The sequence below is a fragment of the Cyprinodon variegatus genome, unplaced genomic scaffold, assembly GCF_000732505.1.
Source record: "Cyprinodon variegatus isolate N-32 unplaced genomic scaffold, C_variegatus-1.0 Scaffold1189, whole genome shotgun sequence".
Lineage (NCBI taxonomy): Eukaryota > Metazoa > Chordata > Actinopteri > Cyprinodontiformes > Cyprinodontidae > Cyprinodon > Cyprinodon variegatus.
Genome location: NW_015151642.1, coordinates 1 through 67,143, shown reverse-complemented (window position 1 = coordinate 67,143; position 67,143 = coordinate 1). Strand labels below are relative to the sequence as shown.

The 67,143-nt window shown below is 36.9% G+C and overlaps 5 protein-coding genes across 10 annotated transcripts in view; 3 read left to right on the top strand and 2 right to left on the bottom strand.

Annotated features, from left to right (window-relative positions):
* The window catches only part of LOC107102024, an 11,961-nt gene extending 8,256 nt beyond the window's left edge, over window positions 1-3,705 (bottom strand). Inside the window, exon 1 of the mRNA XM_015401163.1 lies at window positions 3,588-3,705. The gene's annotated coding sequence lies outside the window, so the exon portion shown is untranslated. The remainder of the gene's footprint in view (window positions 1-3,587) is intronic.
* Window positions 3,706-8,749: 5,044 nt separating this feature from the next.
* Window positions 8,750-27,759, top strand: LOC107102023 (dysbindin-like). 5 transcript variants are annotated; one of them, XM_015401161.1, is made up of 5 exons: window positions 8,750-9,018; window positions 19,943-20,000; window positions 26,762-26,911; window positions 26,991-27,134; window positions 27,216-27,759. In XM_015401161.1, exons 3-5 carry the CDS (start codon window positions 26,791-26,793, stop codon window positions 27,485-27,487), a joined length of 537 nt encoding a protein of 178 aa, XP_015256647.1. In that variant the 5' UTR covers window positions 8,750-9,018; window positions 19,943-20,000; window positions 26,762-26,790; the 3' UTR covers window positions 27,488-27,759. The 5 variants fall into 5 exon arrangements, with proteins under 5 accessions (XP_015256647.1, XP_015256646.1, XP_015256644.1 ...); XM_015401159.1 differs by lacking the exon at window positions 19,943-20,000 and having other exon boundaries at window positions 8,771-8,871; window positions 8,972-9,018; window positions 26,759-26,911; XM_015401162.1 differs by lacking the exon at window positions 19,943-20,000 and having other exon boundaries at window positions 8,828-8,871; window positions 8,972-9,018.
* A 2,554-nt stretch (window positions 27,760-30,313) lies between these two features.
* On the top strand, window positions 30,314-40,427 carry LOC107102018 (cadherin-like protein 26). 2 transcript variants are annotated; one of them, XM_015401151.1, is made up of 16 exons: window positions 30,314-30,454; window positions 30,803-30,925; window positions 31,162-31,311; window positions 32,792-32,936; window positions 33,016-33,179; window positions 33,483-33,614; window positions 35,360-35,542; window positions 35,654-35,970; window positions 37,257-37,399; window positions 37,471-37,695; window positions 37,777-38,114; window positions 38,193-38,288; window positions 38,363-38,434; window positions 39,349-39,444; window positions 39,827-39,898; window positions 39,974-40,427. In XM_015401151.1, exons 1-16 carry the CDS (start codon window positions 30,434-30,436, stop codon window positions 40,217-40,219), a joined length of 2,523 nt encoding a protein of 840 aa, XP_015256637.1. In that variant the 5' UTR covers window positions 30,314-30,433; the 3' UTR covers window positions 40,220-40,427. The 2 variants fall into 2 exon arrangements, with proteins under 2 accessions (XP_015256637.1, XP_015256638.1); XM_015401152.1 differs by lacking the exon at window positions 39,349-39,444.
* Window positions 40,428-40,442: 15 nt separating this feature from the next.
* LOC107102017 (protein LSM14 homolog B-B-like) lies at window positions 40,443-44,376 on the bottom strand. The gene is made up of 8 exons (XM_015401150.1): window positions 44,250-44,376; window positions 43,904-44,067; window positions 41,790-41,916; window positions 41,524-41,712; window positions 41,265-41,342; window positions 40,955-41,095; window positions 40,744-40,870; window positions 40,443-40,673 (listed from the first exon to the last, which is right to left on the bottom strand). Exons 1-8 carry the CDS (start codon window positions 44,374-44,376, stop codon window positions 40,520-40,522), a joined length of 1,107 nt encoding a protein of 368 aa, XP_015256636.1. The 3' UTR covers window positions 40,443-40,519.
* A 6,999-nt stretch (window positions 44,377-51,375) lies between these two features.
* Window positions 51,376-63,867, top strand: LOC107102022 (transcription initiation factor TFIID subunit 4-like). Its single transcript, XM_015401157.1, has 15 exons — window positions 51,376-51,415; window positions 51,598-52,314; window positions 52,561-52,694; window positions 52,840-52,944; window positions 54,293-54,382; window positions 55,755-55,877; window positions 56,000-56,089; window positions 57,002-57,211; window positions 59,773-59,914; window positions 60,100-60,202; window positions 60,476-60,645; window positions 60,722-60,852; window positions 61,397-61,522; window positions 63,059-63,115; window positions 63,214-63,867. The coding sequence occupies exons 1-15, from the start codon at window positions 51,376-51,378 to the stop codon at window positions 63,508-63,510; spliced, it is 2,535 nt and encodes an 844-aa protein (XP_015256643.1). The 3' UTR covers window positions 63,511-63,867.
* Window positions 63,868-67,143: the final 3,276 nt, after the last annotated feature.

The following is a 67,143-nucleotide window of genomic DNA, read 5'->3' as shown; positions in this document are numbered from 1 at the left end:
AAAAAAAAAGGTTTTGTAGCCCAGCTTAAATTTACATCTGAATGAACCTCCTGGCTTTTGGTCCAATCAACTCAATCTGGCCGAGAAACTAAGGGAAAACTATTTTGGATGATTTCTCAATACTTGTTTGCTTCTCACAAGCACTTAGAGGCAAAAACTACCCACAAAACTATCTCACAGTGTTTAAGCATGGTGCCAGAATGATAATGATTTGGGGTTTAATAAGGGAGAACATTAGGTTTTCTGTTTAAACTTAAGCCAGTTTGTGTCCTAAAACCGGAAAACCAACTATAAATTTCTCAAACTCATTAAAATGCTGGTTTTTGAGGAAGTTGTTCTTAAAAGGAATACAACCTCAGAAAAAAGGAAGCAATGGTAAACATGTTTACACAATATCCTCTTCATGTGAATTATTCTTCTGTGGTTTTAATATTAAATCTCTGCCCAAAATACTGTTTTCAAATAAATATTACCAGTGTAAGATTGACATGCTCGCTTCCTGTCGTTACACACTTTTCAATTTTATAAAAATCTCCTGATATGTAAAATATGCAGAAGAAATAGAATCATTTTTCTCCCTGATAGCACTGAGAGCACTTTTTTTTCCCAACTACTGCCTTGTGGTTAGATCGCTGCCTGTAAATATCCCCTTGACGTGCGAACAATAACTTCACCATCAACTTCAAATTACAGCTTTCCAACCACAATTTGCTGTTCGGAAAGTTGTTTTTTTGATGGACATCTACCAAGTCCTTTACAAAGAAAGAAAGAAAAAAAAAACGGAAGTTACTATGGTTACAAAGTGCTTTGCAATGTGGTTGACGAAGGAAAGAGTGTGGAGAGAACAAGGCAAATTAAAATGTGGGTAGTGGGTGTGAAGCTGGGGGTCAGATTTAAATTTCTTTTTTCACACCCCTTGAAGGTTGATAAGTAACGTATTCCATTAGAAAAGTGAAAGATGACTTCTCAAATATATGGCTATCAAACACACAAGCCCAGGCTGCATCTGAAACTCCTATAGAAAACCCTTCATCCACCTTATGTGCGTGAGTCAATTCACGTAGGTGGGATAAATATAAGCACCTTGTGGCCAGAAACACAACATTATATTACAGTCAAAGACTTGTTTTTTTCACAGAAACTGTTACAAGATAGCAGCAGGAGGTTTTTACAGCCCGTCAATGCAGAGCTCATCTTATAAAGCAATCATAGCAGCAGAGCAAGAGGTCCCTGGACTTCTCTCATTATCACAACAAGTATGATGCATGGTAAACATTCACCTCTTGTCAGGTAACAACCATAAATGTCATCGTACAGAGCATCATTAAGATTTCAAGCGATAGACTAACAGAAAATTGTGCATTATGGTGAAATAAAGGAAGTAAATTTTCAGAACCTTTGACAAATAAAGGTGACTTGAAAGATGTGAATTAGTTCCCTTTATTCTGATGTCCACATTTTAAACTTTGCTCAATCAGAGGCCCTTAGGGGTCATTTTTAACAAGTGAATAGAGCATATCTCCACATAAAATCAGCTGTTCTGTAAAGACCTAAAATGATTGGTTGAGGACATCAGTGAACAAACAGCATCATGACCAACATGGAACACAATATTCAGGTCTGGAATCAGTTTAAAGCATGACTTAGATTATAAAACATTATCCGAAGCTTTGAATATCTCACAGAACTCTCTGCTCAGCACATTATCCAAAAATGGAAAGAGTATGACACATATGCAGCATGACCAAGATATTTCGGTCAGCCTAATCTGGCAGGGAGATTAAGTGGATCACAGAATCAACATTAGGGCCCACAGTCATTTTGGAGGAGCTGCAGAGATCCACAGCTCAGGTGGGAGAATCTGTTGGCATGACACCCGTCAGTAATATATTTTACAAATCTGGCTATTGTGAAAAAAAAAATCATTAGAAGTTCAACACATGAGGGAGTGAACATTTGGAAGAAGATACTCTTGTAGGATGAGACCAAAATAAAACGCTTAAGCCTATTACAAAATTTAACATCCCAAGTTGGAAACATCATCAAAATTTTGTTCAATATTGGGCTATATATATTTTTTGTTTAGTGTTTTCTCAAAGATTTATGTCCTTTATTTAGAATTCTCCTTGCTATGGTTAATTATTTTTGCTGCAATGCTTCAGCATGAACGCATGTTGCAACAACGTAGAGGAAAACCTAGATTTAACTGGAAACCCTGCATCTGAATCTGGCTCATCAACACAGTAAAACATGGCGGCGGTATCACCATGATATGGGGATTTTTTTGTTGTTTTTTTTTGTTGTTGTTGTTGCAGAAAACATAGTGAAGCTTGTTGAAGTTTAATGGAGGATGGATGAAGGGAAGTATAGGGCAACCCTGGACAAAAAAACTAATTAGGCTTGGGTGGGCTACAACATTCCACCAAAACAACTACAATATAACCAATGCAAAAATGTCAAAGTCCAGACCTAAATCCAAATGGAGCCTCTCCAGAGACATTCACACACTCCTTCCATTCAATCTGGTTGAACATTAAAAATTGAGCAAGAGGGGCAAATCTTCTCTCCCTTGAAGTGCAAAGCTGGTAAAGTTATCCCAACAGAATTGCTGCTGTAATTCCCATAAAAGTTGTTTTACAAAGAACCAAACAACTGGCCAGATAGAACTGAACAAATATTGAAAAACAATTATTCTGCCCAAATTCATTATTATGCATAATCTCATGTTGATCAGCCATATAAAATTGAAATTTAACAGTTTTGTAAACTGCTTTTTTGTACCGGTAATTATAAAAAAGAAACTTGAAAAAAAGCCCAGTGTCTATGACTACCCTTATCAAAGTCTTTTAGGTATCTGATATGAGCTCTGTATGGTGTGTGTGTGGGTCAGTGCGGGATGATACTGTATCCTCATACAAATATATCCCTGTGTGATTAGTCTGCCTCTCAATAGCTTACCTTGACAGGTATTTGTCAGCTGAACGCCTGCAGTTTGAATGTAAATGAATTCAAATTGCATGGCTGTGAGGGCTCCACGCTCTCACTATGACCTGCAAAGGTATGGTCAGATCATGACATGCATCATGCCTGTGATGTAACGCTTTTGCAGCCTTCTGCATCCATAAGAGGAGACGATGATCACTACAGGCTGGTTATCTAAGGAAATGATATGTAAACACAGCAGTGTTTAGTGTGTTTGCTGTGGTGTCATAATGATCGAACTAAACAGGACTGTAGAGAGGACACACTTTTAGTAAGGGGGTAGAGGGCCGGTGGCGAGGGGGGCTGTGCATGCAACTCAACCTGAGATTCCTAGTTTTGAATTATTTTTTAGTTTGTCCAAAAGGAAAGAAGAAAAGAGAGATACAAAAGCAGGACTGTGGCTAAACTTTCTTTTGCATATCAGTAGTGAGAAATTGCTCTTGGTCAGTCTGATGACTCTTTCTGTAAAGCTGGAACATGAGATAACTGGGTTCAACCTCTGGTTCTGACTGTCAGACTCTATTCAAACACATAAACACATAAGAGGATGCATACAGAAAACATTATCACATGCATAAAATGAGAATTCCACTGGTTTTACTTACATGTTGCTTCTTTCAAGCATCTGAGCCTCTAGTCTTCGTGGAACATGTCCATCAGTCATCCCGGACACACCTGTGTGGCCTGTGTCATGCTTGCAGACTCCGTATAAAAAAGAGAATGAGCAAAGGAATCCAGACAAGCTCACCAGACACTCCTTCTCTCCTCTTCTCTCTCTCTCTATCTGTCTCTCTCTCTTCCCTCCTACTCACTTTTACATTTTTTCACTCCCACTCTGCTCACTCACTCACTCGGTCCTGTTAACCTTTCTCAGACAGATTCACTATTTCTTGCTCTCTTTCTCTCTCAGTCTCTCATGTCTGAACTGGTTCACCCTGCTTTCTGCTGCCTCTCTCAAGTCTCTCCTCTATTCGCAATCAACCTTCTGTTCCTCGCCGTTGCTGTACGCTCCATGGCGCTCTGTTGTGGGGTGTATAATTAGAGATGAGAGTGTTGTGCAACTCTTCAGCTGATGGTAGGCGTATGATTGCCTGATGGCATTGGCGTCGCGCCTGGTTCAGTGACTTGTTTCAGGCCAACTTGGACACTAAAACTAACACAGAGGAAACAGCAATTTCCCTCGATTGAGCTCTGAGTTTTTGCCATGAACACTCTTTTAAATCTCGTAACATATATGCAACAAGGTGGTTTTTTTGTCAGTATTGACATGATAGAAAGTACATCCCATCATGGGGATCTCCTGTTCCATGACACAGCAAAGGTTTCTCTACTGGTTTGGTATCAGGTGACTGAGAAAGGCCATATTGTGAACTCACTGTCATGTTTATGAAACCAGTCTAAGATGATCTGAACTGTGTGAGATAAATCATTATCCTAATGCTAGTGTTTAAACAGTATTCCGTTGGTAATATCGTGCCCCAGCTGTTGTAAGAACACATATCCCATACCATTACACCACCTCCATCAATCTGAACCAGTAATATCCGTACTTTCACATTGTAATACCAAATTCTGACCGTGTGATCTAAATGCTCAAGGTTAAACATATTCATTGGAAGAGTGAGATGATTTTCCAAATCTATAATTGCGTAGAATTCAAAAGCCTGTGTGAGCTGTAGCCTCAGTTTCCTCATTATCCGCTGATATGGATCAGAGCTCATTTTGTTATGCTTTCAGGGACTGTTTTATACAAACCATTCCCGAAAGCAAAGGTAACCACTCATTTCTAACAAGGTAGAAATCCTGTGTAACAAGTCTCCTCAGATATCTGAAATCAGCAAAAAAAAAAAAAAAAAAATCACTCCTTACAGGACTTTTTTTTTCCATTCGCTGTAAACCAGAGAGATGGTTTCGCATTAAAATCCCAATTGATCAGCAGTTTCTGAAATGCTTCGTACATTGGTACTAACCGCCATGCCACATTCAAAGCAGCTTAATTCTCCTTTCCCTTTCTATTCACATACTTCTATACACAAACATTTCAACGCATCAAGTTGGTGTCACATTTTTACATGTGTTATATTAGAATAGATTAGAAACATCTCTTGTTATCCCACTTTGGGGATAATTAGGCAGCAATGCAATTAGGGAAATGAAAGCATATGGGTACACATCAGACTAAAAGATTATGAAAATAAAATCCAACCATTAGAATCAGAGGAGGGTAGACCACACAAAAAATGTCCCAAAGCAAGAGTAGCACTACTTCAATGCATTTTTACTCAAGTAAAAGTCAAAAATAGACTTCCAAAAAAAGCCTCAAGTAAGAATAAGAAGAAAGTCCGCTCAAGCACTGAGTAAGTGATCTACTTGCTACTGATCATTATGACATCTGATTTGATATTTCAAAAATGTTTAAAAGACACAACAGCCAATTTAAAATAAAATGGAAAAACGGTGCAAATAACATAACTGTAGACATTGTGGAACTGAAAGGATGTTAGTAAACAAAGACCTGATTATTTGGCTGTATGAAAGCACCCCTATTTTTCCATCTTTTTGTGAATTATTGTTGTATTAAGTCAGTAAATAAGTGAGTATGTCTTTCAAACTGCTTTGTTGAGATTATTGAAAGGTCAGCATCAACTAAAGATTCCAAAAGAAAAAAAAAAATCAAGCTGCAGAAAAATGAAAGCAAGCCTTTCATAGTGATGTGTGAAACTTGCTTTGTTTGTTTTATCTCATAGAAGAAAGAGGACATGCCTTTAGAACACCAGCTTCTGGCTCAGCTATTGATTTTGCAGGGCCTCAGCAGGTGAACCCCCAGTCATGAGAAAACCCACGCACGATTTATTATGTGGTGAAAAGGATTTCTCACTTTGACTCACACCAAGCTTCCTCTGCCCACTCTCTCTTTCTGTGTCTCTCTCTTCAGTCCTCTGGTTCCTCTCTGCACACACAGTTGCTTGGGTTCATGGCAATGGTGAGAGTTTGCATTGCATGCCTCCTTTGCCACGTTTAGCATATTTAGGCTGAACCACAGCAACCTGTGACATTTACAACCAGTGTGTTTTTATTGATAGAAATCGCCAGTCACTCCCACCACTTCCCAACTGCTGCACAACAGCTTGTATTTGCAGTTTCACTTTGCAGCTTGGCATAACAACCAAAGTGACAGTTCCACTATCTTTTTTTTTTTTTTTTTACGTACTGAGATAGGTACAAGTTTGGTGTTCTCAAAACAGTTGTTGGCTAGTATGATTTATCAATAAATTCAATAAACACATGTGTCATCTAAGTCATTAAAAAAACCTCCATAATGCATGTTTCGAACATCCATACTAATTGATGTTCTTACTGTTTTCTGCAATGATTCCAAATCACTCTCTTTCCCTGCATGTTATTGAAACAAGGGAGCTTCTCTTATATATCAGTCTTTTGTTTTGAAAAAAAAAAAGAGACAAAGATCTAGATTCCTTGCAGGCTTAAAAACCATTATCAGGAATTCTGTCTGGATCTGACATCCTTTATCCAGTAGGTGGAGGCAAAGTTGAACAATTGAGGAGTGAGCTTCTTTAATTATAATAGATATTTCTATCCAGTGGTAAAAGCTGCAGAATTTAAAACCTAAACAAACTGTTTGATTAGTGTTTAATTGTCATTCTATTATTAAAAGCTGGACAAACACAAATAAAATTATTATTGAAATAATGTGTTAATACACAAGAACCAAACATAAAATAATATTGGTATAAAAGGAAACTACACGTTTTAATTAATACTTTAGGGATTTATGTTTGTTTTGTAATTTCTTGTTTTTTATTTTTTTATTTTCTTATACCGGTAGTCCTTTGTTCAATCCGACCAGCTCTGCCACTTAAAGCAGCGGAAAATGTTGACTTTTTTTTTTCCTCCAGGAGGAAAAATGTGATCTGTTTTGGTTTTCTGTGATATTAGAACTAGTCTGACTCATTTTAATATTTCATTAGGACAATATTTCTATATAATAATCATAAGTGTTCAAAACCTCAACTTAAGTTATCATAACATTATTTACTAAACAAGGATGAAGAAAAAACTTACACCCAAAACGTCAGGCATGAAAAAAAAAATATATTTTTTTGTCTGGATTTTTAAAGAAAAGAATCAGGAACTAGTGATTAACAAAATTAAAAGCTCAAATTAGTATTATTTAACCTTATACGTGTTTGATGTCGCTCCATTAAAGGTCACCTCATTCCTCCACTAATTCAAACATCTGCATGGAGTTTGTTTGGAAGAATGTGATCCATTTAAAAAATAAAATAAAATCAAACCAATAATGAGAAGTAGTGGCACAATGCAGAAATGCGGGCGATGTCAAAAAGTAACAACATTCTAGGAAATTATATATTAGCTGCAGCAAATATTAGAATACAGAAGGCCAAAGAGTTGCTTAGTTCTGTATCTGTCTGGGTATCTGATGGGACCATGAGTACTCACAATGAATTTCTGCTCATAATACCTCTGGGGGCAGCCGTGAAGGACCTTACAAGGAGTGAGGCAGAGGAAATGATGCCATGCAAAAGCCCAATGGACACAAACTGCAGGATAGATATTTTTGATCAAAAAATAAACACACTTAAAGAGGCTATGAGAAACATAACTGAGCAGAAGATGGAAGAAATTAACAGTTTTTTAAACTTTAGATGACAAGATGAGTGCTGGAACAAGATTTTTTTTTAGATTGAAGTTTTTAAGACTGTGAGAATATTTTGCTTTCCATCAGCTATCTATAGTCTAAACTGGTCTGTTTTTTGCAAACATTAAAAACAATAAAGACATAATTGAGAGTATTGCTCCATTAGTGAACACCTGCTCTAATTCTGCACTCCAATTCGAAAGAGGGGAGTTTATTATGAAGAATTTTCTAAATGTTATCTCACCTGGTCAAATATACAGCATTTATAAGGAGTAGTTCAGTTTAGGTGCCAGAATACTTGTAGCTTCTAGAAAACCAAACGAGTTAGAGTATTTATTTTTAGAAAGAGGAAAACCGAAAAATGGGGTGAACAGTTTTGAACATATACAAGTGTACAACTAAAGTTTGCTGGAACATAGGCCCATTCCTCCTGACAAAACTCCTGTTATCTGTAATATTTTCAGCTGTGCACACACATTTTCCATGGCACTGGGAATAGGGCTTGTGGTTGTCACTGTGATTAGGGTTAATACCCATTTGGAAAAGCCTTTGATATTTACAACCTTTAGTACGTTTTTAAGTAGATAATATAGAAAAGACTTCTTCCTCGCGGACTGGGCTCATAGCTCATTTTAATAAAAGATCAGCTTGTCGTGGGTAATGTACCTCTCTTGCCCAAGAGAGTTCTATTTAATTAGTAGATGAGACGAAATATTCATCTTTTTTCTAGAATTGATTAAGCTATTCTGTAGAATAAAGACTATATTGATCTTATAAGACTTAACTGTCAGCATGCATCATGTTACTTAACTCTACAGATGAAAGATTTTGTTCCAACAGACTGAGCTTAGATGTCTACTAACAAGCAAGGAGAAAGAGGTCAAAAGACGTAAATGAGGATGTGAGGAGGGGAAAGGGGAGCAAGAAGACAAAAATAACTGAGGCATGTGTCTGTTCCTCCTTGGTATTTTCCACTCTGGTAAATCTCTTCCTCCCTCCTCTCCCTGCTTTTCTTGTTCTCTTCCAACTCCTCCCTCCTTTCTGTCATTGGTCAGCTGGTTTGATCCACAGAGCCACAAAGTTGCTCTAGCTCTCATCCAAGTGGCTAATGCTGCCCTCAGGGAGGAAAAAGAGAAGCAGGGAAGAAGAACCGGTGGGGAGGCAATCTATATCAGGATACTTTGGACCAGTTGACGAGAGAAGAGGAGGTTGGAGATGCTTGACTGGATTTTGGTTGAACTCTGAGGAGACTGACCTTTAACCTTCTTTACATCTGATCGATGGTTTTGTTTTTAACAACTTTTTCAGCATCATGAGCTCCTCATCAGCCAACCTTCAAAACAAACTTCTGCCTTGTAAGTGATATTAAAACTTATGAAACTGAATCCCGTGTGTTTAATCAGATGGTAATTTTGACCCAGATTTAACATTATAGGAAATTAGTACTAAAGTGTGTGAGCGTATGTCTGTTTTATTGTTTACATTTCTCCTTACATTCAAATGTGTAAATTTAAATGGACAAATAACCCCACAATAATTACTAAAAACATATGTTATTGCTGCAGGTTTAAAACTTGTACCATTTTGTTAACCTAGTTCTTGGCCAAATATGGACTGGTAAAGTTTAATTTATCATAACAGGAGGGTGTGTCGGCCATGCTTACTTAGTCAGATTTTAAACGCAAAACCTTGGGTAAGAAAAATCTAATCTTAAAAAAATTCTAGATAGTAGTTCATTTTAATTCTATTCAGAAATATTTTATTAATCCCAGAGGGAAATTAAATATAATATATAAGTAATGTTAATTTGAAGTTAAACATTATTAGTTTATTTCTACACGAAAAGTCCAAGAAAAAACAGCATTTATTAGTGAACAAATTAAAACAACAATCCATAAACACTTATAAAATTATTTTTTTTGTTTTTGTTTTCAGGGAATCTCAGTAAATAACCCATCCTACTACTACATATCTGTGGAGGATAAAAAGTGCCAAAATTAAATAAATAAATACAGCATTAAATAAATAATTAAATGTTTCAATAATTAATTAAATGTGGCATTAAATAAATAAATGTGTCATTCATTCATTAAAACCACGTCACTAATATAAAGTGCCACAATTAAATAAATAAATACAGCGATAAACAATTAAGTAAATGTGTAATTCATTAAATAAATAAGGAATTAAATATAAAAATGTGTCATTAATTTAATAAAATACGTCTTCATTTTATTAAAAAATTATATATAATTATTTCAGTGTGCATTTAATTGTTTCATGGTCCTGTGTCGCAGTGCATCGAAACCATTAAAATAATCTGTCAAACTCACCCATTAAAGTTAGGGGGGGGGGGTTATCTAACACCTGATTGGTCACCCTGCACATTAAGGCGAAGCAAATCGATTACAGAGACTCGATTCGCGTTAACCCCGCCCCCTAACTTTTATGGGTGTGTTTGAGAGATTCTTTTAATGGTTTCGATGCACTGCGACACAGGACCATGAAATAATTAAATGCACACTGAAATAATTATGTATATTTTTTTAATAAAATGAAGATGTATTTTATTAAATTAATGACACATTTATATATTTAATTCCTTATTTATTTAATGAATTACACATTTAATTAATTGTTTATCGCTGTATTTATTAATTTAATTGTGGCCCTTTATATTAGTGACGTGGTTTTAATTAATGAATAACACATTTATTTATTTAATTCCACATTTAATTAATTATTGACACATTTAATTATTTATTTAATGCTGTATTTATTTATTTAATTTTGGCACTTTTTATCCTCCATACATATCTGCCATATATTTCAAATGTCTATGATTTCTTAATTACAGAAAGCCACACAAATTGGTTTGCTAAACGTTTAACAAATTTGCCATACACTATTACCAGCTGAACAAAACTGTTTCTTGGCCTTGTTTAAATACCTTATATGTTTAGAATAGCCATGCTGAGATGCAAGATCTACTATGCATATACTTGTCTACTAAATGTGTAGAACTTTTACAAAAATGTTGTAACGCCTATATATTCATAACATTATTTAATATCATGCTACACTTTGCAGACTCTCAGTCTGCACTAAAGAAGACTAACCTAAAGCTATATCAAATTTACCGAATGAATTAGCTAGAGATTATTTGACCACTTTGTGGGTAATAAACCATAGGGTAATTGGGGAATAAACCTTAAGTCCAAAAGAATAATATTGTTTTAATTATAGGAGATACATAGCCAGAATGGATGACATAGCAAAATTTTTTGCTTTCCTGTTGAAGTACAACAGTGGAAACTTGACCCCACTTCAAAAAGCAATAAAGAATTTACGGAGACAACAACTTTACAAAATTTACTTTGTTGTCTTAGAGTTAGAACTATGCTAACATATTTTGTATCCATGATTCCACATGGCAAGATATGTGGTACTGACACAGGATAAACTGTAACATTAAAGAAAGCACTACAACATTAAAGAAAGCACTACAAGATTAAAGAAAGCACTACAAGATTAAAGAAAGCATAAAGAAAGATTGATCACAGCTCTATGATCACTCCGTTGAAACAGTGTATTAACGCCTTAACTTAAAATGTTGAAACCTGCCAGCAAAATATGTTTGCTTTGATTATTCTGGTGCTTCAGTTTGTACCACATGCCTGAAACAATCTAACATCTACTTCCAGCCTTAAAATTTTAAGTTCCGAATTCAGCTTCTCTGATTGGTTGATGTTGCGCATCCAGCAGCAAAAGTTCAATTTTTACAACTCGAGCAGCTGCTGCTCGTGAAGTGCGCCCCATGCCTCAAATGCTTAGCAGCTCATGAGTCGCTGCTCCTGCTGCTCTACCTGCTGCAGGACCTTTTAATGCACAGCAACCGTTGACTTTGCATGTAAACCAGCTGCTTTTGTGGTCTGAACGTGGCATTACTACTTTTAACCCACTTATCACAGCAAATATAGCAAAGACGCTCTCTGCCATTGAACGCAGGAACAGCCGAAGCATCTGTGCACACTTGACACGATTGCGTCTGAACTTACTGTGTACAAGCATGAAAAATGAATCAGCAGGTGCCTTTTTGCTGCCCAAAGCACATCCAAGTAGCATTAGACTTGTGCTTACTTCAGTTTTTAATACACATCTCTATGTCTGTTTGCATGAATGTGATGTGCAACATTTTTTCTTTACTTAACTTCTAGAACAACAGACTGTCCCATCCTGCCCTGCACAACATGTCACATAAACCTGCCACATGGTTTGATTACCAAATAGCTGCCCTGGTCCTCTCAGCTTGGTCATAATGGCACAACTAAAATCAGGAAATGGAGAGCAGTTGCCTCTTCTATGCAGCCCGCCTTCCTGCAAATGAGTCTTTACTGACAGCATACTAACTTACACATCGGGGTTGGTCCGGAGCATGTTCCGTATCACCTCATATGTATGCTTGGATTCAAAAAATTCATGAATAGTCCTATTAAGGTTTGGATCACCGAGAATATTCATGTTTTTAAAAAACAAATTAAAGCCAGAATAACTTCTGGTTCCAAAGTAAAATGAGCTGCAGTCCAATCAGCAATCTCTTAGGTCTCCCACTGGGACATACCTCTTCCGGTTTGTTAATGTTTTAGTGCTTTCCTTAATGTTGCAGTGCTTCTTTAATGTTGTAGTGCTTTTGTAATTGGTAATTGTGCTTTGTTAATGTTGTAGTGCTTTTGTAATTGGTAATTGTGCTTTGTTAATGTTGTAGTGATTTAGACCTTAGGGCCACCGTATGATGATGCTAAATTGACATAAGTAAGGAGAACTGAATTAATGTTCAACAGTACCACTGCTAAGAAGAATCTCCATTTTTGTAACATTTATAAATGAAAGCCAGTGTGACTGTTCAGCTAATAGCTACCTTTGGGGTTGTTATCTGCAGTGATTAACACAAGAGCTGCCTGTGCCAAAAAATATGAAAGATATGTTGACTAACCACTCTAACTCCTTCTCACTAGTACTAGACAAACAGGTCATATTCTCTGGAGGCATTTGAATATGAACATATACAAACATCAGCTAGGTTAAACAGGCTCATCAAGGACTTTTTTTTCATTTCCATTAATTTTAACCTGTTCCAGCCTAACTCTGAGCCTCTCCCTAAACCTAATAATAACTGGTACATACCTAACCCAAAGTCAGACCTTATGTAGAATTGTAAGAACACCCTTCCGCCCTCAATGACTTTATTAGTAAAGTACGGATAATATGAAAAGGAATTATAAGTTGTCACTCACATGCAAGTTTAAGCACACATGTTGACTTTGCATTGACTTCTATCTCCCATTCCTTTCAACCAAACCCTCCCCCTATTACCAATACATATCTAACCTAAATTCAATTGACTCCGTAGCCTCCCAACCAAGAAGAGAACATTTCCTTAAAGGGACATATTGACTGATTCACACACTTTCATTTCCCCACAAAATGTCTCATATTCCTGGGAAATTAGACTTACAGTGTCCCCACAAGGTAGCCAAACATTGAACACTCACACACAGAGACGTAATGTTGGACTGGGACCAAAGCAGAAATACAGACAAAGATCTATTCTTCCTAATGGGATTGCTCTGTCAGATCCCGTCAGAGTTGACTCATTGCAGTCTGTTTTCATAGACAAAGTAACCCAGATAGGATCTGAAACTTAATTAGTACCATCTAGTTCAGAGATTTCACAAGACTAAAATGGATCAGGGCTTTGACTCCAGAGAAGTTGTCCCCCATCTGTTGCTTTATCAGCTTCCCTATATACTCGGCTCTATTAGGTTTTAATATTTGCTTGAGTCCGCTGCTAGTGAGAGTTGTGAGTGGAATAAAGGTTTCTCTTTAAGTCTTTGTAGTGAAGCTATTTAAAGGTTGACTTTGATGACTCTTCTGCTGACATCTTAAGATGATGGTTTGCATTTAATTTTATTTCAGTGCATCAGAATAGATGGGGGTTTAAAAACAAATTAATTTCAGACTTTTAAGATGTCCTTATGTCTTTGCATATATGACACAAAACTGTTAAATTATTTGAGGGTTTTGAGGTATGACAATGTGGAAAATACAGATGTTCGGAAAATTATACTGTATCCTATAATGCTATCATAACCTAAGAAGCTGTTGGAACCTGTTAAGTACTTTACTATATTAGAAATACACTGAAGCAGCTTGTTGGGAATATGACAAAAAGGAAATAGATTTTATGACCAAATTAGGTTTGCTCATAAAAACTCTTAAATTTCTAATGCATGTTTGGCTTATACAGATATAGCCTGAGATATTTGGCACAAATTATTGCCTTAACTACTGACATAAAAACAATAATGCAGGATTCTGTCCATACACACCTTTAGGTATATGTAGTACTTGCTTTTGTATGGTGTGGTTATAAGCCACAGTACACTCTAGAATTCATCTGTATTTAGACATGCGTTTTTTTTCCCCACGATTCTTTCTTCAAAGATTTTGTCCAAGCCTTGAGGTCAACATCATTGTTTACTATTATTAACTGGAAATTTGTGACCTTGTGGTTGGTGTGTTTGTTCTAGAGAGGTTGCAAGATCACAGATTTAATCCTTAGACTTTCACTGAAGGTTCTTCAGCAAGGCCCTTGCTTATAGAACCCTCCTTAAGAACAAGCTTAAGGGTGGGTAAAACACAGAGGACTAATCTACCAATTGATAAATTTTCAAGGGATCTTTCTTTTTTTTTATTAGGCTGATCCATATACAGTGCTTGCTTTATATTAGGTTTGTTGCTAGTACTCTTGCCCTTGCTTTGTTTTAATGTAACTTGTTGCTAATTGACTCATTGTTTACTGCAAAAAAAAAGTTTACTGCAATTCTAGTTCCTTGCTTGTGGCCAAAACATGCAGAAAATACTGTTGGAATTCTTCAGTATCTTACTGCTACAACCATAGCTATGTGTGGGAATCTTTTTGCTGCTAACTGAGCTGGTCGCATGACATGAACAGATGGGAAGCCATTGCAGCACCTCTCTCACTGTAAATATTACTGTAAAACGTGAAAAGGGTTGTATTCTAAGTGAAATATGCTGAATTAGCAAAACTGGTGTGCCTCTTGTTCAAGATGATACTGAAGTAAACAGAGGAGTACTGTTACAAATAATTATAAAATGTAATGATCAGGAATTGAGCCACTTCCTAGGATCAGACCAGGAGTGTTATGGTTCTCCCCTTTTGGGACTTTGAGTTTTTTAGTTTTCAGTTTTCACTATCTAAGTAATTCTTTTTGTTCATCTTTGGTTTATTTTCCATTTTGTGTTATATCTAAGCCAGTCTTAAGTTACTCTCTGTTGCCCCCTTGTGCCTGTGTCATTTCCCCTAGTTAACTTCTAGTAACATCCATCCACAACTCCTCTATATCATCTCATTACCCCAGTCTTTGTTCTGTTTCGCATAAATACTCTCCCTGTGCAGTTTGTCAGTGCTGGTTCCTTGTTGTTAGTTGCTTTCTCGTCTCTGGCTCCTAATGTGAGTTTTCCCTGATGTTTGCAGGTTGTTTGGTTCTCAGTATCTTTTGTGTGTTTGGATGTTTGCCTCAGTCTTTCACTAAACCAACAATAACTCCTCTATGTCTCACTAATCTCTGCTTTTGGGTCCTAAAGCAACCTCACGCCCCATGTTGACAAGGAGATTCCTAATAATAACTGTATTCCTAGTTTCTGGTCTCGATTACTACCTATGAGGCAGGTTTTAGCAGGAAATATTAGATGCATTAGATTAGATGTACAATGCATTTTTAAGTATGGCTGAAAAAGAAATAGCTGGCCTCTTTTCCTGGCAAATTCTCAGACATATTTGTATAAATTATTGTAACAACCAGGATTACCTGGATCAATGGTTGCATTATACTCATTTCCTAATTGCTGTGTGTCAAGCAACTCCTTGCAGCAGCCAAGTGCTTAATCATGGTGTGTAATTCAGCTCAACAGGCATGAAGGAATGTCTTAATAAAATTAATAGTAACAAAGTTTAAACATTGCAAGCCTGTGCATTTGAATCAGCTTAATTTGTTTTTTTAAAAATGTCCAAAGGAAAAGAAAGAGATGCAACCTTAAAACTTGACTTGGACAGATGAAAGCCTGAGGGATTAATCTGTGTTTGGTTAAAATGCTAGGTTGCCTTGTTTATATTTGAACAAAGTACTTCTGAATTAATCTTTATTTGGAAAGGAGATTCTGAAAATGTATTTTAGATTAATTTGGTCCTGTTGTTACATTCAGTAGGCTCCGGCTGAGACACAAAACAAAAAAATACTTACAGTACATAATACCTCACAAAATTACTGATATCCAACTTAAAGAGATTGTATGTTTTCATGTTGTACAATTCTCAGTTATTAACTTGAGATATTTAAGCATCTCTTTTTTTTTTAGATCCTTCAATTCTTAAACTAAATTCCTAAAACAATATGGATGGTTACAAGCACTGTGTAAAACACCTAAAATGCATAATGTGTAGTTCTTCGTTGTAATCAGACACACTGGTGATTTAGTGCTCTTATAACCAAGGATGACTCCAGTCAAAGCAATGTAAAAAAAAAAAAAAAGATCTCTGTGAATATGATGTAGTGTGACTTCAGCTGTGACGGATGTCTGATTAGTTTCGTCTTTTGCCCTGCCATGAGTGCCTGTAGTATCATATTCATTCCCTCATCCTCCTCTCCTCCTATTAAACATCCCAGAAGAATGGCAGGAGATTTATAAACCAAAAGCAAGATATTCAGAATATATACAATTTTTGCAGAGCCTCATTTTAAAAGATGGTACTTTCATTTCAATGTTGTGCAACTAATCAATCTCAACAGCAAAACCTCTCACATTGGCACCTTTACTCTCTCTTGGTGTTAGTTATATATTGGTTTGGTGGGCAATCCCATAACATTTCCATTCTTTAAAGTGCAGCAGTGATTGAATAATATAACAATAATAGTTATTGAGAAAAAGCAGAAGTGGGAGCACCCTCTCTAAACACTTATGGTTTAGTTTTCATAAGTGATATGTTTTGAATTTAATCCTTGAAAAATTTCCCTACAATTTATTGCACTTATTATTCTCTATTTTACAGTTCTTGCTCTAATATAAAGTATGTAATCCCAGCCATCAGTTTAATAGTTCTGTAAAAAAAAAAAAAACTTTTGAAAATCAAAGACTTAGTTTTCATTAACCATGAGATTAAGTGTTTTTTTTTCTATTCAAGAATATTAATTACATAAGATTGCTACATGTTGGTTTAAATCTCTGTAGTTGAAATATTGAGCTTCAAACCCTCCAAATCCAAGTAAACAAACATGGAAAAGCTACATGAAGTTATTTCCCATTAACTGGTTTTGCCACCTTTGGGACAAGCAAATCTTTGTGACAACTGCCAGCCTTTTACATTCCTGTTATTTGTAGAATGGTTTAAAATTAATCTTAGTTGGAGGGTTTCCAATTTTTGTTTTGGATCAAGGCATTGTCTATTTTCACGAGGTATTTCAACTTGCTTTGTTATTTCAGACGGCTTGTATTTAAGGGATTTCCTAAATCTACAGGTCCTGCAGTAATCGCTTCAGAGGTATAATTGCTTTTCACATAAAATCTGGATAGTGTGGATAGCTTTCTTTCTTTTATATTGAGTCGATTTTTTTTGTATTTACTGAAGATATCTTTGTCCTATATTAAAATGTTAAATGAGCTGAAGCATTTCAGTGTGGCAGAAAGTAGTAATAGTATAAATCTGTAAAGGAGAATCAATATTTTCACATCACTGCTTGGTATAAAAAATCTCTTGTTTGGAATATCTAGATGAATTATCACTATAAAAAAAACTCCAGTGAGTGTATAAACTTTGCAGACCCTGCCCCACAGCTTCAATGCACTTTACTTTAAAAAGATGAAAAATGCCACCCTTCTGCTGTTCAGGGGTAACCGTTCTGTGTAAGAGGATTTGCCAGTGTGGGAAAGAACCGTGGATCAGTGCGTTATCATCTGGTAAAGCCTATTGTGTTAATCAGAACTCATGACAGTCTGCTGCTAGACATGTGGAGGCTAGTGGGACAGGACAATGACCTATAAACAGTCCTATTGTGGGTCATGGTGCAATGAAAGAGAGGCTTTAAACTGATGATGTCAGTGTCAATGCACGGTGATGGATGCAGCTTTGTCCCAGCAAACAGCCTCAGCTAATACACCAGCTGAAAAACACACTTATAACAAAGCATCAGCAGCTAATGAATAATTCACAAACCTTGCAACTTGATTCTTGTAAACAAGGCCTTTTTAGGGCTAGGGCTTAAGTAGACAATCTAGAGTTCAAAGAACCCTGGAAAACATGTTTTTAATAGTTTGACTGCCACACCCTATTTTGAGGAATGTGGAAAGGAAGTGCAGTGCAGTGGAAAGTTATACTTAGATACTGCGTCATGGCCTGCATCTCTACCCTCCCTTGTTGCAAGAACCTATGAGGGGTTTTGGAAAGGATGCCCAGTTTACTCAGTTTTCCCCTGGGGTCCGTTTCACGAGGCAGGTTTACCGAAAACTCTAAGTTTTCCAAACCTGAAAACAGGGAAACTCTGACTTTTCCGATTCACAAAGAGAGTTCCCTTAATCTTTTTCAGTCACCGTAGTAACATTGACTCCACATCTAACCTGGCAGGGTTTCTTCTTTAAACTTGTATCCGCTGTCTCCACTCTCATTACAGCCAATAATTTTGTTTTATTTTCTGATTTAGTCAGATTTTTGTCGTAGTTTTGAGTATAAAATATATATACATTTATATCATTCACTGGAATGTTACACACATTAGGATTTAAAACAAACTTTGAATGATCATTTCAAACAAAATGAGCTTCTACACATCTACAATAAAGATTCTGGATGTCATTACATTAATTTCAGATCTCCATATTTCTAACACACTGGTCAGCATTTGCATTATTTTAACTATGAAAAAATTTTCAGTCAAGCTGATAAATTTCAGAATGGCCATTTAACCGTCAAAGTTTTCTAGATATATAAAGCTTAATTCTTACTAGTCTTGTTACTAGTAACATCCTTACTAGTTTTGTTTTTTTACTTTCTGAAATTCAGTTTCTGCTACAAAAATGTAATTTAGAAGTGTGATTTTGATCAGAAAGAATCTTATTTTAGTAAAATAGAACAATAGAGAGGAGGGCTTTTAATAATTGTGAAAACTGCCTTCCCACTTCATATACACTTAAGCATTAACTCAAGGAATAATCTTCTCCATCTTCCTCTCCTTTGTAGCTGTAGCGCTGTTTCTCTGTCTTTTAAACNAGTTTCAGTGAGGTGAAATAGGCACTTCTTGTTGACTTTTGTCATGGTGACTCATCAAATCAGTGCTCCACTGATAATTGCTTTTCATACTTGTTGCGCACGCGCTTAACTCTGCATGGACCTGGTTAAAATTGATTGAACTAGTTGATAGCAGCCATTGTGAAACCGAACACTCAGAGTTCCCGATTTAGGTTAGATCAATTTAGAGTTGAGGATTTGAATCTGAATTTGTTAAACCTCAAACTGACCCCTGAGGCAGGCCCCTGTGTTTAGAGGTCACTGGTGCAGACAGGCTAAGAAGCTGCAGGAAAGATAATTCACTTATCTATTTATTGTAATTAGATAACTTTAGAGAAAAAAGTGTAAGAGATGTGTAAAAAGCTTTAGATTATATCCACTTTTTGTAATAATCTACCAAAAAGATATTCAAAACTTTCCTTTTTGGTAGATTGTTAATTTGGGGTAAAAAAAGATACCGGTATATATAAAAACACAGTAACTCTCTTTTCAACCTGAAGAAGTCAATAATTACTGTTAAGACGTATGTACTTTTTAATTTTTGATTTGTTATATTTTTAAATAAATCTTAGTTTTTAGTTTTTACTAAATAACTAATATTGAAATAAAACAGACTTTTCCAATTCGGAAGTCCCACCCATGTACATCTTGCTGTAATTCTCATTGAGCAGGTTTGTAGTGTTATGGTTTACCCCTCTTGGATTGTAGTTTTTAGTCATCTTAGTTATTCTGTTTTGTTGATCTTTAGTTTGTTTTCCATTTTGTTTTATATTTAAGTCAGTCTTTAGTGACTATGTCACCGTATTGTGCCTTTCTCCTTTCCCCTAGCTCCCTTCTAGTCTCTTCCATTAACAACTGCTCCATATCAGTTGATAACCCAAGTCTTTGTTCTGTCTCTAATATATACTCTTCTTGTGCAGTTCTTCCATGCTGGTTCCTTGTTGTTGTTCTGATGCTCCCTCGTCTCTTGTTCCCCATGTGAGTTTTTCCTGATGTTTTCTGTTTGTTTGGTTCTTTTGTATTTTTGGATTTTTCCTTAGTTACTTCATTAAACCTGCAAGAGCTTATTTCTGCCTCCCTCATCTCTGCATTTGGGTCCTCAACCAACCTCCAACCACATGTTGACAGGTAGAGGCGTTATCAATCAAAGAGTTTTACATTAGTATACCGCTTGCTAAATGCTGGTCGGACCTGAATGTGCTTCAGTTAGAGCAAATTGAGATTGAGCAGCTCAAACCAATCATTCAATAAAGTGGAGAATAAAGGATTTTGTGGAACTGTTTTTTTCCCCTAAAGGCCTGGAAAGATTTTCAATGAAAGGACAGAAAACTTTAAAATGCATTTCAAAATAAAAGTCCTGTTGGTATATTGCAAACCTAGAATGGGTAATTATTGGATCTGTTAACAGGCTCATGATAATGATCCAAAACACATGGCAAATGGCCTGCACCTACTGTATATTGCATCTTTTCAAGTCATGGCACTCCAAAGGGTTTTAGAATACTTTCAGTTATTCGCTAATTCACACACATAGACATACAAGGATGTTGGTAAGCTACACTGTAGCCACAAGTGCCTTGGGGCTCACCATCAGAAGTGGGGGTCCTGCATATAGGAACCTTCTGACACCATCACTATGCTATAACATAGGGCCAAATCAATGCTCTCTTATGGTCATCTCAGTCTCCACATCAGTTTTTTTTTTTACAGAAGACTTTAGAGAGTATAGGAGAGGGGGAACTGAGGAAAACAATCCTACTGAGTACAACCTAAAGAGATTGTTTAAAAAGCAGGGGATGAAAGAGGTTAAAATATTTTCTTTTCAATCTGCTCTTTATATGGGTATTTGTAAAGCAATACTTGGTTGTATGTACTGGATAAGTGCTATTTAAACAGGGATTACTTCATTCACTTGGGCTGGGAAACCACCTTTTAGCAAATAACTTGGCTTAGACTGAACCAAAGAAGGAATGTAGCAAACTACTTTATAATCAAAGTGGAGAAAAAAGTAATTATTTCCAGAGGCGGTTTTAGTCTTTTCACCAGAAGTTTAACTTCTAAGATGACACGTCAAAACAAAAGAAAAAATGTTTCGTTAGAAGTACTTCTCTGCACTTCCTTGACCTTCTTTCTCTTCATCACAGGGGAGCTTCTTGTGAGCTCACATTTTCTTTCAGCTCACTGATGGCCCTAATGACTGCCTGTGGGTGACACTGAGCTCTCTTATCCCCTCATTTAGCCCTGGAATCAATGCTTTACTGCTGATGTTTGGGCAGCTGACGCTTCTAAACGGGGGTAGCTCAGTGGGCAGTTGACACCCCCCCCACCGCCACCCAAGAGAGAAACACGTGCCATCCAGATATTAAACAGACAGGAAGAGTGACCTGATTTCTCTTTTTCATTTAGGTACATGTACTCGACACTGTGCTGTGAAGAGATCAGATTTAGTTGACTGCTATATGATCCAGCATCATAAAGGGATAGTGAATTCCGCTCCTTAGATGACATGCTGACCTCTTTTATGTTTCCATCCTCATCACAGCACAGAAAAAAACATAATTCAGGCTTTACACGCTAACATAAACAAAAGGGTGCCTACTCTACTGTCCCAGATTCCCAGAATATTCACACCCATTCAATTCAAAAATGTTCTTGTCACAACAAGAAACTGTAATGTATTTTAGTTTGATTTCATGCAATTGATCCATACAAGGCAAGGTGTAAATGAAATTCAGTAGAAACAAAAGCTGAAAAGTGTGGCATACATTTACACTAAGGCCTTATTATTGTTATAATAACATTATTATTATTTTCATTATTACTATCCATCCATCCATTTTCTGTCACGCTTCATCACAGCTGGGGTCGCGCAGGTTCTGGTGCCTTTCTCCAGCTGTTGTTATTAATAATATTATTATTATAAGAATTATTATTATTAATTGTAGTAGTTGTAGTAGTAGTAGTAGTAGTTGTATTATCGTCTCTATTAGTTGAATTCCAACATAACCATTTACACTGAGTGCTGACCAAGCTGATAAAGTCAAGTTGAGGAAGAGTGTAAAGTTGGATAGGGTTTCTATCCCCTATAAGTGTCGAATTCTTTAAAGGTGGTGTTTTCCCCACTGTCTGAAATTGGAAGCAGTATTGCAAAACTTATACGAAAGCTGACAATTCAAAGCCATTCCAAGATCATGCAGCAAAAGACTTGATGTGGAAGTTCATCTTCCAACAGGACAATAAACTAGAGCTGCAATTAATCACAATCATACTTATGTCAGCCCAGTCAAAGTTTAGACCTTAATCTAATTTATAATCATTCTTTCAATTTGTGTTCTTAATATAAATATTATAGATTTGTTGAAGCTATCTGGAAAAGAAATCTGGATCAGAATTTTTGTCTCTACATGTGAGACAGATGGACCCTAAAAACTCTCTGTTGTAACTGCAGCCAAATGTGGTTTGATATTGACTCTGGGGGCATAAATACAAAAACATTCCACACTTTTCAGATACTACAAAAAAAAAGCAAAATGTATGGTATAGAATTGTAGTTAAACACACAAATAATAAAATGATATAAAATAATGGTAAAAAGTTTAATGGACATGGATCCATATGGTTGTACTGTACCCAGTCACTGTTTAAAATTGTAGTAATTCTTTAAGGCTGAATAGCCCTTTTCAATATGCCATGACAAAAACCCAAATTACGCAATCTTAGAACTTGCATTATCTCGAAGGAGAGAAGTCAGTCCCATTCTGTTACATCTCTGCCTTTGCGTTTGTCTTGAAAGAGTCCTTTATTTGCCTGCTGCATGAGCCAAAGATCTGACTTTGTCTTTATGTGGGGATGCAGGGTAGCATGCAGACACATCCGGCCTGCTTCTTCAGTGGAGAAAAACGTTTCTGTCTGTTCCAGACATTCCTTTCCAGCGGATCTTATGGACCTCTGCTTCTTAAGTCCTATTGTAAAAGCAGAAAACAAGAGGGAGAAGGTAGAGAGGGAAAAGGACCTAGAAAAGACTGAGTGAATGAAATCTATCACAGCCTTCTCTTCATCTACTACAAAACCAATGACTGTTGTGTAGAGTGGTGCTACAATAGGCATGTAATCCCATCATTACTTTGGCTGAAGATTTTCCCATGAGAGTTTCTGTGTTACTCTGAGGTCAGTGGGGTCGTCTGTGGCCAGAGAAGCTGTAACGTTTGAATTGATGTGGTAGAAAAAAAGGAAAAAACGTGGATAGGGAAGTAAAATCGATGTGAGGATACACATCTGTAGCTAACCTTTAGCTGCCCAGGGGCATCGAGCTCTAAGTGGAAACAATCAATGACGTGATCAATCAGTGTTTAACTGGGTGGGAAAACAAACCAGGATAAGCAGCTATATTTAAACCTGCAGCCTTACAAGGAATCAATTTAATCCAGCTCAGGTTAGACGCTTTCCAAAACAAACCCTCTGCCTTATCTCTGGCACGGTACTGTCAGCTGGACATAGTACACATTTAGTCACATGTCAAGAAGGCCTATTTCATGTGTAAGACATCTTGTTTTGTCTTTGCTGCTCTCTTCACATTCTGCAAAGGTTCAGTGAAAAACTGTAGATTAATGATTAGAGATGACCCTCAAAATGAACTATTAGTATTAGGCTTTTTTTGACACCAAGACATAGTCATTATATTAAAAACAAATCAGATCATGCATAAAAACATGTTCTACTGATAATAAATCTGAAGATTTATCGTTCAAAAAAAAAAGCTAATGTCTGCTATATTCTGATTAACTTAAAATAAAAGGAAATATACCTAAATGAGCCTAACGATAAATTATTAATTAATGCTAAGGCAATAATAATCAATAAAAGAGCACTCACACTTTAGTAATTACAGCGGATAAAGTGCTTCCTGTCTTCACATTGAGTAAAATCTTTTGTGCAAGCTTAAATTGGAGGAAATGAAATATCCTTCGAGCAACACCAAGTAATGTCATATATTTTAAGTAAAAAATTTTGTTTTGATTTACTCCTCCTCTGAATACTGCATGGTTATTTTGGATTAAGGGTGTGAAATCTTCTGCTATACGAGGAATATGATGCTCGTATGCTTCATATGATGCTATCTATCATATGAAGGGTACACATGGGTGCATTTAGCAACATGTTTAAACTGAGACTTGATTAACATACACATAACAGTCGAAGTGACACTATTTGATATGAGAACATTGTTATAGATATTAATACTGATTTAATATGCAAGGGAAAAGAATACTTTGAACCAAAACATAACAGAATATTAGAAAAAGAACATCATACTGACAGGCAAGAGGTAGTAGTTTGTCTAGGGCTTCCTCAGGGCTTTGGGACCTTGAAGAAATCCCATAATACTATTTATTCAAAGTCTACAGGGGGGTGAATTAAAACATGTATGCAAAGAATAACTGGTAAAGATCTCTTAAGGGCGATTTGACAGATAATTGGTAACACAAATACCTAAAGACAGAACAAATGATTAGATATACTTTTTACAGGGGGCCAAGATGGCTGGGGAGGCTTTCTCGCTTTAAAGATATGAAGTTTTAATTTGACATGGGTATTCAAGAACGGGTGAAAGGAGGTGAGCAATGGACCATTGTTTTTGCGCTATACTCCTATTCCATTTAGGTTAAAATGTGGATGTCTTCCAGTTGGTCTGGTGGTAATCTGATCTTTAACAGTTTCAACAGTTTGTTTTCAATGCTAGTGTAGATAATTTGATAATAGAAATATTGACATCCCCATTTATTAAACTAATAAACCAGGCTAATGTATGGTTGCTGGGACTACCCTTGGTGCTTTAAAACATCCTCAGTCTTCCTTTTAAAGCTCTCTCTTTCTCATTGCCATCCCTGTCAACACCCTGTCACTAAGTTCAGCTTAGAGCTACTCTGACAGGCCCTTGTCATGCCTCCATCGAAGATGAGCGCCTGGTCATGACTCACGGGGAGCACTGTGCTGATGCAGCATACCAAACAAGACAACCTGTTGCTTTTTTTAAATCAGCTTTTCTGCTTTCTTCCTCCAGAGATGGAGGTTTTTGCAGCACTTTCTATGCTCCTTTACTTATTGTTAGGCCCCTGATTGAAAGTCTGGGATCACAAGCTGCTTCTTATTGCCACAAGACATATTTTTTTTATTATCTAAAAATGCATTCACTTGATTATTTTAAGGTGCTGATTGCTGGGCCCTCCACTTACTAGAGCTTCAACTAAAGCTTGAATTTACTTTCAGTTTAGAGATGACTCAGAGGACTGATCCAATTAGTTCAATCCTCGTTAGCTAGGTTATAATCACTGCTTGCAGCTCAAACACTGCTCTGTCATCCAGCTGGACTGATAACAGTTGTTAGAATTTCCACAGAAGAATATTGTTCAATTCATGTTTGTTCTTCAACTAATACCTTGCATATTTATGAAGTTTGTCTCTAAATTAACAGAAAATTTGCAGCCTTAAACAGAGAACCCCTTATTTATGTTACTGCTCTGTCTGAACTCAAGTCTTTACTTGGCTGCTTTGGAGCTCCAGTCGGCTTATATTACAGTGATGCTGATGAGGAAGGAAATTGGATCACATGGTTTCTCAAAAAGGATTAACTTGGCGAGAGGAGTCACAGTTCTACTCTGAATCTATAGAACAGGCCTGGAAATGTGTGGGCAAGCAAAGTGTGGCCATCTTTAACTTCTGGTGATGAGCTCAGTAAAACTTGGATTTCATGCAGATAATTGATGGATATGGGAATTTAAGAAATTTGCTTTGATATAGATGCAAAATCTATAATCCTCAACACTGTCATTGTTATGTTTCTTACATCCTGTTAATAAAATCAGAAATTAGATTATTTTAAGGCTCACTTACGGCTCAATGTTGCCCTCCTCTGGCTTACACCTCTTATAGGGTCCTGAAATATGCATGAAGTTTTGCAGTTCACACAAACAGCTGTGCTTAGCAGAGCATGTGATGCCTACATGGATCCAACCATTCACAGCTGAGATGGGTTTTGTGTAATTAAGATAAATATCGTTTGGTATTAAATGCCAGAACAAAAGCTAAATACCTTTTTAAAGATGCTGACTTAAGGGCAATCCCACACAAACGTCAGCATCATTACCTAACTGTCTAGAAGACACAGCTATACATGGGAACATGGGGTCCTTCGTTTTTTATTGTTGGCTATATGCCTCTGAGCATCGGTTAGAGTGTTAAGCGTGGAGAGCTCTTCTTTCTGTTTTTTGTGGGTGTTTTGTGGGATTTTTGTCAAAGGCCCTGCCTTTTTTCTTTAAAAGGAAATTGCCCTTGCCCACCCCTTTTCTTCGTTCCGGGGGGGGATTGCTTTTTAAACGTTTTTTAGGGGCTTGCCCAGGCCCATTTTTCTTCTTGCCGGTTTTTTTTAAAGTTTGTTTTTTGCTTTGTTCTTCCAGGTTTCTTTTCCAAAGGAGGTTTTGTATTTTTTCCACTATGTCAGACTCACCACCGGTAAGTAAAAATGGGGACGAGCACATAGGACGGCCTTACGTAAAGATATCACCATCATGATTGACCATTAGGAGGACCACTTATTTTGATGATCCACCGGGAAAAAACAACATCCTCCACTATACCTTTAAGTGCTTGTGCCATCACCTGACTGGCCAAATTACTACTGGTAGTGTACAAAGCTGTGTGACCTTAAAACTGTGTGTATGAAATGTCTGCCCTCCCAGCAGAGACAGACCTCACCCAGAGACGCCCAGACATGGAATCAGCACAGCAGCTCAAGCTTAGAGAGAGGCAGCGTTTCTTTGAGGAGGTCTTTCAACATGAAGTAGATGTATACCTGTCCTCCGCACACCTGTGCATCAGGGACTACAGGAGACGTAAGCTGGAATTTAATAGTAGAGTTCTGCACTACAAAAATCTTTAAATGTTTAAACTAATTATGTTCCTTTTCTGTAGCTCCAATTGGCAGTATTTCCTCAATGGAGGTGAATGTAGACCTCCTCGACCAGATGGAGCTCATTGACCTCTCTGATCAAGACCCTGTGGACGTCTTCTTCAGCTCTGTGGGGGAAGAAGGGGTGCTGTCCTCCCCAATGCCAGGTATTAAACTGGATCATAGTTCAACCCAAATAAATAAGTTTAAATGTCTTAAACATTTCACTTTATGACTCCAAATACAAGCAAGCAGCAACAGCAATGAGGAGGCCATCAGGAACGGGCTGTTTCAACACGTCCTTGAGAGCCTAGACAGCAAGTCCCGCATGTCCTCCACATCCTCAGATTGCTCCTCTGACAGCCAGGTCGCCAACATCAATGGAGGGGACACGCCTTTGGTTGGGTCAGACGAGGAAGAGGAAAACAGCACAGAGAAGAAGAGGGGCGTTTCACCAGGAGTGGAGAAGAAAATTCAGAGTGTACACTCTTGTTGCAAAGAATCATCTTGTGCTGAATAATTGTGTATGGATAGTACAGCAGAGAAGACTTCAGCCAGAAGAGGACATTTTGGAAAAAAAATGACCACCAATTGTAAATATGCTTGTTCTCATTAGACTGATCTTCTACATTGTCATTTTATTTTATTTTATTGTGGAAAACAGTTATTTTGGTACAGTATTATGAAACCATGAAAGAAGTTTGATGATCAGAAATTGCATATAGAAAAAAAAAAGATGCTGCAGAAAGAAACAATAAATTGTTTAACAGTGAATTTTACAGCTTGTGTTCTGCTAGGAATAAAGATAAAATAAATGAAGCTGTTTCATTAGTTTTTTTTTTAAATGTCTTGGATGAATGTGAGAATATGTTTGACTGCTGTTCTCAATGAACAAATATCTGCCTCAGGCTAATCTCAAACACTGCAGTAGAAATTCACAAGAGTTTAGGAGTTCACAATGCCATCATCTGAGCAGGGATCAACAGTGCAGAGTGAAAGAAAAGAAATTGGGGTATTCTTTTTTTTAAAGTAAATCTGTTTAGTGATCATTTTGGTTAAACAAATATAACTAACAGATTCAATAAACAAACTGAATAGATTTCCATCCTTGCTCAGAGGTCCTGGATCCTACACAGATACAACAACCAAACAAGCAAATAACTAAATGAGGGAAAAATATTGAAGGAAAAATAAGTGAAAAGTAATAGTAAAAGTAACTTGTCTTCAAAATGGAGAGATTACAGGAAATAAAGCCACCAAGCCTGGGTAGTCCACCTAACGAGGTTAACAAGAGATTCAGTAAGGAAGCAACTTTCAATTTTAACTCTGGAGAAGCTACTCCTAATAAGGACCAGTTCTTGTTACGTTTACTATCTAAAAAACTTGCCTATGGGAGCCTTGTAAGAAGAAACCATTGTGACAATAAAACCACTGAAAGTTTAAAGGTGACAACAAGCCATTTAGGAGAAAAGGCAATCATGTGGAAGACTTTTTGTATAACATAAAAAAAAAATTGTGAGAGGTACAGGGCAAAAGCTCTACATCACACAAAAAAAACAACCCTACTGTGAAACTGGCGGTGGGAGCATCATGCTGTGGGGAGGCATTTTGTCAGAAAGAAAACAAAACATTACTATTTTTCAGCGTGAAGGATTATCTTCTGGCAACAACAGACTTAAATACACAGCTGGACTGTTTCTGAGGAAAGCATATCCATGTGTAAGAATGATCTAGACAGAGTCCTGAATTAAATGTTACTATAAAATTTCTGCAGAACTCTAAAATACTTATCTCAAATACTTGTAGGAAGCCGTCTATGTTAAGAAAGAATAAAACGTTAAAAAGAGGTGGTGGACTCCAAAAACTTACAATGCACCTGTTAAATTAATCCCTTCCCGTTATCATTGCAGCCCCACACACTGTACAGGAGAGTAGAGGACCTCGTCTATTCAGCCAGTCCAAAAATCCCCTTTAATGACCGACCTTTCAGATACCTAGATGGGTATGTGGTATTGCAGTCTAACAAAAGAAGCCAATTACAAAAAAACCCCATTACAAATGGGTGGACCCCCTTCGTCTGTTCCAATTTTCATATTTTCAAAACAAAAACAAGCATTTGTTGCGCTACTGTATAAAACCTAAAACTCAATGCTATTCCTGACATTTTCAATTGAAAAACTTTCCTGGATAGGAAGCAAAACGTCGTCAAAACTTGGAAACAAAGTCCAGTGGATTTCAAAAAAATTTTTTTGAATAACTTATCACAAATACTCTTTACCAGAACTGATTAAGCTTGATTTCCAGAGAACAAATGGAATATATATAGATAAGCTAACCTTGTAATTTAATTCAATTAAATTTATTTACATAAAACCAATTCACAACACATATCGTCTCAAGGCACTTTACAGAGACAATACTGTCAGATTGGTTAGGAAGACTAGCTGATTGCATCCAGTGATTGACCACCAAGACATGCTCCTCCAACAGACATACAAAAAGCAGCAATATACAGATAAAAATTCCCTGCAGAGAAGCGGAGACATAAAAGGTTAACTAGTTGTTAACTAGCCCCACAGGTGTTTCTGTCCAGGAAAGACACAGCCAAGGAGATGAGATCTGAGCCAATTCTGCTGGACACAATAAAATAAACAGGACTACACTAGAAACAGGCCTATGGCCAACATCTCTATACCGAGACATCGCTGGTAGCAGTAGAGCTCATATTTTAACCCAGGATAGAGTCACAGCCAAACAGGAACAGAAGAGATTACGCTCCTATTATAGTATAGTTATGAGTGGAACTTGATAAATACTGTAGAGTGGGAGAAAAGAGATAGAATGAAGGACATAAGCAAACGTGGCATCAATGTGATCTAGAAGACCAAACATATAGCAGTAGAAAAAAAAAGAAAATAACTCAGGACAACTAACTATTTTGGATGAGGTATAAGAAAGGTAGAGCCAGAATAGGGCAGAGATGGAGCCAAGGAGAAACATCATAAAGAAAGATGTAAGAAAGCTTGCAGATGTAACCATAGCTAACCGTGCTACTCGTTTAGCATCGTATCTGTTTATGCTTTAGAAAATTTGCAAAACAAACATAATATTCCTTCACAATATTATGTTGCTTTGTGTTGTTCATGTTAAGTTAAAATGTGTAGTATTTCTGTAAATCTGTATGTATATATATATATATACACACACACACACATATATATATATATATACACATACATATGTACACAAAAAAGTGATCGGAGCAGATTCCTTAACTGTGACGTCTTGAAAGCTGTAAATTAAAAGCTGCCAAAACTACAAGTTTCACCTGATGAGACACCTGTGAGCGGCTTTTGTCACTGTCATCTGCAGCTTGTAGGTGTGGAAAGCTAGAGGCAAGGTCTTTTTCTACAGAAGTCTGTCTGCACATACTCAATCTCAGCACTGCGCGCAGTGAACCAGCACCATGCTCCTCTTCACTCTGCTGGTATGTAGGTCATGTATTCTTATACCATATATTTTTCAAGTGTTACTCTCAGGCTTCAACTTTACCTGAGGTATTTTGGGGGTTTGATTATTGCTTTTCATTGAGCAAATTTTTTAAACAGGCAGGTTTTGAATTTTGGCAAAAATGAATGCTTGTTTCTAATTACACTGACCTGCAACCTTTAAAGAAGTTAGTTTTTATTCATAGAAAAAAAAAATTCATACAAGCCTTTTGTTTTTCCATCAATGGAGGCTGATTTATAATCAAACCATCTAGCAGAGCAAAAATGATCATTGAATACACACCTTTCAATGGCATTCAGGTTCAGCTTGCTTTTTTATCTTCTAGATACTTGTTGTCCAAACTGTAACATGCTCAGAAGTGCACAGCCGCCAGAAACGAGACTGGATCATCGACTCCTACGAGATGGAAGAGGGACACCCGGGGCCCTTTCCTTACTCGTTGGGCAAGGTAAGAATACCTAGACAAACTGGTCTGGCTGTGTGTAAAAATATGGCAATGCTCATCTTGAAAATGCTGGAACACAGGATCATCAGAACATTTTAAATATATATTTTTACAAAAAAAAATAAAAAAATTAAGATACGGAAACATTCTTTAACCCTGATGGTTTTTTTCTATGTCAGGGCAATTTTCTGAGGTATGAAGGAATTTAAAAAGTGTATTAAAAATAGTAATGATTGCAGGTGGACCTTAACAGCAAATATCAAGTGTTTTTCGACCTGCATGGCGAAGGGGTGGACAAGGAACCAAAGGACGTTTTTTTCATTGAAAAGAACAGCGGTGAAATTTTTGTGAAAAAGGCCGTGGACTACGAGAAGCACAAAGTACTCAAGGTTTGTCTTGACACACATCAAACTTAGAATCTTGGAATTCTAATTCCTTTATCATAAAGATTATTATTAGTGTACTTTGTTTTATTATTATTTGAAATTAGACAGACTGGAAATGGGATCCGAAAGAGGGAGAAGACATGGTTACATGCTTAAGCCCTGCAACAGCGCTCCACCTCCAAGCCAATGACTAGCCGACGAGAGTATATAACTTAGTTATTTTGCATAAGCATTCAATGGTATCTAAATTTCAAAAATGTCAACCAAAAGCTTGACAAACTTATATGTAGTATAAAGGGGAATTGTGTTGGAGGTCCATATATATAAGTCCAGATCTATACATGACAACTTTAAATCAAGGGTTATAAAAACTTTCAACTATTGGGTACAAATTTATACATACCGTAGTATGTATTTAAAGCTTTAAAGTTTCATATATTTATAAAAGATGCAAAGCATCTAAAAAATATCTTGCCGAATTCACTGATAAATTAACTACAGGATGAGAAGGGAACAGATGTGACTTTATGGGATTCTTGTTGATCATTCCAGTTAGCTGCAACAGAAAAGGAAATACGACAAAATAAGGTTATGGATTTAGGGACACATATATTTTCATTTATGATATGGTTTTCTGGTTATAGTTTTAAAAACAAGCAAGTACCAGTCAATTAACCTTTGATAAAAGAGAGAAGGCCAGTTCAACCAGGAAGAGAGATGGTGGTGCGTGCCTTATGAGGCGCTGGCAACAAAATGGATAGCAGCATTGGTAAATAACATCCAGTTAATGAAAAAGGGTCTTTGACTTGTAAATCATGTCACAAAAATCCAGAATTGGACAGACTGTTACTTTGATCATAAGTTGCTTTGCAGAGTTTGTAAAAGTAAAAAAAATAAAGAAAAATAATATGGGGTTTGACCTTCAGGAGCAGGAAATTAATAATGTGAGTTTTGAATGAGAGTATATAGTTCAGGTATTTTTAGATCTAGGATAAGCCAAATAAAGAGAAGATATTTGGTAATAATATATTTGGTCATTTTCTGTTAAAAATCAAGCATTTAGTCTTTGCCTGAATTTAAGTTTGTCTGTGACCATTTATGTACCGTTCTTCCTTTTTCTTTTTAATTCCTGTACAAATTTCTCTATTTTATTTGATAGGGCAAGTTTAACCTACCTTCAAGATAGCAGATATCATTGCTTTAATATTTGACAACATCTCCTAATATTTCCCTCTAGAATAAAAAACACTTCATTTAATTCAGAAACACAAACAAATAAATTGAATTGTACGTTTTTTTTATTTTTTTTTTTTTTTTCAATTTCTGGAAGATTTATAGACGTTCCACTTTATTGATTACTTGGGATAAATGAATAAAAATACTGAAGCAAAACTGCTTGGTTTGTGTTCTTATAAAGAAAATGTAAATGTCATTCAAGTTTTTCGTAAACGCATATTAATTATTTTAATCTTTCTATCTGAAGCTAACCTTTGAAGCCAAGAAGTCATTAGACTTTACTGTTGACACTCGACTGGGAATTGAGATTATAATTCATGACATCAACGACAACCCCCCAGTCTTTGAAAAATCTCTCTATGAGATTACAGTAGATGAGGATGCCTCCCAAGGTAAGGACATGGGCTTTTCTTCCTCATTTTAAGTCATTTCTAAATGTATTGTTTTCCCTTATTTAATAATCTTTTATAGGTTCCCATATCCACACTGTGCTGGCCTATGATGAAGATAAGAGTGGAACCCCCAACTCAACTTTCCACTACGCCATCAAATCAGTTTCCCCAGAAACTTCAAACGTTGAATTCTTCATCAAAGAGACTGGAGCACTGTATTTTAAAGGCTGTTTTGATCATGAGGCAAGGCACTCCCTTATTAAGACTTTGAAGAAAGAGTTAGCTGTAAATGCAAAAACAGATGTTGCATTTCTTGTTCATCTGCACCTGACAAGCAATCATTAGAAATGACAGGTTGTGCAATCAGGGTATGCATGCTCTAAATACTGTCTAAGAGATCTGAAAAAACAATTGCAGAACAGGAACAAAAGTGAGCCGAATGGAAATGTTGATTACTCTCTTTGGGCGGGGTTACAGTCTTGCGGTGAAAAATATTTTAGTTTTTTTTCACAACCATTCTGCTACTCTCCTCATATAACATGACAGGTGGCCAGCAGGTATACGTTGCTGGTAGAAGCCATAGACCATGGGGAGGTTGTCCGCTTGTCCAGTTCGACCACAGTTATTGTCAATGTAGAGGACGGTAACAACCACCTTCCGGTCTTCACAGGTCAAACGGTAGGTAATCATTCTTGTCCATTCTTTTCCTGATAAAGTACAATTAAAATTTTCCCTTCCTCTAACCTTTGTAGGTCTGAGGTAGGCATTGCTTTCGACATTATGCGCACTAAACTATGTTTTAATAAACCTTTAGGGAACAAGTCAGTTTTATCCCTTTACAAAGTTGTCTCTGACTCATGCTGTTCTAATTGACTTTCATTTTAAAGATGCTGCAAAGCCAGAGAAGTTTACAATAAATCCAGGCAAAGATGCATACAGAACTATAAATTCTTTATAGTTGCATAAACTCATTATCAAAATTTCTAAAATAAATACAACTTCAATTTGAGTACAAGCGGTCAAAGGGGAAAATAATCAACAATAAGAAATGAGAAAGAATTGTAATCTAATATGTCATTTTTTCCGGGTACAATGGCAATATGTTTAAAATAAATGTCAATTATTATTTTTAATCTACACGTAACCATCTGAGGTTGATTCAAGTTACTAGGCACTAAGGTACATATGGGCACGATGAACATACCTATTCTTTTTTCACTGGGCTGGAGAGCGATACATATTTATCTTGCCGATGCAAAAAGTGAGAAGAATGGTAAAGAAGGTAAAGCCATTTCGATGTCACTATATACATGCCCAGTGTTTGGTTGGTAGTGATACCAGCAATAAAATAAAAAAAATAAAATATCCTACAATCAAAAAAGGATCAAAGTTGATAAGTTTGCTGAATAGTAACGGACGTTTGAACATGTTCCTTGGTTTTAGTTGGGTGGTGCTAAAACACCTGTCACACCATTGTGCAGAAACCTTCAGGTTCAACGGTATTGAAAATAAAACCATCTGTCTTATAACTCTTTCTAAACATAACATTGAACAACATTAGATTACCACAAAAAATCCAGCCTGTCAACAGTGTCATCCAGCCTCAAAAGCAGTGCAACAGATATATATATATATATATATTATCTGTAATGGGTGCTTATAGAGATTTGAAATCACATTCCCAGTTGCTCAGTTGATTGTCATTTATGATAAATAAAAACAAAGTTGCAAAATAAAAGTAAAATGTTTAGGTCTGACACAGCTAAGCACAGTTGAACTCAGCACAGATTCATGTGTGTTCAGCAGAACAGGAGTGCACCAACAAACATACGTCAGAGATATGACGGGAATGTTGTTCCACTAAATCAGATTAATTCCCTCGCATCTAGAAACATGTAGTTTGTGTTTTTTTTTTCAAATGACAACATGCAGGAAAATATAGAAAACAGCGTTTTTGTGGATTTGGACTAATCCCTGCAGGAACAAAGGCTCTTTATAGGTTTGGGGTAAAAAAAAAAAAATCCAGTTTTCTTTTAGAGCAAAAATTGATCATGCAATAATACTTTAACACCAAGATAAAAAAAAAATTGGTGCGCATCTTCAACTGCTGTACCAGCTACATATAGAAAATGATAATAAGTTAAACCCAACATTTGTGGGGCAGCCTTCAGTAGCACAGGGGTTAGTGTGCAGAACCCATGTACAGAGGCCCCAGTCCTCAATGCAGCTGACCTGGGTTCAAATCTGGCCTGTGGTCCTTTGCTGCATGTCTCTCCCCCTGTTGTATACCACCTTTCCTGTCAGCCTACTCGCCAGATTAGTGTTGCAAAAAATTTTTTTTACAATTGTTTTATAGGTTTAAGTTGTACCAATTGAATCTTTTTTTTTTTTGTATTACCCCACATGCTGAATCCAAACAACAGGGCTCCGGCAAAGTGAAAGAAAGGGAGACTGGGTTCTCTCCTCTGCGTCTCCATGTGACAGACGAAGACGTGTTTCAGAGCAAAGCCTGGAGAGCGAGATATAGCATTCAAGGAGATGAGGAAGGACACTTCAAGATAGAGACTGATACAAAGACCAACGATGGAGTTCTGACTGTTGTTAAGGTGAGAACGGTTTGGTACATGCTTTTTATTACACCTATTTATACATTAAACATGCAGTTTTAAAAACATGCAGGATGTTATTCCTTAAACTAAAATAATCTCGCATTTCAGGGTTTAGACTTTAAAAAAGGAGCAAAAAGAGAGCTGAAGATCTTTGTTAAAAACGAGGCTGAATTTTTCTCCTGTAAAGTGAAGAGCCGGCCATCCACAGGCCTCTGGAATGTTGACATAACTAATGATCAAAGTGGTGGTGGGGAAATCCGCTACAATGCCAAAGAAGTCGTCATTGAGGTATTGGATGTGAACGATCCCCCTGAGTTTGACGTGACTGTCAAAGAGGCCTCGGTGAAGGAGGACGCACCGATCGGAACCTGGGTGGAGAAAGTGACCGCTGTGGATCCAGACAACACTACTTCAAGAGACTTTATGTAATGTGGTGTTTTGTTTTTGTAAATGTGTGTACAATTGGCCTTTTTCCCTAGGGGTTATAATCTTTAGATGATTTAGTTGTTATGACTGTTTCAATCTGACAAAAAGACAGCTTGCAATTGAAAAAAAGTCAGACAGCTTTTTCACATATTAAGAAACCAGTAATTTAAAATCTAACAAGTCTATTCATAACAGGATCAACATCAGGCAGCCCATAAGATACGGAGTGCCACATTATTGCTAACTTTGTTAGAGCAGGGACTCTCAATAACTGTCCATTTTGTGTCAATCCTAAAGCCATACAATGAATAATTATTCATTTTACTCTTAAAAAATGATTTGTCAGTATGCCCCTTTTTTATAGAAATCTCATTAAAGGTCATTAGCTGACAAAATTCTCAAAGAGATTAATTAAAGAAACAAAAATATTGTACTGCTTTTACATCAACACTGACCAATGCTCTAAGAGAAAGCAGCAGATTCTCCTATTGGCAGGATCTCCTCTCCATAATTACTAAAACAAGGTGCAGGAAGAATTCGTTTTGATGGTTGGGGCTCCATGGTTTATAATGACAGCACTAATATGCTTTTGCATAAGGATAAGCCACAGGTGTCATGGGTCATTTTAAAGAGAAGGGAGAGTGTACGCTTTCTTAGCCTTGTAATTTCTCAGAGGCAGCAAAAACAGCCAACAGATTTGAAATACTGAACTGTGTCAAAAATACTCAGCAGAATGGACAGACTGGGACTGGAAAAACAACCTGAGGACTTTTTCTCTTTTTACATTACCTGTGTAATAAAAATCCCTAATAAAGTGGTCCTGATTGGGGCAAATAAAACTTTGTAAATAGTAGAGATTCATTTTAGGCTATTTAAATATTACCCATATCCGGAATATAACATTAAAGGGTCACATTCTAAAATAAAATATCCTGGTTTATACAATAACTTTAGAAGCAGAATCAGAAAAGCCTCTATTGCCAAGTAGGGTTATAGATTTACAAGGAATTTGCTTCAAATATAAGGTGCTAGACTTACACAATCATACATGGATGTTGAAGTAGGCCTATCTAATATAAAATAAAAAAAATGCCAGTTGTATATAAATATTAAGCAAATGAAGAAAGTAAGTTAATGTTTTTGCAGAACCCTATCACTGATTGGCTGTCCTGTTCTTAATCTGTTGAATATTGTAACCTGTCCCTGGATGTTTTGAAAGGAGCTTGAAGAATTTTTTTTTTAATTATTATTGTTATTTTGCACATTTTGTGTTATTTATCAACAGTTACAAAATAGGGCATGATCCTGCTGGCTGGATGAAGATCGATGCCCAGACTGGGAACATCACTACTAAAAAGTTGGTGGACAGAGAATCCAGCCACGTTGTCAACAACATCTACACCTTGATAGTGCAAGCAGTGGATAATGGTAAATACAGCCATTTATTATGATAAATGTATATAGCTCCTCTTGAAAGCATGATTTTTAACCTTTAACAGGGAAGCCACCAATGACAGGGACAGCCACGCTGCATATTCACCTCATTGACGTGAATGATAATGTGCCACAACTTGATATGAACAATCTGGAAATCTGCTTGTCTGATGGGCCGACTACCAGCAACATCTCAGCCACTGATCTAGATGAGACTCCCTACGGAGGGCCTTTCACCTTTGAGCTTGTTGGGGATGTCAGGGGAAAATGGAAACTGGATCCATCTTATGGTAAAAACTGTAATAAAAAGTAGAGAATGTCACAGCGACACAACCAATACATTCCAGTAAGCCATTGTTTCATCCTTGTAGGTTTCACAGCTGGCTTGGTGAGGGATTCCAGAGTGTATGCTGGTGTCTACTCTCTGAAAGTAAAAGTTTCAGACATGCAGGGACAGTACGGCGTTTACAGGCTGACCACAACTGTATGCTCTTGCTCTGTGGCTCGCAACTGCCGCAATCGGAGTGCTCCAACATTTAACGCGGGAGGAGCAGTTGGCATCGCACTGCTCTCGTTACTTTTGTTTGCAGTTGCTCTTCTGGCTGCAATTAGCTTCTCTTGCAAAGAGAATTTCACTGACATGGATACGGTTTCTCCTGTGGGAAACATACAGGATTCAAACATTGAGAACCCAGGGACTGACTGCAAGGTTACACATTATAAATTCTCAAAAATCTGACAACTTTAGGTACAAATACCAAATTCTGTCTTTCGTTTCCTCGTAAAGGTACCAAATAACCCTTCAACATCAGATGGTCAGACGAACAAAAATTCATTGAAGACTGAAAAGAAGTGGGACTGGACAAAGACTGAGTATTTCAACGTACGTACAAAAAACTGATTGATTTGAGAAGTCAGTCTATAAAGTTTGGCTAATATTTGTCTCTTGCTTAACAGGATACTAATGTGTCCTTATTACACAACCAGTCAGAGGATTACAGGAGGAAATATTACTGGAACTGGAGCAAGGTAATTGGCAACTTTTAGATGCACGCATTGTTTTCTTGTTCGTTCCATCTAAGAAAAGGGATTTCTCAGAGCTGAGGAATGAATCATTTCTGATGAGGTAGCCTACTCTGCTCAAACAAGGTTACTGATTTAAACAGCAAGTCTTGCATAGTTCATTTAACAAGGGAAGACTAACATTAGCTTAGGCCCCTGTCACACCTTTCCGATTTAAACAGTGTATGTCTGACGTCCCAGAATCTCCTAAAACATGGCATACATATGTATTTTTTTCAATTTTGGGTGTAAACATTGAGTATTCATAACAAGTCCAGCATAACGCAACTTATGCATAACGCATGGCAGCGTAATTCCCATGAAATGATGCACAAGCCAGTTTCCTGAGGGGGCAGCAATACACCTGGTGTGCATAAAAAGATGTCTTTGATAGTATTAACCTAGCTGCTGTTCACCGCCCACCCGAAAAAAAAAAAAGGTTTGCAGTCGCAGCTGATTAACCATGTCTGCTAGGAAGTTTGGTCGTGAACGGAGGAAGGATCCATCAGTCACCTTCTTGCTCACCCTATGAGGGGGATGAAGTCTGGAGGAGTACTGACTTTATACCAAAACGCTGCCAATAAGGCATTATACAGTAGCTGTGCGTTGGTATGCATTCAGTGGTCGTCTGGAACATTTCAAATACGTTCACATGCGTTGAAGTTTGTTATACATTAGTTATGCACACGTTACCCATAGGTTTTAGATAAGCTACACACCACGACTCATGAGTAACTTACACTTAACGTAGGTCAACGATCAGATATCTTACCTGTAACTTATAGCCCATGAATAAGCATACGTCAAGAAATTTTGAGCATGCTCAAATCTGACAACTTTAGGTACAAATACCGAATTCTGTCTTTTGTTTCCTTTTAAAGGTAGCAAAAAGTATCCATTCAACCTCAGATGGTCAGAGAAACAATTCATTGAAGACTGAAGAGAAGGTGGACTGGATGCAGAATAAGTATATCAACGTATGTACAAAAAGCCAAATATTTTAAAAGTCAGTCCAAAGTTTGGCTAATATTTCTTTCAAAATTTCGGCGTTTTCCGCATGTTGACGTTTTGTATTGAGAGCATGCTGGCACACGTCAACATGCGGCGGGTACGCCAGGAAATGTACCTGACGTATTCGCCTTATGCCAGTGTGCTCCTAACTAACAAAACTGACCCAACATCTGCCAGCGTTTTTGCACATCAGGCATACGCTCTAAATCATCAAGGTGTGACAGGGGCTTTCGGTTCTCGACAAACTGATGTGGAGCAATACTAAATTCAGAGTTTTACGCCTAGTGCTTGTACCTTTTGCTACCTTTTTGAAAAAAAAACAAAAAAACTATACATTTGTGTTTACAGTATAGAAAATGGGAATTCTACAAGTACAGACAACAGTTGCTGGAGGAATGGATGCCCTCTCAGATTCATTTGGTTAGTATTGCAAGTTGTCCTAAAGGCATTCAAAGCATTAAAACATTTTTCAGCCTTTTTCTTTATAATCCACAGAAAGTCCGCTCATTCCAGGAAACTGAAGAGGATCTACCGGAATATAAACCTCACATCTACGCAGAAGAGGGAGACGCCGACATCGTCTCAGATCTTGATAGCATTACCATTCCTGATAATGCTTCATTTGATGAACTTGAGGATTTAGGCCTAGAGTTTCAGGAACTGGCCTCCATTTGCATGTCAGCGCAAATGCAGATCAAGAGCAAAAATACCAAAACTATCTATATGCATCATGGCATTTAATGGCAAATGTTGTACATTTCTTGATTTAATCTTACAAGAAGCAAAAAAAAAGGAAAGAAAAAAAAGTTCTTACAAAAATGTTTAAGAGTTACAAATTAGAAGTTAAGTGCACAGTTCAATACACTTAAGTTAAATACTGCCTTGATCCAGACAATATTACAACTGCTGGATTAGAAAAAACAAAAAAGCCTCCCATTTCATAAGCATTTCAGCTCTTAAAAAAAAAAAAGTTGCTAAAGTTAGGGAGATTCATTTAAAGTATAACAATACTATAATTACAGTAGCAATAACAAAAAGTGTTCACACTCTTCCATTCCCAATCTTTGGGAGGTTGCGCTGCTCTGCAGAGCCTTCTGCTTTGCGCCCACGTCCGAGTCCTCTGCTTCTTAGGAAGCGACCAGGCACTCCAAAGGTTTCCATATTTAGCTTTTTTTCCTCTGCCCACGTGGTTCTCCTATGAAGGACAGTGAACATGAAGAATCAGAACCAAAAGCTGGTACAAATGCAGATTAACAACCAGTTACCTGGGTTTAGGATCTGATGAAATGTTGTCGAAGAAGCATTTAGATTTATTGTAGTACTTCTCTGCAAGGGTTTCCCCCTCTTTCACATCCGCCACGTCTTGTGCTTCCTCAACGTCCAGCTTGTCGACTGTATATATATAAAAAAATATATATAAATCGTTCTCCAGTATCCAGTTATAAAAATCTGACACATGACTCATCTTTCATCTACCTGTTGCCTCCTTTGTGAGATGATCCCTAAACTCAGCATTTGCAGTTTCAAAGTCAAAATCTGCCTCAAACTCCAAAGATGCAACTTTGGAGTTTTTTGCCAAGAGCTGACCTCGACTTCTGGTTCTGGATCTGCGATTGGCTGAAAATAACCATCAGAGCCAGTTCAAGTATGAAAGAGTTAAACTGATTGAGTGGAATATGCATTTTTTACTAAGTTTTTCCTCACACTTTGTGGGAAAGCCCTGAAAACAATTACTATGCCTTTTTTATTTAAATGAGTTTCATCTTCAAGCATTAAATAAAACCACCTTGTTTTTGTCTTGCCTTCTGTCTGTCAGCACCTTGGCCTTGTATCTTAGCCTCAGCTGATTGTGATATTGCTCGACCTGAGAAGAAAATAAAATAAAAATACAGTTATGTTTGACTCCAAAACAGAAGTTTGGGCTTTCACTTTTTAAATTTGAAATTTTAAGAGTGTCTGGAATAATTTTTTTTTTTTACTACGTAGGATCCCAGAGTTGATTGCTGATCTTCGCTGGGATATACTTCTAAGTGTCAATTACTTACTGGTGGGTACATTTTCCTTCTCAACCCGAGAGGCGTCTCGTGACGGGCCCCGATATGTACGAACAGGCAGCCTGCCCTGTGGCTGGATCGCAGCCTTTCCTTTTCTCTGTGGACCTGTGGCCAAGGGCATGGTTTGAACTGCCTGCTCCACCATAGGTCCCCTAGTGGCTGTACAGTGATGTCCTGGCACTAAGGGAAATAAAAATTATTTGCAAACATACATCCAGTAAGGTCAATGTTACACCTTCGAGGTACCATGTATGTACTTAAGCCTAGTGCTGCGTTGTACTGCTGACTCAGCAGGGTACTCGCAGCCAATTGGTTAAAGGTGGGCATCATTTCTCTGCAGGGACTCCAACGTGGGTGATATCCAGAAGGTGGTCCCATGGATGACTGAGAAAAAGGTAAAATGTTACAAGTTAATGGCATTTTCAAGAGTTTCAATTAAACTGGAAATGCACCAGTAAAACCAGTTTAATCATTTCAGAATGTTAAAAAGCAAAGTCAAATAAAAGTTTTAATCCAAAAAAATCTCTCCCCCCCCCCCCCCCTGTAGCCTCTACACCAAACATTAGGCCTAACCTATTAGAATTTACCTCCCAGTTCTCCTTTTTAAAATGTATTAAACATTGATTTGGCAATATGACCTTTCCTGCAGCACCACCATCAGGACAAACTTTCAGTTTGAGACGTCACCCATATTGGAAATCTTTCATCCAGATTGTAAATACATTCCAGACTCAGATTAAAACACTGATCCAAATGAATCCTTGAGTTTTTGTAATCCATTGGTCACTACAAAGTATCATTCTCTACTCTATTGTTAATCAATTTTGTCATCCCCAGAACAGTATATGCATTTTTAAAATTGGCTTTTATGAAAAGCTAAAAAAATATATATATATTTTTAAAGTCTTCAAAATGACCAACATCATATCTGGTGGGGCCTTGAAAACACTTCGGTAATATAAGCTGCATCAAACCAACCCAGCTCTAACTGGCAAGAGGGGACACTAGGCACTTTGTGTGGGAAAGTACTTATGAGAAATAGGTCTCCCATCCCTAATGTCATCAAATAACTACTCAATTGTGGTTGGATGTGTTAAGCCACACACAGGCTAAAAACAGCTGGGGGACAAAATGACCTCAGAGGAAGACCAATACATTCAATATAAAAAGCAAACTGAAAAAAAAAAAAAAACCTCAACCAATTTTATACATGAAATAAACAGGCCATTAAGTATTAGGCACATATATATATATATATATATATCTTAAAAAATGAATAGGGTGAAATTGGCAGAGGTGTCAAATAGGGAAGTACAAATACTGCCGTACACTTTTTAGGTATCTATACTTTATTCCATTACTTATTTTTCTTCCTACTTCTGACTTTTACTCATTAGATGTTCACACGAGTATCTGTACTTTCAAAACAAACGTTACTCTTTGCTTCGGACACACACACACACACACACACACACACACACACACACACACACACACACACACACACACACACACACACACACACACACACACGTCCTGCGAGTCATCTAATTACACTACTTTTCACTAGACGTGGATGGTGCTAATGATCTGCATTGGATAAGTCATAACGCATACCTTCATTAGTTAACTATTCGTCAAATTTGCACAAACGCCAAAGAAAATCTTTAGAAGCAGGCACGTGTTTTTCAAACCGTAAACACGAATTGTCTATGCCATGCTACAATGTCGGATTCAGAAAAAGATATTGAAATGTCTGAAAGGTCGGACAGAGGCGAGAGCGTATCAGGAGATGAACACCAACAAGACCTCCCTCATCCTTGGCTCCATCTCAAAGAATTTTTCAAAATAGCTGAAAAATTGAGCTTTCAATTCATATAGTGGCATCTGGCTGTTTTTTTTAAACGTTACTTTATACTTGTATACTTTAAGTAGTTTTTGGAGCACACATTTTTTCACTTACTTGATTAAAGAGGTCAAGTTGATTCTTCAACTTTTACCACAGTGTTTTTTAAACTGCAGTATCTATACTTTTACTTAAAGAACAAATGTGTGTACTTTTGTCACCACTGCAATTGGCCAAGGATATTACAAAGGTCAGTTTAATCAGAGTACATCACAAAGCAGATTGGACTGCTTTGAAGTTAGAGTAAAAAAGAAAAAAAAAAAAGTTTACTGGTCCGTAAACTAATGAGATGGTCTATTTGGTGAGAAATAGATGGATCAGTTTTGTTCTTTTTTAGTTTGTGTGACAGGATGTTCTCTATAAAAGTTTAAAATGACACTTTATATTTCTAATTTGTGTGTAAACATTTAATATACAGAAGTGGCACAGGCATTTAGCATCACTTCAGCAGGTTTATTAACATACCTGAACAATGGCAGGGTCTCGATGCAGCCCATAGTGCGGCTTCGGGGGTTCAGACACGGTTATATCTTTGATGTCACTTCCTCTGAAGATTATATATTCATAGATCTCATCTTTTGGCGGCACTGGTCTCTCCGCATGCCGGTCCTCTGTGCCATAGGATTTAACTGATAAAACAGTAAGATATATGGGCATACTTTAAGTTGAATATTGAAGGGGGAAAACATTTTTTTGCCTCATTACATTCTGTCTTTAAAGAATATTTACTTCAAATACTAAAAAACAAAAAAACAAAACACTGATAAGATATATACATATATATCTATTGTGTAAAAATTGCTGCACCCACCTTTGGCCAAAGCCACCGTTGAGCGCTCCGTGTCCACAGCAGACAGTATTCCTTCATAACGAATCTGGGCCTTGGAAATCAAACTAATTTTACTGCCAATGTAAGGGGTTCCACCTCCGGCACTCATCTTCTAAACGATTTTTTTTCTTTTCTTTTCAATAAACGACAAACGAATAAAGAGCGGCACCCAAAAAGAAATTATTTTAAACCCAAATTACACGCACCTGCGGGCTTTATAGGGATGGAGCTGCGCACCTTTTTGCAGACGAACGAACCAGCTGTGGATAATCAAGGGTCAGTTTGTTTCATTCTTCAGCGTACACCGAAATACTTAAAAGCAAACTATGGTCTGATAGCTATAATACAGTACAACCTGCGCACCTATATCAGAAAACACACAGAAGGATTCTAGTGCGCAGTTAAAAGTGTGCAAAATATGGGAAATTCTGAATATAGGGCTTGGTAGTTGTCCATTGCGCGAAATTGGAGGGAGTCGTCGCTTTTTTCCCCCCAACAACAGCCTAATAAAAAAAAAAAAAAAAAACTCCTGTCAGAATATAAAGAACATATTTTGGGGGATAAGTGTGGGAATATGAAAAGGCTAGGGATAGAAAAAAAAAATATATATTATTTTAAATTGCTTAGCCATACCATTAAAAGTTTCTCTGTTGTTGTATATGTTTTCAACCTTTTGATAGAGGCAGAGGCGTAGCCAGAAATTTTAATAAGGGTGGCCAGGCAATAACCAATGTACATTGAGGGGTGGCCGAAAGCAGATCGGCACCAGAACGGTCACTCTTCTCCTGTTCCAACAGGAAAATTATCAAGCAAAACATCCACATTTTCTAAATAAAGACTAACTACACTTTCTTACAGCATTTGCTAACAAATAGATGCATATATTTAAACATCTGTAATTTCTACATAAAAGGTATAGTGAATAAAACTCAGCTTTGAGTTCTGGGGCTTATCATCATTGTCATTACTTACCTACTTGTATCAATAAACATTCTGCATAAAATTGATATTTACAAGCACTAATATCTAGATAAATTGATTATTTGATAAGTTTTTATTAAAATTGATATCTATCTGTGATTTCACTGAAGACTCCTAGATGACTTGCAGAGACAAATAATTTTCTCTTTACCTCATAAAACACAAAATCTGGTTCTGAAAAAAGCATGATTTCTGTACTTATCATGTTTAATTTTAGTATATTGATGAGTATAATTAACCACAAAAAAAAATAAAATAAAATGTTGTTAGTATTCCTCTCGAGAGTATTACTGCTGCCACCATCTGTATTAGAGGGAAAAACAAATGGTAGGGGTGGCCACAGAGGTGGCCAATGATTGGCTAAGGGTAGCCCCTCTATCTTGCTCCGCCCCTGGATAAAGGAACAGATATTTAAAAAAATTTTTTTCAAAATCCAGTTAAAACCCTTTCCATTTGCAGGAAGGCTGTGGGTGGTTATTGAAGTTTTGTTTGCTTCAGTATCTACCTTACTGATTTTTTTTTTTTTTCAACATACATTGTGCAATTTTTTGAACAAATTGACTGTTGGCCACCCTGGAGTTTTGGCTTAGTGTACCCAATGACTGCATTGAACACACTCAACTCTTATTCTCTTAACCCGAGTTGCCAAATGACCAGACATGATCAAAAAATTTTGTTTTTGTTTTTATTTTATTATTTTCATGTAATTTTTCATTTTGGTAGTTTCCCCGTCATTTTCAGTGCCTATAGCTTTCCATAAAAGAATCAAATGACGAGACTGAAATACTGATTTTCTTTTTAACTCAAAGAACTGTAATGCTTTGAGAGTTATAACCCAACCCCTGTATTAGCCTTTCTGCTTTAAAATTAATTAAAGAACTATGCACAAATACTTGTTTTACAGCTATATTTTAACTGAAAAACCCCTATTTAAAAAAATTTATAGCCAGAACATGTAAACCTTTAAATGAGTTTTTATTCAAAATGTGAACACATCATGTGAGCTTTGAAGAATGAATTACCATCACCATTATGTGATTTAATCTGTTGGAATGGATGGATAGATCAAGCATCCCAATGTTATAATCATTCCTGGTCTTAGTTGCCAATCAAAGGACCAAATTAACTGTGTCTAAAATGAGTAATTCTAGGCTGTCGGAGTAGAGTGTTATATGTGTCAATTCAAAATTTGGAATGTTATCAGTTTTGACTGATTATCAGTTGTTTAAGTGAGAAGACATTTTTTTTAAAGACAAACAAAAAATAGGTTCTCTGTTGTTTCCACTGTAGTTTTACAAAATTAATTTTGGATCTACTTCAAATCTCTAAACGTATATTTCATATAGTACTTTATATTAATTTTCTTGAGTTTCTGTATTGATCCTAAATGTATGTTTTTCTTATGAGATTGGTATTCATAAATAATAATTGAATAGAAAATGTTTTATTGACTGATGAATTAATACGTTCAACATTTATTATAAAGTATGTATTCAGATTTTTTATATTTCATTTTGGAAGGGTAGGATCATCTAAGACACTCCATTTGTGAAGTTTCCTTTAATGTTTAAACACAAAAATTTGAGCAGAAATTAAATGTATTTATTTGTATTGCTGATAGCAGTTTGCACCACAAACGTTACCATACAACGAGTATGAAGCAGTGATTAGTAGTTTAGAAGGGGCATCTGGAGAAGTAGAAGATGCTCCAGTCACAGACCTCAATCTAATCTGCTTGGCACTTAGCACAAAAGGTTTAAGGTCAGATTGTTTTTCTTTTTAGTTATTCTTCTTCATTTAAACATCATGTTTTAATAAGGCTCCTACTTTTAAAAATGTAAATAAAAAACTTTATTTTCAGAGTGGAAGATAACTGGGTCCTGACTGATGCACTCATGCCATCCACTTTGACACACTTGACAAAATGCTGCTATCCTCCTTTATTAAACACTGTAACATGGCATCATAGAGGTACATGCAGGCTATAGACAGATAGACCTACGTCTTCATGTAAGAAAACATTTATTTGCATTTACAGGGGACAAAATACTTATTTGGATAAACTTCATCTTTTTTTTTTTTAATTTCTTTTATAGTTTTTAATAGTGCAGCTGAGAACCAGCAAGAAAATCACTTTATGGCATTCCACGAACTAGATAGCAAAAATAAATAAATACATTTCTTCCACTTTTCACAAATTATATTCTAATAAATTAGTTATTAATGTTTCCGTCCATCCGTCCATCATTCATCTTCATCCATCAGCTTTGCAGTGGGGTTGGTGCCTATCTTCAGCAGTCTATGGGCGAAAGGTGGGGTACGACCTGAATATGTTGCATTTAGAATGAAATATTTATTTCTGAATTTACTCATACTTGTTGTCCTCTGCTTATCTGGTTATCAGCAGAGACACCCAGGCTTCCCTGTCCCCAGACACCTCCTCCAGTTCTGAAACCTGAGATGTACCTCAGGCATGTCCTTGACGGTCCCCGGGGCCTCCTCCTGGTTTATACCTGGAACATCTCTAGATGGAGGACAAAAATATCTATATGCAAGAAAAACTATATTTTTAAGCAGTTGTAAACCTTATAAAATTAAAAAAAATAAACAGAAAATATGATCATTACTTTTCAAACTTCATCAATTATTAATCACACTGTAACAAAGGGAAAATGAAGTCAGGAAAGTAAAGCTCAGATAGATTATAGTTATACATTTAGATTGTCTAAATGAAAAAAAAAAATTGCAGAGATACATAGCTTTCACTTCTCCCAAATAATACACAAAAACTACTTTTGAAAAAGTAAAAATACTTCAATCGACATCTTTAATGTTAGCATATTGGTGTGAATAAATTAACTGTTTTGTTATTAGTTTTTGGTTAACATACTAAGAATTAGATGTGAAATTAATCTGAACATTCCACTTTATAATGTAATGTTGCCACCTCCTGGTTCAGAGGGGGAGGTGCTTATTTCAGAGGTGTGAAAAAACAGATCACCTGTAAGGGAGGGCCATGGCCACCTCTGGCCACCCCGTAGCTCCGCCCCTGTCCTTTACAAGCTCTGCCTATACAACAGTGCAACCCAAAAGCAAAACAGCAAAAAAAAAAATTTGCATGCAACAACACTCAATATTCCTACCAATTCTTAATTTTTGCTGTAAAAGAAGTGATATATGGTTTCTCGTTTTTTTTAATATGTAAATTTTAAAACGAACGTCAGGCTGCAACTAATGGCTATTTTGCAAATCAATGAATCTGTCAATTATTTTTTTCAATTAATAAATTATTATTTGGATAGCCAAAGATTCCTTAAAAAAGATTTCTTATGAAATTAAACCAGGTGAAACTAAAACGTTTCCACTTGAGGAGTTCTAGATAGAGCATATTGAAAGCATATTTTTTATCTTAAATGCAAAATGTTTATATATATATATATATATATATATATATATATTTTACAATTTTTAAATTATTACTGCTCTAAGTGGGGCGCTCTGTCATCTTAAGCCATGTTTTAGAGTCTCTATACTCCACTTAACAATTAATCGATAACTAAATTAATTGATGATTATTTCAATAATCAATTAATCACCATTAATCTGATTAATTGTTTCAGTCCGAATTTTATGATATCTCATCTGGTTTGTGGGTGTGATTTGGAGAAATTGACTCTCAAGTCTGCGAGACATCCTGATCCTTGACAATCCACTCAGGTGAATTCCCCATCATCTTTGTCCTGTTCGAACATTTTGTGCAGAATCTTTACTGGGTAAAGATCAGATATCTTCCATAAAATCCCCTTCTCATTATTAACGTTAACAAGCTTTGTTTTAAATGAGTTGGTGGTTTTTTTGCAATCAACCAGTTCCTATGGAAACATACCGCAGATCTAGATGTTTCCTGCTCTCTCTGTAACTTTTATCTATAGACAAGGATTAATCATTTTTGGAAATGTCTTTGGTCATAGAATTTCTGGAAACCATTATTAATTTCATCTCCAACAATATAAAAAATATAGTTCAGTCTGAGAGACTTGCATGTTTTTTCTCATTTATTTCATTTTCAAGCTAATTTTTTATATTTATAGAACAATGCAATACAAAATTGGAAACAATCCCAGATTCTAGCAAAAAAAAAAAAAAGAAAAAACTATTAAGACAATAAATGCCTTTAAAACACAACCTAACATTGTGTTATATTCATATTTTCTGTATTTTTTATATTTCTTGTTTTTGTCATATCTGATTTATTATGCTCTATTTCTCTAAACATATATATTTTTTTTAAGTTTCAAAAACAAATCTGTTTGCTTAAAAGAGGCCTGGGCTTGTACTGAATACAGCAAATTGGTAAGGATTCCTAATGTGTATATTTCCTATCAATGGGTCATGGATCTCCTAACACCAATATTTGATGCATATAAGCCATAAGTATTCCCACAATTCTTTTGCCGATAGGATATATACATATATATATGGTGAAGCAGGAACAGTACAAGATGGATTCTCATGTGTTTGCAAACGCAAAAAGTTCACTAAAATATAGCTTTCAAGCAAGGTTAGTTTTTTTTAGAAGGTTAAATTCCCAATTTCACAAGCATCATCCATATGAGTTTCCTTTGTGTGATGATTTCAAGATTGAAGGCTGTCTGGATTAAGCACAGCGGTCTAGAGTTCCTTTCCTGCTTTGTCCCTGCTGTTGAAAAAGGAGCTAGAGGTTACGATCAGCCATATAAATATCATCCCTGGTGATATGCCATTCATTTGGTTGAGGTGCGTTTTGAAAAGGGATGCAGCATGACCAAAATCGGTCCTGGAGAGCTGCTGTTCTGCAGGTTTTTGAGGTTTCTGTGCTTTTGCACAGCCTATTCTGATGATAGCAGGTCAGAAAAAGCCTGTTAATCAGCTTAAAATAAAAATCAGCTATGCTGGAACAGGGAAACCTCTAAAACCTGTAGTACAACAGCCCTCCAGGACCGACTTTGGGCATGCCTGACTAAGGGTTACAGGGTGTAGGTCACAAGGACTGTACCTTGGCAACTCTAGAAGAGAAAATTTGATCAACTCATTGCATTAATATATTATGAAACATTTTTGCAATCTCTTTGATAAAATAAACCTCTCTTACAGTAGATTAATTAAAAAAGGAAGGAATAATATGACTTTCTAATAGACTATTTTACTCCAGATGCAACAAAAAAAAAAACAATTATATATATATATATATATATATATATATATATATATATATACATATATATATTAGATTAAATTCACTTTTAAAAAGCCCAACTGAATAAGTTTTACATTTTAATAAACCATAAAGTAAATTTATGATGCTGATAAACTATTTCCGGACTGGGACAATACTTTTATATTCTAAACACACCCCCATTCAAGTTGTTAAGGAAATAAGTTAAGAAAAATTGAATAGGCATATTAATGCTTCAAAACAAACAAAATGTGTGAACTAAAATGCTCTTAACAACACAGTAGTTTTTTATTTTGTATTTCAAAGGGTGGGGCGTCTTTAAATGTCTATGTACAACCGAAACCTCATTTCGCTGCAGCCATCTTGCCCTGTACATCCAGTCTGAATAAAGTCTAAAATTTGAATATTACGCTTGTAGCAAACCGGGATATTTTACCACCAAAGGTTTCGAGGTTAAATTCTGAAAAGGATTTTTTACAGTTTAAGTCTAATTAAGCATCCTAGGATGAAAGATTCGGTGGAAACGTATCGCCCCGTTGAGCTGCTGTACCCTCTGCTACTACTTCTGGAATGACAGCTGAAGCCATTGGTACCGCCTTTATTATGACAGATCAGCCAATCAGAGCTCGGGGAACTCTCCGGTCGGTACAGTTTTGGCTGTTGTGCGCACGCGCACGTCAGTAAGTAAGTACTTCACTTTTCACAAGCTCGCTGGAGTGTGAAGATGGCGGTTGGTTCCTGTCTGTTGGATGAACTCTTTTCACAGACAGGGTTGAATAAAGCGGTAGTTTGCTATCATTCTTGGTCTGTAGAGTCACCGCTGTCCTTGTTAAACAGCAACCACTTAGGTAGGCACGAGGCAGCCATTAGTTACATGGTCAAAGTTCCGGGACAGGGGGGTAGCTCGAGCTAATGTCCAGCTGGGACTTGGTCAAGACGTTTGCTAAAGCAGGTACGCTTTGACTACTAATGTTCTTTTTACTTGATGCTTTTTGGAGAAAAAAACGAGAGGAAAGAGCCGGAGTTTGCAAAGAAAACAAGTTCTCGCGCTGTAGCCCTCTCCATCACACTCGAGCGTGTGTTGCTCCCTGTTAAACTTGTTAAAGTGCAGCGAGAGAGAGGGGGGTCTCCGCTAAACGAGTTCCCAATGGTTCCGCTATGGACGCAAAACGGGACACGAGCCGGGAAAACCACTCAATGACGGTATAAGTTTCCCCATAAATTACCCGGGGAAAGTGGGTTCTTTCTCTGTGCAGACTTTTAACGGGAGCCAAACTATGAACTCTCACAATTCAGGAAGCGTTGCCACTGGAAACAGCAGCAGCAGCACTGTGATATCAACTGCAGCTGTCAGCGCAGGAGCGGTTTTGTCAAAAGGGCTGGCGGCCACCACTGTCTCATTGCCCCCCCTGTCAAACAGCGTCATCCAGACGCCACTCGTGAATTCAGACAGTGTTCCTGCTACGAGCCAAGGACCCACGGTGACACTTGTCAGGCCACCTATGCAAGCAATCGGATCGAGCGCAACTTTAAACGGGAGCAATGCTGCATGCACAGCTGTGGCTGCTAATGTAACAAATCAGACAGGTATTGGCACTCAAAACCCGCTGCCAAACACCTCTACGTCCAGCAGTGCTGGTTCACACATCATTAAAGCAGAGCCACCAACAACTATAATCCAGTCGGCACAGCAGCCTGCTGTTTCAGCCACCCCCAACTCCATCAGTACCCCCGGACCTCCAGGCATGGCAGCTGCAAGTATGCCCGGAATCACACCCCAGACGCTGGCTCCCAGACTCCCACAGACCTCTCCAGGACAGCCCAGTGTTCACAACATCCAGCTACCCCAGGGTGAGGTTAAACTCCAAGTACTGCCGATTTTATTTACACGTCTGGCTTGATCAGTTATTGAAAATGTAAACAGATTATGCACATTTTCACTTTCATCTATGCTGTATTATATAATGAAGACTCATTTCAGTCAAAGCAACAAGCACAGATCAAATAGAATAACTTTTTTAGTGTTTGCCACCACTCTGATGCAACTCAGGGCTGTGCTTTTAAGCTGCCTTCTGTCGTTTGCTTTCTGACTTTCAGGTATGGTGCTGGTACGCAGTGAGAGTGGGCAATTATTGATGATTCCTCAGCAGGCTCTGGCCCAAATGCAAGCACAGGCACAGGGAGGCATGGCTCCTCGGACAGCTATGCCAGCAAATGTGTCTGCAGGCCAGGTAACTTTGGTTTGGTAGTCAGCCAGACTACTTTCGAGGAACTATGTGATATAGATTATTATATATTCTAATCTACAAGTTAACAGGTAAAGCAGTTTTCTTAAACTGGTATTTATTTAAATTTTTCTTTGGGTCACTTTTTTAGGCTTCCGGACCCACAATAATCAGTAGACAAGTAACTCCGAGCAACATCATTCGACCAGCATCACTTCCTGCGATTACTGCTCTTCATAGACCCCCCATCCTGCCAGTGTGTAAATGCTGTATTTTCTCCACACTCCCAACCTGTTCTCTTATCATGATGTTTTAAACTTTCATTCTCATTGTATGCTGATGATCACCAGGCTTCTGAGTATCGGACTTAGTTTTTAATGTCACATTTCCTGTAAGAAGTTAAATTTTATTAATGTATTTTACTGTTAAGCTGCAAAGCCTTTTACTTTTGAAATGCTCCACAATGATGTATGCTTATCATCATTTTATTACACTTTACATGCCTCCCGATTTAGCTTTTACAAGCTTTGCATGTTTAAAGATTTAAAAATATTTTTTTCTACTTCAATAATTTCTGTCAGTTTGGACAGAGAGCATTATCAAAGGTCAGTTATCTACTCTTATCAAAATTCTATATTGGATTTATACGTAGACTTTGGAAAGCTAAGGCATTGATAAGCTTCAGTCTAAGCAGTTGTACCTCTCTATATGTCCCATCTTTGGGATATTTTGAAGCTAATTTGATGCACTAGATTTGATATAAGTAATTATAAAGGAAAGTTGGCTAACTAAAAATCCACACTAAACCTTTAATTTATAAATTTTAATTCCTGATAAATATTTAAAATTTTATTTCCCACTTCACAATATGGCAGTCACTTAAAGTCTTGATAATTTTGTGATTATTAATGATGTTTGTTTTACAAATTAAGTGAAAAGGTCAGGTGAGGGGTATACTTTATAATGCATGGTTATTCAGGTTTATCTATACCTAAATATAACACGACTCGTTTGTGGTCCTTTTTATGTTTCCTCTGCATTCCACTCTTATTATAGTTATTCCTGAACATGGCAGGTAATTATTTCATCTCAAGTGCATGTTTCAAAACTGCTCTATCTAATATACTGCTTTGATTTAATTGGTGATAAACATTAAATACAGATATTTAAGTATTCCAAAAAAGTAAAAAAAACTATAAATGGCCTGAAGATCTACCAAGGTTATGAGCTCCCAAAAGTGTCCTATCGTAAGGACCATGTTACACCTGTTTTAGCAGTCCGAGGTCCCTTAGTGGACGTAATCTAGTCATAAAATGTTTAAAAAAAATTTAAAATTAAACATTTAAGTATTGGATAAAAAATACATTAAAAAATGAACACTTGATGGGAAATTAGAATTCAATTTGACATTTTAAAATTATTACACATGGTTGTTTAGCATTGTGGAGAATTTCACTAACAGCACTGTAGCAAAATATCTTCCTGAACAGTTAGGCGTTTAGGGTTGCCAAGTTATTGTCAAATGACTTGAAGTCTGAGTGTTTTTTTTTTTTAAGAACTGTGTTTCTTTTGGTGTTTTTTGTTTCTTTTTTGTCTCTACATAGAGCTCCGTTGGGGCCCCAGTACCAGGAATGGCCCCTAGAACACTCACTCCTACTGCTGGGACCACAGTTACCTCAGTAACTGGGAGCAAAGTAAGTGTTCACTTAAAGCCTCTGTCCTTTACTGCTTTAAGGAGTTTAGGATATTCAGAGTTTGCTGTAAAGGTCACCTGTCCTGTAGTGGTGGGCTGTGAGGGCCTTCATGGCCTTGACTTCTGGCCTAAAATAAATCAGAAACACTAACCTACATTCACAATCTAAACTTGAATTTTCTTATAACTGTATTAAGTTTTTCCAAACAATGCAGTCTATTTTTTTTTTTTTTTGTATTTCTCTTGCCTGTCCTGCTTCCATTACAATTATTGTGTTGCTCTATTTTATGTCCAATCAGATTTCAGCCTTATTTCATTACTATATCAATCAAATCTGCCCAGGGCCTTCAGAATCAGCAGTTCTGGCTAATCTGACTTTAACAATATTAGTAAGGAACGTTTTCTTCAACCAATCAGATTTCACATTTGCCCCACTGGGCCAGCAAGCGGGGTCACCCTAACGTCACCATTTTCTGTCCTCTGATTGGTCAGTTAGAGCAAAGTGTTTACAGCCAAGTTAAACTAGTGACAATCTGAAATTTTAGGTTTGCTTTTGTTAAAAGTTTTTTCGGGCTTGAATGGCTGATACTAAATGGAGATACTAATACTCCTTGCACAAAGACAGAAGGATGGATTTTGTTTCTAAATAATCAGCATCTCTGATGAGCAGTGTTGTTTTTGACAGCCATCTTACATTTCACCTTAGTCTTTAGGACGAAAGCTATTATTAGTCTTAGTCTCATTTTAGTCATTATGATATGTGATACTCGGTTTTTAAAGACTAAAACTTAAAAATGTTTTAGTCTAGTTTTAGTCAGTTTTATGTTGCAATAAAAGTTAACCTTTACAATTTTGAATAACAGCCAGATTCTTTATCAGACTGCCCTTGCTTAGATAATATAGTTGTTGACAAAAAACTCAAACCTATGACTAGTCTTGTTTTAGTCATCAAATATCCACATTTAGCTCGTCAGTTTTTGTTATCGTCATGAAAAAGAGCTTCAGTGAAATTATTTCGTCATCCTCATCGTTGATGAAAATGACACTGCTGGTGAGTGTGATATCTTTTATTTTCATGGTTTATGGGCTATTTTATCTTTTAGATGCATATTGAATCTGAACGGCTTTCTCTGATGTAATTGAGGTGGAGCTGCATGTGTGGGTTCTCTCTGGATACTCTGGCTTCCTCACACAGTCTAAAGACATGACTGTTAGGTTAATTGGCTTCTCTAGATTGTCCTTAGGTGGGAGAGGGGTTCCCACTTGGTTTCATACACACTGCCCGCCACTGCTATCCAGTGATGTATAACTACTATTCTTAGGAGACTTGAGGCCCTTTTTAAATGTGGATTATCTCTGTCTGTGTGTGATAGGAGACTATGGAGAATGTAAAGAAATGCAAGAACTTCCTATCTACACTGATCAAGCTGGCATCCAGTGGGAATCAGTCCACAGAGACAGCAGCCACTGTGAGACAGCTGGTCAAAGACCTGCTGGTAAGTGTGCTTTAGAGTGAAAACACTCTTTTTAACTTCATATCAATGCTTGGAATTTCAAATGATTCAAATGAACACACTGACTAAATAAAAAGTATACATAAAACATTTCTTTTTCCTAGGAAGCTAAGCTTGAAGCTGAAGAATTCACCAGCAGATTGTACAAAGAGCTGAATTCGTCACCCCAACCTTACCTTGTGCCTTTTCTGGAGGTTTGAGCTATTGTGTTCTGTATTCTGCTCTAAGTGTTTATGTTTCAGCCAATAACAGCACTCTTTAAGGTTATACATTGCATGTGGAAAATACTCACAATGTCAGAAAATGTTTTTCCAAATTCAGTCATTTTAAAGCCCTAATTCAATTGGTATGAAATGGATATCTTTCCTCGAAATTCTATATATAATGCCCCTTTATAATAGCATAAGGAAAAAATTTTTGAGATGTTTGGAAATTCATTACACTTAGAAAACGTAAGAAATCACATTTATGTAAGTATTCACAGCCTTGTCAACCGGGACATATAGCTGTGACAAAAGCAAGAAAAAAAGCTGCTGAGCCCACAGCCAGACCAAAATAGGCAAAGCATATCAGGATCCATGATTTGATTACTGGAAGAAGAACAAAAAGAGTGCTACAAGCTTATGTTGTGATTTTTTTCCCCATGTGTTTTGCTGCTATTTCATTTGTTAACGTAACTGGCTAAAACCAAACCTTTTGAGGTGGGCACTGGGAGTCGCTTTGCCTGGTCACCTTGGAAGGTTCTACTAAATATCTACTAGTCACCAATTGATGGCGTGTTTAACTAAACCAAAGTGCTACATATTATCAATCTGGCTATCCTGATTACTTTAAGCTGCAGGAACTTTGCAAGGATGTTTAGTGAACACAGTTTCCATCTTGGCCTAATCTAGAGCTTCATAGCAAAGGCCCTCTATATTTACCCAAATGTGATTTCTTAGTTTTATAGTTTTAGTGGATTTGCAACAAATAACAAAACAAAAACACCAAGTTCACATTGCAATAAAGGGATATTGTATGTAGAATTTAGATTTTTTTTTTTTTGGTTAACTGGTTTTTGGGTTAACCTCAAATAATTTCATTTTTGTCTTGCATTAATTCTGTAGAGGAGCCTCCCAGCCTTGAGGCAGCTCACCCCGGATTCAGCTACTTTCATCCAGCAGAGTCAGCTTCCACAAACAGCCTCAGCTGCTGTTTCGTCCTCCTCAGCCACCTCCACCTCAGTGATTCTGGGAAGTCCTGCTCCCCGTCTCTCTGTTCCAGGCAGCAGGCCCCAACTTCAGCCGACACTTAAACAAGGACAGACAACGTCACTGGTATCACTGCACAGTCATATATCTGCAATGTTTCAGTTATGCATGTGTTATTAATAAAAAAATATTCTTCAGTGGACAAATATCTGTACTCTCAGAATGACAATATTTTTAGCAATAGCTCATTAACAATTTGGCATTAAAGCATTTGAAACTAATTGAATTTTTGACATCATTTGGAAATTTATACAGTAAGGATATGACTACCATTCTCTCCAGGTACTCCGGCTTCCTCCCACAGTCCAAAAACATGACTGTTAGGTTAATTGGCTTCTCTAAATTTTCCTTAGGTGTGAGTATGTGTGTGAATGGTCGTTTGTCCTGTTTGTCTCTGTGTTGCCCTGCGATGGACTGGCGACCTGTCCAGGGTGTACCCCTCCTCTCGCCAATAGACAGCTGGAGATAGGCACCATCAGAAAATGGGTGGATGGATGGATGGATGGATGGATGGATGGATATGATGGATATGACTACCAAAGACACATTCATTTCCACTATGCAGTCTTAAACCAAAGACCAAAGTCCATAGGCTGGGACTATCGTAAACAGACCCACAAACTTGTTTGTTTACGATAAGATTTCCTTTTGAATTGTTAATTGTTCTTTATATTTTTCACAAGTAAATTGGATGTACTGGATAAATGAAATTGGTAAAATCTTAGCTTGTCCATCTGATTGAGCAGATGGTTTGAACCTCTTGCATTTAGAGCTCTGACTGCTTATGTTGCAATAAGGGTGTGAACTTTTAATACCAAATTGGCTTCATAAATAAGATGTATTTTTATCAGAAAGCTGTCCACCACATTTGTAACATTATGTCTCGCATATGTAGCTATAGGCTCATTTGGCCAGGTTAAACTCTGGATTACTTTTTACTAAAATACTTCTATTATCATCATAGTAGGCCTATGGGGGAACAGACTTGCATCAGACTACATGTATAATGACTGGCTTATTCCTATTTCTTTTTTTAATTTTGTGACATTCTTAAACATTCATCATACTCCATCTGTGTGTAGTAATGTGTTCCTAATAGCAAAATTGGGGCACATTCATGCCATCACTATAATGTGGTATTCATTACCATGGTTAGCTGTTAGCTGCAGCAGCTAGACTCTGTTGCATGTTTTGATCCAGACATTGCAGAACAAACTGGTACAAAATGATGGACTTCTTGTTTTTAGCAAGATCTCTGTAGTGAAACTGATGTCATGTTGCTTGGGTGTAACAACTATCCCTTAGGGATGTTTGCAGTCTTTTTGTGATATCCAGAAATTACCATTGCCATGGTTATTTGGACATGTGGTGGGTTCCCTACTCGGTATTTATACTGATCTGTACCCGGTGGGTGAAAAATGGATGTGATGTCATCAGTTCCACCCAAAATGGGATGTATGAAGACAAAATATCCAGTAGCAAGTGTACGCTAATTTTAAACACCCAGAATTTGTGCAATGCAAGTTTTCTTTAAATTCTTGCTACTGCTCACTTTTAGTATGAAAACCTTATCTTTATATTTGAGGCCGCTGGGGTGAAACTTTGCAACATGATCTCTTTGAAATCTTAACAAATGACTTTAATCAACATATAAAATGTTTTGAACTCCACAGATGCTTAAAGTACACCTCCATGCTTTAATTTATTATTTCCTTAATTCCTAGATGATTGGATCAATGAATTTGAATGTATGCCAAAGGGGGAAAAAGTGACTGTATTCCAATGTTTCAAAAAAATAAATAAATAAAATACTACAAAGTCACATGTTAATATTTATAGTTGACTGAAAATATGAGCCTTAGAAATGTTGTTAACACAATTCTTGGGATTTACAATTAATCTGAAATGTTTTCCTCTTTCACTAAAAAAATAATCAATTGATTTGCTGTAGATTTATATTTGACTCAGATCCTTGCAGCAGATAGGTGCTAACAATCCAAAATCAGCTTCATCTTGATGGATGCTTCATTGAATACAAATAAATGAAACTTTAGAGAAGGATCCTGAAAAAACTGGAGCAATTTAATTGCGGCATGTTTTTTTGCACTAAGCATCATTTTTCCATTGATGCACAGAACTATTTTATGCAACAGTGATGCAACAGTTGTTTAGCATCAATTACATCTTTATCTAAGAGACATGATGCATTTTTTTGTTAACTTGAAATATTACTTGTGTTTGTGCTTTTTTCTTTTTTTTTTTGCACCCTAAGGCTTGATTCATGATGATGGGAAACATCATCATGAATCAAGAAGAGTTAAACAGGCCACACAAAATGCAGGGAGGGAGTATAGTTTCCTTTATGGAGAGTAGAAGTTGTACTGCTGGGAAAGAAAGACATGCACTAAAATAAGACTTGACAAACAAAAATATCATCACCAAATGAAACGCAGCACAATAACTATCTGATCGGTTCAGATTTATATATCAGATTATTATTCCATAGATATAAATTCTATTTTATCCCAAAACGGTTCTTTAATACTTTTTTTTTTTTTTTTTTAACCATGTGTTTTTTGGAACTTTGATTAGAGTTTAATATTTGGGTATCAAACCTTCCCCTTCAGGTTCTCCATCCTCAGCAGCAAAAAGGGATTTTGAGGCCTCCGGTGACTTTACCAACCACCCCCATGATGGCTCTAAGGAATCAGACCCCTGGTCGCATCGTGTTGGGACAGCAGCAAGTTCAGCTTAAAGAGCTGCAACCAGGTGAGAGTTAGTCCTTAAGCCCATGTCTAAAATTGGATGTTTAGGCACCTTTTTTTTTAGTTTGATGTAAAGCATTATAATGGCTTTTATTATAAATTGTTTCATAGATAAAGTTGGTGTAGTGTGGTGCTTCTTCTCTCCTGCATTCAGATAGTTATTCTGTGATTTTTGTTTTATCCTGGCAGTTCCACTGAGACCAGAGGTGGCTCTTGTTCCTAAACACGTGTCTGCTGTTGCTTTGACACAGGCACAGAAGAATAAGCTAAAAGAGGCGGGTGGCACTTTCAAGTAAGATTGATTCTCTTTTTGCACTTTTTTTTTATAAAGCTTATGGATTTACCCAAAGGCAACACTGATCAATCTTTCTCAGATTTCTTAATTTTGGGTGATTAAAACTTGCCTTCTCTACCTCAGCCACTCAATATTGTAGAGGTTTGAATGATAAATGTTTACATGAATTTTTACAGATGCCTTCATTTCCCTTGAATTCCAGTCTCCAGCCTTGCATGCCACAGTTTAATATCAATATATACGTAGCTCGTTCTGCTTCTGTATACACAGGGATGATGACGACATCAACGACGTGGCCTCCATGGCGGGAGTAAACCTATCAGAGGAGAGTGCTAATATCCTGGCTTCTAACTCTGGACTTGTTGGTGCTGTGACACATTCCTGTAAGGATGAGGCTTTTCTCTCCTGTGCCACACTGCAGAGGAGGATGCTAGAGATAGGTGAGACTCCATGCTTCATAACCTAATAATGAACCCATTGGTGAGGCTCCTACCATACAGTTTGTTTTTATTCCAGGTATGAGATATGGAGTAACAGAGCTGGGAGCAGAGGTGGTAAATTACATCTCCCACGCTACTCAGCAGCGACTCCTGAACTTACTTGAAAAGGTCTCTATAGTAGCCCAGCAGAGAAACGTCAACTTCAAGGTTTGTTGATGAAATAGAGGATTTTTTAAACATGGGGCTGAGGGTTAATCAATTTTATGGATGCATCACATTTTCTGTTTATGAAGATTTTCTTTTGGGGAAATCTTTGTGTTTTTTCTCACCATTGTTTCCCATAGGCTACCATAGCTCAAAGTGACATCAGTTCATCACTTTTTGTTATTAGGTTTCTACTCATGACTGATAAACTAGATCATTGTGTCATGCCACAAGCTGCACACATAAAGTCTTATATTTTTATTGCTTTATAAGCATGTTTAGTAGCTTGAATTTTGTTGTCCTTAATTAAGGAAACTGCCTGTAGGGGATGATTGAAATAAAAGTAAGTCTTTATAAGTAGTGTATGTCATTTGTAAGTTTTATCATAAATATAATGGTTAAAAAAAGAATAATTCAATTTGGTTGAAAAAAAAAATTATGATTTGGTTTGTAAGCCACATCTCTGAGCCCTACCTAAATGAATCCATTCAGCATTTACTTGTATAAGCAGTTGATGTGGAATAATATGTCAAAACCAATTTAACAGGAGGACGAGCGCTATGAGCAGAGCAGTGATGTTCGAGCCCAGCTGAAGTTCTTGGAGCAGCTGGACCAACTGGAGAAGCAGAGAAAGGAGGAGCAGGAGAGGGAGATCCTGCTGAAGGCAGCTAAGGTACGTCACTATATTAAACTCTGAATAGTGAAACCTGTTGCTTTCTTCATGTAGCTTATCCCCCATTTGTTATTGTTTTTTCCATAAGTAACATTTCCGTGTTAAACATAAACGGCTAACTTAACTGTTTTGCCCATAGCTAATGTTTATTCCCTCTGCAGCTTCACAGTTGATCTGACCGTTCTGTACACTGTGACTCAAGGTTGCTGTGGTTGATTTCAGGTTGGATATCATGGAGCACTCAGCCTGCAACCATCTTAATAGAACTATGATTCATCAAATGAAACTAGGTTTGAATTTTAAACTAAAGATTTACCCGCAAGCATTATGTATATAGTGATTCATTGATTTCAGTTAGCCTTAATATACTACAGCTTTTCTTTAAAAAATGTATGCATATATCCTGCATTGGCATAACATAACAGATTCAAGTTTTAGAAGTTTTACATTTTTACGGAATATTTGGATAGCATTTCTTCAAAAAAAATACCACCAACAACACTGGTAGTATTTTGTACCACAGTTTTTCTTGTCATTAGTTTGGAAACCATTTCTTTTGTATTATTCCCCACAATATCAACATCTTACAAAAGAAAATATATTCATACTATTTTTGTAAAGTTTGATTCTTTTAAAACAAAATGGTCCTCTAAAAATATTACAAAAAATTAAAAGCTTTTTTTCCCCCTTTTATTTAAAGGTTCATGTAAAATTTGGACCTCTAAACAAGTTTCCTATAGCTAAAAAATGGCCATTTGGATAGTAAAGGTTGCAGAGCCTGGTTCGAACATATTGAGTGACCCTCATGCTGTTAAGTTACTAAAATGTATTCCTCACTTTGAGAAATCTGGATGTGTATTATCTGACCCTGAAAAATGTTAAATTAGTTGATACATTTGATGTTAAATGCTCTCAAATATGCCTTGAAAGTAATAAAGTTACCTACAAACTTTCAGAAATCTTATATTTTCCCCATTTTCATATTTTAATACTTATTTCCTGCTGTAGTCTTATTTTCAAAGAAGCTTTTGTCTGTTAAGCCTTCATATAAAGTCACAATGGCCTCAAGGCCTCTGCTTTTCCTTCAGAAACTTTTTAACATTATGCTTGCTAAATGTGGAGGCTGAGTTAAAGGTTTGATGTTTCTTTGCGATTCTTCTGAACCTTTGGGGTTATTTCTGAAAACACTGGTTCCTGTATTTAATATTCAACATTGTGAATATGCATTATCTGTGTTAAACAATGGACTTTGAACTGTTTTGAAATTATCTGATCATCCTTTAATGAATGAAGGCCTGAAACTGTTTGTTCTTCCAGTTTATCCCTACTATTTTTTCCTTGTCTTAGGCTAAGTGGTGAAGCACAGCAAACTCTGTAATTATTTATCAAGTTCCTTTATTTTGCATCACTTGTGTACAAATTCTTATAATTTGTGGAGAAGTCAGCAGCTTTTTTTGGCTTAGTTTGTTTAGTTGAATTATGAAGCATTTGTCTTGAACATCTGATAAATTATTATTCTTCATGTTGGCCTTTCAGTCTCGCGCTCGGCAAGAGGATCCAGAGCAGCTGCGTCTGAAATTGAAAGCGAAAGAGGTAGGAGGAGAGCTTGATTCTATTGTGTAGGTCTCTCCATCACATTTACACTCTATATACGACTGATTCAGTTTTGGGTGTGTGTGTGTGTTGTCCAGATGCAGATGCAGGAGCTGGCTCAGATGAGACAGAGAGAAGCCAACCTCACCGCCTTGGCAGCCATCGGGCCCAGGAAAAAGAGAAAGAATCTGGACTCTCCATCCTCATCTGCTTCAGCTGAGGTAACAATGAAGACAATAATTAATGTTTGCACAATTTGTGCCCGTGCACCTGCAGCAGCCATGGCCAGATACATCGTGTTTCTTGGTCATCTTCATGTCCCTTGGTATATTTTTCCATCTGTTTCATTTTCATTAGCAAACATCAGAGGAAAACTGAGGAAGATTAGCCTGTGAATTTTCTATCATTACATTAACAGCCTAATTCAGAAACGGGAAGAGAGTGGACTGATAGCTGCTACTTACTCGGCTTCAATAGTACTTATAAAACTGTAATTTTTTTTTTTTACTGATTAAATGACGAATATAGGCTGTTAATTTAAAGAATGATGAATGATTAGATTCCATTTGTGAACTGTTTTGAAAAGCAACGTGTGGTATGTGTGTATGTTTTCATCCCCCTGAAACTCCTTTCCTTGCTGTAATGGCAGCAAGGTTGGGGTGCAATGCTTCTAGTCTTTTACATCTAGAGCTATTTTTACCAATTTTTCTTTTTGCAAATTGATGTAACTTCAGTATGTTTGGATGAAGGTTTGGGGTTTTCCTTCAGGAATATCTGCTCCAGTCTCTGGTCTTTGCTGCCAGAATAACCCTGTCATCTGGCTCTTTCAATCCTCCCATCAAAGCAACCTCTGCCCCTTCTCTAAAAGCATTCCTTCTGCATCATGCTGCCACCGCCATGCTTAACAGCAGGGATGGTTTGTTCTGGGGTATGTGCAGTTGGGTTTTTCTATCACATAGGTTTCATATATTTAAGCCAAAAGTTAAAATTCGTTTTCATCTTTTACATATCTAGAGTGTCCTGATGGCTTAAACCGAACTACAAACAAAACTTTGTTTAAACAGGCTTTTCCAAAAGGCCTCCAGAGTCTGATTAATGCTCCTCTCTCTTAGCTTGTCAAATTAGAAATGCAGCCAGGTTTGGGTGCATTTGCAGCTTTACCACATGCTCTTTTATTTTCAGAAGATAGAATAGACATTTTTCCAAGGTCTCTCTCCCTAAACTGTCTGCTATGTTCCTTGGTCTTAATGACGCAGCTTGTTCTCTAATGATCTCTGACAAACAAGTATGGCCTTTGCAGAACAGCTGGTTAAACACACCGAGATTGGCTCTACTAATTAGGTGGCTTCAGATGACAGTTGCCTATTCTCAGTTTTATGCAGGGATCTCAGAATAGATGGCACTAAATACATAGCCCACTTTAAGGTTAGTAATTTGTAAAACAAAACCGAAAACCATCTAGGATTTTATTTTTAAACCATTTGCGACCATACACTTTTTTTGTGTCCACTTTTAATGAAACGTGAACTTTCATGGTGTGAACGGGAGTTGGAGTCACTGAATATGTTTACAACCCTAAACCTTAATAATAAAAAAGAGAGTTTAAAAAGATCTTTGTTTTATTAAGGGTTATTAAGATTAGCATTAAGAGTCCAGATTGCTCCTTAGAAATTGTATTAGTGATTGAAGGCTGAATTTGTCAGCTGTCAGTGGTGTTCCTCACCAACTGCTGCCAGTCATATGTGCAGAGAAACCTGCAGGATAACACCTCATATTAGACCAAGCTGATTCATGTAAACATAGATCACATTAAAACAAGTTGGATTCTCTTTAGTCCAATGAAATTAGACATTCATCTTAGATGGCCATCCTTTACTCCTCTGGCTATTCTAATGGTCATCTTTAAGAGAAAATCCTTTATTAGCCATTATAGAGAATCTTAAGTATTTTTTTTTAGATTCATTTACTTTTATATATTCATTTCAGTTTGTATTTATTTATTCACAAAATGTGATTTTTTTTAAGGTGCTTTAAAGGGAACTTAATCAGATCCTACAGTAAGACTGACTTTCCAGGATGTGCTTCTCCTGGATCAGGATGGGGCAACATTTGCCAACCTAATCTCTCATTTTGGGTCCATTTACCACAGTCTCTATGAGCTCCCCTGCTCATCACTGATCAGTGTAATCTGCTTGTTTTTGGCCTGTGGGTGGAATGTGGAGGAGAAGCGTGTTCAGAAGAACATGGAGGCTTTAAGTCAATGAAAGATCCAGCCATATGGAGTTGTGTGTGCAACCAGCTCAGCTTGCTCTGTTGCCCAGCAGTATTCGTTCTCTGTAACAACTATGACCTTTATTGTTGGGGCACACACTTTGACATGCCTGGAGATAGTTTTTATACTTCTTGATGTTTGTTGCATTTTGACACTTTTCAACGAAGAACTTGAGCGTTCATTATTGGAGTTTGCCGATCTATCAGCTAAATTCTTTTTAAATAAGATTAATGTAGTGTTTTTTTTTATTTTATTTGTTTTATTCTATGCTACACTTATATATTTTTCTGGTCACTTTAATAATTGAGCACAGTTCGTTTTTTCTTTTGATCTGTTCTCCATGTTGGAGGTGATGTCCATATCTCCCCTTAATATTCAAACTACCCAGTGACATTGCTCTGATTCAGCTGCAGCTGTGGTGAAGCGGCTATGCCACAGAGCAGCAATGCTGCATTTCATCGGTTAGAGAAGCACCTTTCTGACCATCAGCTGGTTCGGCTAAACCTGGTCCCTTCACCTCTACTTTCAAAGCTGGCTCTCTGTCTGCTGGCAGGGTCTGCAGAAGGCGAGGTTCACATTTTCTCATGTTTACATGGAAATAGGGCAGTAAATGTGTTTAAAAATACTGCAGCTTTTAGTCCCATTAAGAGTCAGTTTATCTGCCTAAATTTTTAGTATAATTTTGACATTTTTCAGCATAACCACCGTTTGTCCCAAAATGCACCGAACAGAGCCCTGGTTTGATGTCAGTCCAACACTAAGAGGTCCTAATGGAAGTGGAAGGACAGTGATTGATGAATCCCAACTGTTTTTACAATAAACATAGTAAAAGTGTGCTGTACTGTTATATTTACTGGCTCCATTAAGATAACCCTAAATTAATTTACCTTTTAATGTCTCCTTATTGGTAAATTCAGTCCATCTGTTAGTTTAGTTTATTGTGACCGTTCTGTAAAGGCCTTAGAGGTTTGGTAAAACTTAAGTAAACACAAAGTATAAATACCAAGAGGCACAGCAGGCAGGGGTTAGTTATATAAATGGAGCCAATATCCAATCCAGGTAGTGGATTGGTGCATCTCTACTTCTAACTAAACGGTCAGCAAGGATAGGAGTTGGTTTATCAGGGAAGTAGGGGAGCAGTCAATGGTTACTTTGGAAGAGCTGGAGAAAGCACCAGGTAATATAGGAAAATCTGTTCACAGAACAAGTACTAATCATACACTTCACAAATATAATGTTTTTGGTAGAGGAACAAGAAGAAATATCTTGTTGAAGGAAAAAGAAGTCATGGGTTGAAGTTTGCATAAGGCCAGTATAGACAGTATACATATAATGGAAGGGGCTCTGGTCATATGAGATTTACATAGAAGTTTTTGGTCTAAATGGACAATCACATGTTACAGAATATCCACTGTGAAACATTTTGGCAGCTGCATTATTCCTTAAGGGTTTCTTCACCAGGGACACTAGAGGCTGTTCAGAGCAATCTTTGAGGAAAATCTGTTGCAGGCTGCAAAGAAAAATAGACCAGAGTGGAGGTTTATTCTCCAATAGAAAGTCCTAGAGGCAGAGCTAAACTAAAGGGGTTTGAATCCAAGCATGTGGTGGAATTGCCCAGTCAAACTTCACACCCAAGTTTAATAGAAAATTTTTGACTGGACTTGAAAACAAATGTTAGAATGTAGTAGTGACCCTCCTAAAAGACATGCAGATAAATGTAGTTATGCGCAGTGTATTAGGTATGCTAAGAGAGGCT

Excerpts from the sequence above, each read along its gene's own strand:
- LOC107102023 (XM_015401159.1), top strand. The coding sequence starts at position 8,976 with ATGAGCTCCTCATCAGCCAACCTTCAAAACAAACTTCTGCCTT. Across the intron at positions 9,019-26,758 it reads TCAAAACAAACTTCTGCCTT|CAGAGACAGACCTCACCCAG; the intron begins GTAAGTGATATT and ends CTGCCCTCCCAG. Across the intron at positions 27,135-27,215 it reads GCTGTCCTCCCCAATGCCAG|CAAGCAGCAACAGCAATGAG; the intron begins GTATTAAACTGG and ends TCCAAATACAAG.
- LOC107102018 (XM_015401151.1), top strand. The coding sequence starts at position 30,434 with ATGCTCCTCTTCACTCTGCTG. Across the intron at positions 35,971-37,256 it reads ACTACTTCAAGAGACTTTAT|TTACAAAATAGGGCATGATC; the intron begins GTAATGTGGTGT and ends ATTTATCAACAG. Across the intron at positions 39,899-39,973 it reads TGCCCTCTCAGATTCATTTG|AAAGTCCGCTCATTCCAGGA; the intron begins GTTAGTATTGCA and ends TATAATCCACAG.
- LOC107102017 (XM_015401150.1), bottom strand. The coding sequence starts at position 44,376 with ATGAGTGCCGGAGGTGGAACCCCTTACATTGGCAGTAAAATTAGTTTG. Across the intron at positions 44,068-44,249 it reads AACGGTGGCTTTGGCCAAAG|TTAAATCCTATGGCACAGAG; the intron begins GTGGGTGCAGCA and ends CTGTTTTATCAG. Across the intron at positions 41,713-41,789 it reads CAACGCAGCACTAGGCTTAA|TGCCAGGACATCACTGTACA; the intron begins GTACATACATGG and ends TATTTCCCTTAG.
- LOC107102022 (XM_015401157.1), top strand. The coding sequence starts at position 51,376 with ATGTCCAGCTGGGACTTGGTCAAGACGTTTGCTAAAGCAG. Across the intron at positions 57,212-59,772 it reads AAGGACAGACAACGTCACTG|GTTCTCCATCCTCAGCAGCA; the intron begins GTATCACTGCAC and ends CTTCCCCTTCAG. Across the intron at positions 60,646-60,721 it reads GAGGAGGATGCTAGAGATAG|GTATGAGATATGGAGTAACA; the intron begins GTGAGACTCCAT and ends TTTTTATTCCAG.